Below are 71,926 nucleotides of genomic sequence, written 5' to 3'. Positions count from 1 at the left end.
AATAAATTTTCCTTGTTGTGGAAGTTTCAAGCTTGCTTAAAATGTGTGGTTGTAGCATTTTGTAAATTGCGTGATCGTGTGGATAAGAGTTATGTGATTAGTTGAACAGTAATTACGTATTCAATAAAATTGAAATCAATTTGAAAAAACGCAAATGCGTCTATTGACCCATACTCAATCTGATGGAACGTAAGATGTTTAGCGTCACAGTCGTTGAGTGTTACTTGTAGCGGCTTTTCCGTCACTTGTCCTAGAATTTCCAACGCCATCCTCTAAAACCCCATTCTGGAGAACTCTTTTAAATCCAAAATCCAAGCCGCCAAATGCCTCAAATCCACCACTTTCCTCACAATCAAATCGTGATCTCAGAACAACTTTTCAGCGTCATCCTGAAACCCACCCTCATGAACGTAAACAACGGGTGCGCTAGGAAGTTGAGGAGCAAATCGGGAATGTAATCCTTGTGGAGAAGTTGAAAGATGAGGCAACTCCGCCCAACGTACAACTAGAGAGTTGTGGGCGGGGCGAAGGGTTTGAAATCGCTGCTTGGGTGGGGATGCCACTCAATGTCCAATCCCACCACGAGATCGCGGATGTGATGCTAGTGGTTGACGATGGTGGTTTTGATCCAAAATGATCAACCTCCACAACTTTCTTCGTCACCATTACACTAAGATCTACACCATGAAAAGAAATCCTAACAAAGCGATAATGAGGTGGTACCATTTTTTTCGAAATCTTGAAGTGAAGAAAAAGCAACTTTGGAGGCAGAGAAGAAACAAGAGATATGCGTGGTTTATATATATTGCAATTTATAGTTTGTGTGTCTAATATTATTGCAGTTTAGATATTTTCTCGGTTAAGGCGAAAGAAGAAAGTCAATGACGAAAGGCATTGTTTGACCGATAAGTTGCCTCTCAAACAAAGAGTGTTTTCGGAAGCTTTCATAGTGTTTTCAACAATTGAGTTTAAGTTCCTTCTTGAACTTGTTGCCATTGACTGCGAAGGTTTATTGGGTCTCCTCCAAATAAACCACCCAAACCAATTTTACGACCTTTTGGATGACCTCTTCTCAGAGGATAAAGATGTATCCATTATAGCTAACTCCTTCTTCAAGGGCGTTGTGAAGGAGTTTTCGAAGGGATTTTGTGGCTTGTTGGCCAAAGTCTTGGACGCATGTCCCCCCAATTGTCTAGAAATAAAAATTAGTTGTTCAAAGCGTCTCTCCCATTTTCTTGCGGACCAGTGACTTTGATCATCCCCAAACTTTAACACCAAATCAAGGCTATCCTTGTGAAGCTCCTTCAGAACGAAACACTTCAAGACTAGGTATGGTATACTTTTCCCAAGAATGAGTGGTCGAAAGTGGTGACGGTCATATCACAATGTTTATCTTTCCTTGATGCGGTATGTGGTAGCTTTCTGTGGGAACTAATCCCCAAATACTCTGATATTTTAGTCCCTTTGTTGATGTTTTGTTTGAGGGATTTCAGAAGTTAATGGATCAGAACAATGGAAACAATAAAAGATTGAGAGCCACAACCGTTGCGGCTGTAGTAAAATTGATTTTGCATTTAGCTACACCCTTTAGTGAGGACGCTTATTCCAGTCTTTTGACCCAAATGATCAGCGAGTTGAATGATATTGTTTCCAATAACACTATCTTGCATAGTTACATGTGATTTCTTGACTTATCAACAGGTTATTAGTTATGATTTGTATTGGCCTTGAGCAAGCTAAAAGTCTATTCAATCCCTTCTAGACTTTTTAGCTTGCTCGGGACCGACAAATGGTATCAGAGTAGTTATTCGTGGTATCAGAGCAATTTTTCAATTCGAACAACTGCTTTGATAACACTTGTTGGTTCCAAGCAAGCTAAAAAGTCTGGGGGGGTTGAATATACTTTTTAAAATTTTTTATTCTAACTCTAATTGAGCTGGAACAGAGTTAAGGAAATAAATTCTATTGCTGCGAAAGTTTCAAGCTTGCTTAAAATGTGTGGTTGTAGCGTTTTGTAAATTGTGTGCTCATATGGATAAGAGTTATGAGGTTAGTTACACACTAATAATAATAGCAGTAAAAGTAAAATACAAATAGAATTTTTAAGTTGTTCGACAAACCCTGCATACGTCCACTTTTCTTCATTCACTCCAATGGAGAATTTCACTAAGTATATTTCTCCAATACAAAGTGTGAACAGAAGCACCTGTTTCTACCATATTTGACAATTCTTGAGACATGAGTCAAATTAAAATAATGACCTATCCTTTATTGCCTGATAATTCTTGAGATAGAAAACAACTGCACTGTCTTCCTATCCTTCACTCCTTGATAATCTTGGAGATAGAAAACATTTGCACCATTTTCCTATCATTCACGGCCTGATAAGAGCTTGCTAAGGGTCTATCACCAAGTCCCCTTGCAAATTGCTACCAGTTTCCTTGAAAGATGGTGTTGTTGCTAACTGCTAAGTGCTGGAGTTTTAAAAAGAATGAATGTGATTCTTCTTCTTTTGAGCTTTGAATATGCACACTGCATATTATATTATATTTTCTCTTGTTGTGCATTAACCTCTCTCTTCTCGATTGTGCTCTTGTAAGACTTGTAAAAACTTTGTTACTTTAGCTTCTTCCTCCTTCACATATTCATCTTCTTTTATAGTTGTAGTTTTGAAATTGCCCGTTGAAAATAAACAATTTCAAATTCAAAATTTGAATTTGGTCTGATTGCAGTTTATTTGATGTGTTGAATTTTTAATGCTGCAAATATCAGATGTCAGGATAATCGTTTTGACTTTGTGAGATTTTTTCTGATCTCGCAAGTAATCTCCAGAGCTTGATTTAGAGTGGTGTAGCTTGTTGATGGATTATTACTGCCTCCAATGCCATTACAATTGTCATCCATCCACCGTTATAGAGATGGACAAAAACATCTTTTATCAAAAGTCGAAGGACCAAAATGAGTATTAACTATTATTATCTAATAGTCGATGGACCAGGTATTATTTTATCATTATTATTATTACTATTATTATTATTATTATTACTATTATTATTATTATTACTATTATTATTATTACTATTATTACTATTACTATTATTATCACTATTATTATTACTATTATTATTATATTGGGACGATCCCGCCACCATATTACTTCCTGCAGTATTATTTAAAAAAAAAAATGTAAACTACTAAAGTCTGTCTGTCTGTCTGTCATTAAATGTGGTGTGCGTTAATTGACTAAAAAACTAATGAAATCTCAATTTCTTTTCTTTCAGTTAAATAAACATATATGATTAGAGTGGACTAATTATTATCCTCTTGAATCTAACTTTATGCGGAGTAATTGTTATTTGCTGCCCAGAGTTGACATAGCCATTACGGCATCATATGATGTATTCTAAGATTTTGTCCATTTTTAATTTGTTTAATGTGGTCTTTGTTCTTGGAAAACGATCTGCACAAAACATTCTTTAGGCTGATCTCGATCGATCCACTATTAAGATGTCTTCTATTTTTTTGGTGACGAGAAAAATTCGCAATCATTATTTTATATGTGCACAAAAATCGAGAGAGTGCTGACAAATATCGAACTCTATAATGATCTTCAAATAATGGTCCTCTCACTCGACCACTCTTTAGTCCTTTCGGAACATAATGATATCTTTTGATTATTTGATTTGCAGTGAAATTATTGCGCTTTTGGACGGACTTAGATTGTTTGAAAGAAATCTTGTGAAAGTACGTAAGATCCACAGGCTTGTCTTGATTAGGGGTGTGCAAACTTCGGTAAATGTTTGGTTAACCGACCGAACCGATAAAGTTCGGTTAACCGTTTTTAACCAAGCTTTTGCGGCCCCGTTAAAAGTTTTTTAAAATTTTGATTAACGGTTAATTCGGTTCGAAATTGTCGCTTAATCGAAATTATATATATATATATATATATATATATATATATATATATATATAGAGAGAGAGAGAGAGAGAGAGAGAGAGAGAAATCGGTTCTCGTGCGGTTGTGCCATTTAATCTGAGTCATTCATCTCACTTTAATCAACGTCCAAGATTACCAATATTAAAAAAAATGCGGTGGCAATTTTGTAATTTTTGCATCTAAGTCAAAATTAAGGTGAGTGGTTTTGTGATTAATGTGCGTGAGTTTTGTGCTTAATGTGCGTGGGTTTGTGCTTAATGTGAATAGTTTCTAAAACTTAAAGTGTGTGGGCTTTTGTGCTTAAGGTGCGTGAGATTTGTTCTTAAGGTGAGTGAAGTTTGTGTGCTTAATGTGCGTGGGGTTTGTGCTTACTGTGCGTGGGGTTAGTGATTAATGTTAGTAGTTGTTGAAACATAAAGTCTGTGAGTTAATACTTAATGTGCGTCAGTTTAATGCTTAATGTGCGTGGGATTTGTGCTTAATGTGCGTGGATTTTGTACTTAATGTGCGTGAGTTTGTGCTTAATGTGAGACATTTTAAAATCTTAAGTGTGTGAGTTTTGTGCTCAATGTGCTTTGTTCTGTGCTTAATGTGCGTGATTTTTGTACTTAAGGTGAGTGATTTGTGTTCTTAAGGTGTTTTGCTTGTGGACTTAAGGTGCGTGGTGATTTGTGTATTTAAGGTGCGCCATGTTAATGCTTAAAGGGGGTCCAACCGCACAACCGCACGAGAAGAATCAACCGCACGAGAACCCTTCCCCTCTCTCTCTCTCTCTCTCTCTTTTGGTCCCTCAATTATTAGTGAACTGTCAATGTAGCCCCTCAATTGCTTATTCATCGATTTGGTCCCCGAAAATAATTATTTTTAGTCGATTTAGTCCCTTAGACCGTCTTCCGTCGATGGCCGGAGGGACTAAATCGACTAAAAATAATTGTTTTCGGGGACCAAATCGACGATCGGAGGACTAAATCGACTAAAACTAATTATTTTCGGCGACCAAATCGATGAATAAGCAATTGAGGGGCTACATTGACAGTTTGCTAATAATTGAGGGACCAAATTATTCATTAACTATATATATATATATATATATATATATATATATATATATATATATATAATATGTAAAATCTCTATAAATTTGTAATATTGTTATGGTATTGTTTTTGTATATTTTCTTATTGATTTATTATTATATGTATTATTGGAGGATAGAGAAGAAGGAGAGATACATTATAATGAATTTTGAACTCATGAGAGATAGTGGTTTTTTGTGGGTCTCGGAGAGAGAAAAAAAAATGAAAGAAAGACCGCGCATGTTTGTGGTACATTTTAATTTTTAAAATAATAAGAAGTAATATGGTGGCAGGAGACATTGTACCAATATCAATAATAATAATAATAATAATAATAATAATAATAATAATAATAATAATAATAATAATAATAATAATAATAAAACTTAATACCATTTTGGTCCCTCGACTATTAGATAATAATAGTTAATACCCATTTTGGTCCCTCGACTTTAGATAAAAAGGAGGTTTTTGCCCCTCTCTATAACGGTGGATGGATGACAATTGTAACGGAGGACTAAATTGAGTATGATTTTACAACTTAGATGATTAAATTGGGTACTTTTAATAGTTTGGGACTAAATTGAGTACTTTTAATAGTTTGAGACTAAATTACGTATTACCTAGTAGTCGAGGGACCAAAATGGGTATTAACTCATCTAAATATAATTATTCCTAACAATTTTTTTTTTTTTTTTGGATGATTTTATCCTACATTGCAGTAGGAGCTACTAAAGGGTTTGTATGTACATTTTAAATTAGACACACGCAGCAACAACATTGCTACTTTCCATCCGGACTTGCCGTTCAAATATCTTAGAACCAAACTGCTTATACTCTTCTTCAAACTGCTTATACTCTTGCATGTATGCATCATATATTATTTCTCAATGCTATTCCTATATGGCTATAAATGATCTTATGCACTCCTATGTTTTTTTTTTTTTTTTTTTTTCTAAACCAGGAAAGAGAGAAATGTTTAAAGGAGAAGCTTGGGCAGCCTTAGCCTCAATGGCTTATTCAAACATGGTATCTAGCTCCCACAATTTATTTCATCCATATTTCAATTTTGAGTTAATTGACTTAATTTCAGTCCTCCGACTATATTGATTTTCTAAAATTAGTCCTCAACTTTTAATTTGGACACTTTACGTCCTTTGACTTTCAATATCTTTCCAATTAAGGTCCTTTCGTCAGATTACGATAAATTGGACTTTAAATGAAAGGGTAAAGTAGTTATTTCATCTGCCTAATATATAATTCTTCATATTTCTTCATTGTATGCGCGAATTCGGACATCAGATTCACTTAATTGTTTAATCCCTAAATCCACTCGAATAACAAAATTTCATTAAGCAATTAAGTGAATTAAGTGAATCTGATGTTCGAAGTCGTGTACACAAGGAAGAAATACGAAGAATTATACATTAGACAGATGAAATGACTACTTTACCCTTTCATTTAGAATCCACTTTACCGTAATCTGATGAAAAGATCTCAATTGAAAAGAAATTAAAAATCAAGGGACGTAAAATGTCTAAATTAAAAATCGAGAACTAATTTTAAAAATCAATATAATCGGAGGACCATTACTGAAATTAAGTCTTTCAATTTTGATTGTAACACTATCCATTTGAGTAAACCTGCAGGATGGGTTTCAACCACTATATTATATTGCAATGGCCTGAGGAAAAGTATGCCCATAACTTTTGTTAAAGAGGTGACTATAATTGTGTTTGTGTCCAATAAGCTAAATTAATCCTTTTTTTGGTTTTTAATTGTAATGATATCCTATATATTATGCTTTATGTTGTGTCTTTCAAGGTTGCTAAGTATCTTATCTTCTTACCTTATCAGAAACCTTAGGCGAAAGAATTTGGGGAGAAGTTAAGATTTGTTTTTTTTTTTTTTTTGGAGTTAGTTATCGAACACTTGTTTTTTACTTGATTCGAAAACTCTGTCATGAAAACACTATGAAAGTTTCCGAAAATACTTTTGTTTAAGAGACAGCTTCTTGATCAAACGATGCATTTTTGTCATTGACTTTCCTTTTTCGCATTGACTCTCCTTTTTCAATGTATCGACTATTTAATTTGCTTTTGTCTCTTTTCGTATAGGTTCATAAATTGCATAATACAACAGTAAATTTGAACATATTTTTAAAATTGTTTCTGTTGAGATTAATAAGAACAATGAAAAATAATAATAATGGCAAATAGGGTAAAGAAGACAAGATTTACGTGGTTCGGCAATGTGCCTACATTCACGGGAGTGAAACAATTCTCTTATTCATAATGATGGTGATAGTGGTGACACAACCCCTTAGGGATACAACCAATATATTTATAGGCATCTATAGATAGGTCTACCCGTTTCACTCCTACTCCTAGTATGAGACAAACACTTATTCATAATCCATATATGAGACAAACTCAATAGTTTCAATTGAAAATCATTTTTTTTTAAGTTTTGAAAATTTTAAATTTCAACCAAGCAAGTGCTACTAAATATTTGTTAGCCGGCCACTTTGGATTTTTAGTTAGTTTTGTGTTTTCACACATGACTATCCGAAATTTAAATAGTATTTTGTAGTGTGGAGTTATAAATATTTTTAAAAATGTGTTAGAAATTAATTTACTTATTGATCACAAATATTAATCTGAATTATTATTTTTTTTAAAAAAAAAAAAGTCAATCTTCAATTCTTCATAGGTTTTTATCAAAATAATATAAATCTATTCATTTGCAGGGCAACTTTAGGTTTATACATCTGAATTATAGATAAACAAGAAGAGTTGTGTAAAATTAGTAGTGATACTAAACACTAAATAAGTGATTAGACGAGTCACATAACCATAAGAGATGAGAAAACTAGAAGTGAGAATTCTAGAAAAGGAGGAGAATTCTAGTACAAAAATTTCAAATTATACTATTGGTAAATTAATTTGAAAGGCCGCCCAAATAATTTGAAAATTTTTTTTCTTGCATCTCAAAATTTGATTTGTATACATTTATTGCTTTATTAGGGGAATTTTTTTTTTTTTTTTTAAAAAGTGTATTTCACAGAATGTTTCCCAGTTAGTTCCACAATCAAATTTTGTCTGACAATAATTACTACAATTAAGTTACAATCAAGCAGCCAAGCACCTTGTGCTCAAATAGCATGTAGTGACCTCTTCTATGTGGGAGGTTATAAGATCGAGCCTCAGTAGGAGGCGTTGTTGACTCTTTGTGCTTCATTAGGTTGAAAAAGTATATTTGAACAGATACTACTCTGTAATAAAGTCTACTGAGGCGTTGTTGACTCTTTGTGTTTCGCAGATACTACTCTGTAATAAAGTCAGTCAGTAGTGTACTGTTTGTGTGCAGCCAATACCAGAAGGGCGTTTGGATGGAATTACAATTTGAATTTGGTCATTTAGGATTTGTAATAATAATAATGGGTATTTTAGACTTTATATTACTTATTACTTTCAATTCCATTTATACCAAACATTGAAATTAAAATTACCACTAATTCTATTCCTGCAAACCAAACATTAGAATTTAAATTACTACTTTATTAATCTTTTATGAAATTGCAAGTTTTTTTTCCACATAATTAATAATTCCTTCCCTCCAACTAAACCTCTAATGAATTTAGTTGTGTGATTCGAACCAGCAATGTTGCCCGTCCTTTGCGCTCTCCATTACTCCTTTGGCCAGTTCCAAGTAGTGTAGTTATTTGTAATCACATATTTAATTTTGTAACCTCCACACTTATGTGAAATTAATAACGTTACTGAATTAAATTTCAATTAAATTGGAATTACATTATATAACTCTTAAAACTGACAATTTTAATTTGCTTAATTAATTTCATCGGACATTTCCAATTTTTGAGATGCTCTAACAATAGAGTTCTATATTCAATAGAGAGGCAAAAGCCCGAGATGTTTACACATCGATAGAAACTAATATTTTGAAAGACTTCAACTTTCAAAAGGCAAATTCGAATGATAAACTTGATTAGTTTCGATATACGTATTTGTTTCTTAGACAATCTAATCTACATATGACTTTACCAATATACATTCTTCCAAAGGTTGAACCCCAACCCTAAGGGCCCCCCACATCCCGACCCGACAGAGCATTTGGGAGGATGTAAATCATGGTAACTCAACTGAACTCCCCTCACTTTGAGAGATTGCTCCCACACTGTCGCTGGTGAGACTCGATCCCTGGTCATTCTTCCAAAGTTTCACTTTATCGATATACATAGTCAACCAAGTAGAGGGTTAGCCAAATAACAAACTTTCTAGTCATAGGTACTTATACAGATTATTCCCTACCGAACCGTAATCTACACTTGGTCGGTATCGAGTTCTGTATTTGAGTAGAGCCTAATCCGACCACCACGGACCTAGACTGCTCGCCATACCCGACCTGGAATACAATCTGACCAGTCGAGTAAAGAGCAAGATCAATCGGCCTGTCCCGATCACCTAAGGTCGGGACCGACCACCCGACCTGTAATACTTAGAGCCCAAGACCTAGTTCCTCTAGACGAACTTGATGGCGGCACACCCAAAAGAATCAGGAATCTCAGGACACGTGGTTAGTTATTTTCCTAGTTTTCAAGAATATATATCTTGTATGAACTCTTCTATTATTGAATGAATGAGAATTCCCCGTGTATCTTTCCTCTCTATTCTTCGTTCTAGTATTCTTCATTCTCTTATTATGCTTTTACATAATACGTAACAAGTTTTTCACCAAAGGATCAACCATGAGAAAGAAAAGCATAACGAGACTTTCAATGAAGATCAACTACGAGAAGGAACATCTTAATCTACAACAAAAAGTTAATTTTCAATACATTAAATGCTCGTTTTTTGTGTATTGAAAGTTCATTATTTGGTATAAAAAATTAAAAAAAAATTAATATATTAAAAATAAACATTTATTTATGATCTATATTGCAATGTGGATCATAGTCCATAGTATACTTTGGCTGAGTTGCCATTTTAACAAATCCTTCTAATAGGCTGTGTGGACCACAGTCCAAAATGACGTCGTTTTAATGTTAAAAAAAAAAAAAAAATCTTTGCTCCGCGCGTGTGTTAGAATAATGAACATTTGAATTTACAACAAGGGACTTAGATTTACTTCTTTATTATTATTACTAGTTTTTTCACGTGCATTGCGCGAGTGGATAATGCCCAATGATTACTTTTAAATAAGTACTTCAAAGTATATCAATGCAAGATAATATAGGAGAGTTTAATGCATACGTAATTGCGGGTGTTCGACCCCAATCTTGCCATCGTCGTGGCGTGGATAATAGTAGGGAGAGCGCTTAAGCTTGTACATCCGCTCTCAATAAGAGCACCAATGATGGATTATATGAACTGGGGGTCTGGATTATACAACCCGAATATATGATTGCATAGTCTAAATAAATAATACTTTTGGTTTAAATTTTTCTTACATTGATACACTTTAATAAGACAATGACATTAGGACTTAGAAAAATTTAAACCAAAATTAAGAAGACAATGACAATGTCACCCAAAACAAATTCAACATTTAATTGCCTATGCATGAACATCTCCTAAACAATCTTCCATTGATATACTTTAAAATACTTATTTAAAAATAATCATTGGGAATTATCCCCTGAATACAATGTACATTATTTTTGTACTGAATGTACATTATTTTACAGTAGACAAAATATGGTCCACACAACTTGTGTGGACCATGATCCACACAATAATGATTGATCATGGAGTATGTTTAACAATTATGTCAACTCTGATTGGATGAGATTCGAACCTAAGACATTTCTTATAAAAATTAATGAGTAAGTTAAAAATAATAAATAGTTAACGGAATATTCCCTTACTAAAGTTTATACTAACGGAATGCAAGGTTATTTAAGAGAAGAAAATAATATAATAGAGGGTAAATAAGGAAAAAAAAAAAACTAAGATCAAAATACTATGAATCATACATTTCAACAAACAATTACACCAACATTTTTTTTTTCATTAAGGGACTAACTTTATTGGCTCTTATTAGATTTGTAGTTTATTGAATGCAGTATATTTCTCAAACAAATAATTACTCCGAGTAAACGAGTTATCGATCCACAGGGAAGTGAGGCGTATTAAGCACTAGCTACTAAATTATTCTTATGAAGCTAATTGACTAATTCTAATGAAAAGAGTGATTGAGGAATGGTAAAAACTAATTAAAATAAAGTAGCAGGTTTGTGAAATCAATATAGAGAGAGTGTGAGATTCCTGGGATTCAAGTATTTAATCACTGACGGTAATAATGTTACCGGTAATAATAATATTATAATAACGCTATGTGAGAGAGTAACAATAGTTGTATTGCTTTTGTCTCAGTATAGAAAATACAGTGTATCCCCCCCTCTTGCTAGCTGAGGGGAGTTCTATTTATGCTAAGTCCTAACGGTAACAACATGAAGAGTCATAATTGGGGAGCTGAGGCTAACGGCAATAGCATGAAGAATCATGAAAGAGGCGCTTAGCTTTAATTCTCTCCCTTCAATGCAATGAATGGCCATAATGTTTCCACCCGTTGGTGTTCTGCCCGTTGGAGTTCTGCCCGTTGGAATTCCACGCGATGTCGAGTTAAATATGGTGTCGGGTCAGGTGTTGCTTATGATCCTAGTCGGGTGCCAGCACCATTATCCTGTCACCAGTCCCCCCTACTCCTGAGTCTACGGATGTCTTTGAGTTGACTTGGGAGTAAGGCTGAATTTGCTTGATATCGTGCAGAATCTTGGTTGATCCCGAGTATGTGAATTTATTTTCCAAATCACACATGAATTTTTTTTTATGCTGGCCGAGACGGGCTACGGCTTAGGCTGGCCAAGGTGCATGCCTCCGGCCGATCACGGCCGAGGCGTCACCTCGACCGATCGTGGCCGAGGCGTGCACCCCGGCCGATCGTTCGTGACCGAGATGTCGCCTCGACCGCTCGTGGCCGAGGCGTCGCCTTGGCCGATCGTGGATGAGGCTTCGCCTCGACCGACCATGGCCGAGGCGTGCGCCTCGGCCGGTTGTGGCTGAGGCGTGCGCCTTGGCCGATCGTGGTCGAAGCGTCCCCTCGACCGATCGTGGTCGAGGCGAGCTCCGGCCTTATTTATTATTATTATTATTTTTTTTTACGGACAGGCTGAGGCGCCGCCCCGGCCAGTGGCCGAGACGCGGGCCTCGGCCTGGCCGAGGCGTGCACCTCAGGCCCCCGACCGAGGTGCTGCCTCAGTCGGTGGCCGAGGCGTGCGCCTGGCGGCCTTTTTTTTCTTTTTTTTTTTTTTTTCGGTTGAAGCGTCGCCTTAGCCGGGTTTGGCCGAGGCGTCGCCTCAGCCGTGGGCGCTGGCCGAGGCGCGCGCCTCAGGCCTTCGGCTCGACTTGAGGCGCCGCCTCAGTCGTGCCTTGGGTCGAGGCGTCGCCTCAGCCCGCGCGCGCCTCGGCCTCGGCCGGCTTTTGGTTGATCGAAGGTAGTGTTGAGAACCTTTTATTTGAGCAAAGTAACTTGGTCAAACCATGATTACAAAATATTGTTTACAGGTCTGGGCGGACCACGACTACAAAGTATTACTTATAATATCTAATTAAATGTTCTAAGTTTCATACCCGATCGATCATCCTTGCATATGCTGTGGACTTGTAGGTCCTTTTCGCCAATCTTTTTGCATGCTTTTACGTAACAACTGTGTGCTGCTCGCTGGTCTCCTCTGACGACTCCTATCCCACTCGGAGTAGGGAACTTCATACACAAGTGTTCCACCGACACTATGGCCTTGAGGTCCTCCAGTGCCGGTCTCCCCAAAATGATGTTGTGCACACAAGTGAGTCTTACCACGATGAATTCCACGTCAAGTTTGCGAATGTTAGGGCTCGTGCCTATCTCCACTGGTAAGACCACTAACCCCTCCGTCTCTACTGAATCACTCGTAAATCCAGAGAGTGGGGTACGTACTTCTTTGAGCTGGTTCCTAGGTATCCCTAACTTGGTGAAGGCATCGTAATACATCACATTGACTGAGCTTCCCGTGTCGACTAAGATGCGGCGGACAATGACATTGTTGACGTCTATCTCAATCACCAGGGCGTCATGATGAGGTAACGAGCCCTCTGGGAGGTCATCATTAGAGAAGGTGATGGCCTCCTGTCTCTGTTTCTCTTCTCTAGGAAGACTCACCACTTCTCCCACGTATAGCTGCCGGCTCCACTTCTTTCTTTCCGCAGGCGTGTCACCCCCTGCGGGTCCACCATAGATAAAGTGTATGGTGTGCTTCTTTTGTCGTCTGGGCGCCACCTCAATTTCTTTCTCGCTATCATTCTGCTCAGATATTTGGTTGTGTTCTCTTTTTTTTTTTTCGTTCGAGGTGGACGGTTCGGTGCCATCCTCATTCCTCCAGACATTTTTTGGTGGATTGTGTTGCGGTTGTTGCTGCTGCTTGGATCGCTTGACGAAATGTCGGAAGTAGCCCTGCTGGATGAGTTCTTCTATTTGTCTCTTCAAAACGTGACACTCATCCGTATCGTGGCCGGTTTGCCTATGAAACCTGCAGTACTTTGTTTGGTCCGCCTTCGGGGAGACCTTCATGCACTCCTCGGGGAATTCTACCATTCCCATATCCTCAGCTTGCTTTAGAATGACACTGACGGGATGGGTAAGAGGAGTTAAATTATGCAAGGGGACCCGGCGAGTTCGTTCGTGGTCTCGGCCTTTCCCTGCGGTCGGGTGGTTCGAGAGTGGTGCCTGGCATGGCGGACCCGTTTTCCCAGGCTTCCCACCTTTCCTACCATCCTCTTTGTCCTTCTTCTTCCTGTCGACGTCCTCTGCTTCGGCATAACAGCTAGCCGTCCTTATCAGATCTTCGTAAGAGCGGGGGTGGCGGGCGTTCAGCTGCTTGTGGAAATACCCTGATCTTAAGGCATGGATAAATATCGGGATCGCTGCCTTGGAGTCGAAGTCGCAGACATTATTAACTTCCTTTTTCCATTTTATCAGGAAGTCTTTGAGGCTCTCGCCTCTATCTTGCTTCACTACACAGAGGTGAGAGAAGGGTTTCTTACGCTGTATGCTACCGGAGAAGTATGTCAGGAAGCTCTTGGACAACTCCCAAAAGTTTTGGATCGACCCATCCGGGATGGTGTTGAACCAGTCTTGGGCCGCTCCATCCAGGGTGGACAAGAACGCTCGGCACATGATGGCATCCCCTGCCCCGATCATTACCATAGCAGCCTTGTACCTCGTCATGTGGACACGTGGGTCAGTGACCCCCGTGTACTCCTTGATGGCGGGCAACCTAAAGTCCCTCGGCAAAGGTACGTCCATGATGCTTGGGGAGAATGGTGCTGCCATCCGTACCTCGGGTTCCGGCGACTGCCAACTGCTTGTGGAAATACCCTGATCTTAAGGCATGGATAAATGTCGGGATTGCTGCCTTGGAGTTGAAGTCGTACACATTATTAACTTCCTTTTTCCATTTTATCAGGAAGTCTTTGAGGCTCTCGCCTCTATCTTGCTTCACTACACAGAGGTGAGAGAAGGGTTTCTTACGCTGTATGCTACCGGAGAAGTATGTCAGGAAGCTCTTGGACAACTCCCAAAAGTTTTGGATCGACCCATCCGGGATGGTGTTGAACCAGTCTTGGGTCGCTCCATCCAGGGTGGACAAGAACGCTCGGCACATGATGGCGTCCCCTGCCCGGATCATTACCATAGCAGCCTTGTACCTCGTCATGTGGACACGTGGGTCAGTGACCCCCGTGTACTCCTTGATGGCGGGCACCCTAAAGTCCCTCGGCAAAGGTACGTCCATGATGCTTGCGGAGAATGGTGCTGCCATCTGTACCTCGGGTTCCGGCGACTGCTCCCGTGCCTCCACCCTTCTTGCTAACTCCTCGATTCTTCTCTGCAGCCTCTCGACCAGGGCTGACTCATCAGGGTGCCGACGCGGGGCCGGCTGCCGCTCCTCCAAGTGTCGGTGTGGAACCCACTCATCAACGCGTCGCTTCCCAGCCGAGTGCCGACGCGGAGCCGGCTCTTCGACGCGTCGCTCCTCCAAGTGTCGACGTAAGGCCGACTCATCAACGTGTTGGCGTGGGGTCGGCTCCCGAGACTCGCCCACCTCCTCTGTGGGTGATCTCTCGGCTTCTCTGTTTTCGTGTTGGCGAGGACCTCTGGTAGAGGATCCCTCGGCCCGTGATCTTAATCTTTGCCGCACAGGCGCCCTCTGTCCCAATCGTTCTGGTGTAGATTGGGAAGGGCATGGTTATCGTCAGGCCGGTCCACTTCTTTGGGTCTCCACCCCTATTTCCTGGGGCCGCGGGGGGGGGGGGGGGGCACTTGGCCTTGCAGTCCCACCGCCACTTGGTTTAGCGCCGCCGTCACTGCTTGTTGAATGGTCGCCTGGAGGTTCACGACTTGGTTCGCCCCTCCATTGTTGAGTTGGTCTCGCAGGTCCTCGGGCCTCCCGTTGTTGAGCTGTTCTCGGAGGTCCCCTCCGCGATTGTTGGTGAGTTGGTCCCGGAGGTTACCTAAGGCATTGCCATTGTTCACGTTGCGGGAACCATGGGAGCTGCGGGACACCATTCTTTCAAGCTTGCTGTTAAAGAGAAATGAGTTGTGTGTGTCGTAGCCTGCTTGAGTATTGGACTCAGGCTCTCAATGAAAGCACCAATGACGGTAATAATGTTACCGGTAATAAAAATATTATAATAACGCTATGTGAGAGAGTAACAATAGTTGTATTGCTTTTGTCTCAGTATAGAAAATACAGTGTATCCCCCCCCCCCTCTTGCTAGCTAAGGGGAGTTCTATTTATGCTAAGTCCTAACGGTAACAACATGAAGAGTCATAATTGGGGAGCTGAGGCTAACGGCAATAGCATGAAGAATCATGAATGAGGCGCTCAGCTTTAATTCTCTCCCTTCAATGCAATGAATGGCCATAATGTTTCCACCCGTTGGTGTTCTGCCCGTTGGAGTTCTGCCCGTTGAAATTCCACGCGATGTCGGGTTAAATATGGTGTCGGGTCAAGTGCTGCTTATGATCCGGATCGGGTGCCAGCACCATTATCTTGTCAATCACCTAGTGACAAACATAAGAACAATATTAAATTTGAATTTATACAAGTGTGAGAATGCAAACAAGGGAAAAAGGTACTCTCGTAATCTCTAACCTAAATAAATATTCACTCCCATGATATAAACACCCAACAATGTAACAACAAGCATTCATAATAAATTCCTAACTACTACCATCTCCCGATGTGCAATAATCAAGGATTAACTTCATTAACTAATATGCCATATCCCAAGGTGTAATAGTTAAGTGCAATTGTGTGTGCCTTAAATTATGGCTAACTCCCGTTATGACACAAAGATAGGTATGAAATAGGTAACTATAGCCACTAATTACAAGCATCAACAATATAAATCACAATTGCAACACATGCAAGTATAAAATTCAAATATTAATATATTAAAGAATCTAAGAACACATGCATATAGGTTCATAAATACTTTTACCCAAGAATCTCTAAGAAAACTTAGTCACGCATGGCTAATATGGAATTCATAGCAATATTATAAAGAGTTTACAAGCAGTGATTCTCCCAAATCTCCTTAGTTTTTCTTCTTTTTTTTCCCAGACAACTTGTAGCTCTTGATTCTCTTCTTTCTTGTCTTAAAAAAAAAAAAAAAAAAAAAAAAAAAAAAAAAAACAGCTTGAATGCCTTAGGGTTGAACAGAGATGGACTTTTTATAGTTGAAGCTCAATAGGAATAGATTAGGAAATTTCCACATAACTTTCTAAAATCTCGCCCAGTGACGTAGGTCCAATTTTCAGGGTTATTTTGACAATTTTTCTTTCTGATATAGACTTTGATGTCTTCATAATAGTTGTAGTCCTTCGAGTCTTCTTTCCAATGTCTCAAGAATCACTTCATTTAGATATTTCTAGGCCGATATATGGTTCAAAAATCAAACTGTCGCCAATATGTGCGAGAATTTTTACTTATTGCTCTTTTGAAAAGTGATGAAACTTCACTGGAAATTTTCAACGTGTCGAGTTTTTTTTCATGAGTCATAGGTTGTAGCCCTTCGAGTCTTCTTTCCAATGGCTCAAGAATCACCTGAATCGGACATTCTTAGAGTGAGATATGATCAAAATACTAAGGTGTCGCCAAATTCAGCGGGAATTACAACTATTTGGTCTTTTACTCCACTTTTCCCTTGTTTTGTTCTTGTGATCAAATCCATTGAAAGTACCACTCTTTGGCTCTCTTTGAAGCATTTTAGCACCTCCTTAGCTTCACCTTGACTTTGTTTTGAGTCCAAACTCGTTCTATAACTTTTCTTGTTTTTGCAATTGATCTACCATGGTTTCAAAACACTAACAAACACCATAAAATATTTAAATCAAGTGTAAAACCATATCTTAATGACAAAAGAAGAGAATGTGCATTTCAATGTACCCCATGAGTTCTTGGCCACGAAGAAAAGGGACGAGTTGGGTTCTCCAGAACAAAAAATTCCTATACATCAATTTTATGGACACAAAATGATGTGCACCGCTTAGGGGATTTTGGGTCGTTGCCGGAGATGAATTCCCGTCGGCAGAGACTGTACGTTCGGAGGAGGCTGACATGGTGGTGATTAACCGGTATATTTTGGAGGAGAAAGATTCGGTAATGGTGGTGGAGAGAGAGAAAAAAAACAACCTGGTCTAACTGATACCAGATGAGATAATTGATTTCGATTAAACTCCAAAAAGATAGGAAATACAATACTAATAGCTAAACAGTTCTACGTAAACAAATCATATCTAATAGGAAAGCCACAGAAGACTAAGCCTATTACAAAGACTATTAAAGCAACACATAAAATGTAACAAAATAATACTCTGACTAACATAAAGTAACATTTTCATGAACTTAAACCCCACAAATAGATTCAAACCAATACTATAAACATGTACAAATAGGTTCACATAATAATATTTTATTATTATTATTATTATTATTATTATTATTATTATAAAACAATATACTATTCGGTTCGGTTCGGTTCGATTTGATTTTTTACCAAACTGTTCGGTATACAAGAATCCATTACCGTTCGGTTTGGTCTGAAAAAATCGAACCAAATTGCCACATCTAATTTTATGTGTTAGAATAATGTATTTTATATGTGTTTGAATAATACAATTTTTGTTGTAAGATAATGTATTTTATGAGTTAAAATAATTTATTTTATATGTTAAAATAATTTATAATGTACTTTATGTGTTAGAATAATAAAATTTTAGGGGTAAGGTAATGTATTTTATGAGTTAAAATAATATATTTTATGTGTTTTTGAACCATGGTCCTCACATCTGTGTGGACCACGGTCTATGAAATAGTGATTGCCTTCTAATATCAGTCTATTTTCCCAATCATTTTGGTCCACACAATTGTGTGGACCACGGTCTAAAAACACAAAGTACATTATTTTAACTCATAAAATACATTATTCTAACACATTAAATACATTATTCTAACTCATAAAATATATTATCTTACCTCAGAAATTTTATTAATCTAACACATAATTATACATTATTTGAACTCATAAAATACATTATTCTAGCACATAAAGTACATTATTTTAATGCATAAAATACATTATCTTACCTTAGAAATTTCGTTATTCTAACACATATAAATTACATTATTTTGACACATAAAATACATTATTCTAACTCATAAAATACTTATCTCAGAATATTCATTATTCTAACATGCACACAAGTTAAAAATTTTTTTTTTTAAATATCAAAATAGCATCCTTTTGGACCATAGTCCACACAATAATTTGCCCAATTTTCTTTAAAAAAGACCTATAATTGAAGCCCAAACTGGTCCACAACTCCTATATATACCGCCCTCAAGAAACCGAACAGGGCATCCACTCTCAAACCCTAGAAGCAAAAAGTGGTGCCGGAGTCGGCTGATCTGAAATGGGAAGTGAAGGTTGACGGAAATCTATGGGGACTTGTGGTTAGGAAAGCTTTTATGTGCTCCTTACGGGTGTTATGAACTAAGCTTTCCTATACCACATATCCCTACTGCTTTCCGGTTCCTCTCTCATTACACATCATGCTTTTTCATCTTCATTCCTAAGGCGTAAACTGGTGAAAAAACTGTCTTTTTTGCCTAACTTCAAATACCCAGTGTGGGTTTTTGCAGCCATGTGATTTTGATCTTGTTGTTATAGAAATATGTTTGTGATATTTGCGTTATGAATGTGGGTACTTGGTTTTATTCTTTTATGTTTGCAGATCCATGGTTTCTTGCTTAGTAAGGTTATGAAGGCAGGTGTTTGATCACTCCAGATTTTTGGTTGTTTGGTGTGGTTTTGAGATTATAATGGTTTGATTTCTGTGTTTAATATTCAAACAACACTTTAAATAGGTGTAATTAAATATTTGAACTTGTCATTCTGTTTAGAGTTGTTATAATTCGTGGTTCATTAGGGCCGGAAGTTGTTTATTGGCTGAAGTAAGGAGTAAAAAAGATGCACCTTTATGGTCGGTTGGTTTACGGAATGTCAGATTATCTTAGGTAATGTCAGATTACCTTAGGGAATGTTAGATTACTGGGATTCCTGTATTTGATTAAAATTGGGGTACATAATATAATTATGTTTGGTTTTGGGTTATCTTTTATACACACTATAATATCCTTAACATATTTTCATACATTTTAATAAATTTAAAAATTAAAATAAATAAATAAGATAACGGTATCATATATAATTACATGATTTTAAAATATTAACTAAATTCTTCAACATGAGAAACAAAATTATTTTATATGCTAACATAATATAATAAAAATAAAAAATATATATAATTACAAAAATAATTTTATATATATATATATATATATATATATATATATATAAACTAACATAACCAAGGTTATCTTACATTACTTAAGATTTTGAAGGGAATCACATTCCCAAGATAATATAAACCAAACACCGGAATGTGAGTTTTGGAATGTCACATTCTTTTGGTTATGTTATATAATTTGAACCAAACGTCCCCTTAAGTCTTACAAAGAGGCACCTTAAGTATCAGAATGATGTACTTTAAGTGGTATAAGGACCTTAGGTATTAAAATGACTATAACTAATGCACTTTAAATGTTAAAATGACGCATTAAGTGCTAAAATGATGCACTTTAAGTGGTTTAGAATGATGCATTTTAAATTTCTACAATAACGATGTACTTTAAGCTTTCAACAATTTATAAAATTACCATAATGCCACCATACTTTTTTAATTAGTGTGATGGTTGATTTTGACAAAATCAATGACTATCTGTATATTTTACCTAAAGATCTTTTATATATATATATATATATATATATATATATATATATATATATATATATATATACTAGTAATTCACCCGCGCCGAAAAAAAAATTATGTTATTATAAATATAAATAAAAAATAGAAAAACTAAAATATTTTAAATTATTTAATATAATAATATTTTTGAGCTTCCATTGGTCAAATATTTATTATTTTTATAGAATACAAAATTACAATTAAAATTAAAATTATAATTTTGTATGATTAATATAATCTTTAATTATGTGCATATTCAAATAAACTTATAGAAAGAATTTACATAATTACATTGATTTATTCTTAATTGTATTTTATCTATATTATAATTTTCACAATACGAATAATAACTAAGATAATTACATTTGGAAAGCAAATTTTAAATTTTGTGTGTAAATTTAAACTCTAATTGAACACATTTTTTATATGATTATATAATATATAGCTATTTTATTTTTTAAATGTTGTGTTTTTTTTTTATAATAAAAGATATTGTGACATTAATTGTAACATTAATTATTTCTCAAACCATATAGCTTTATTATATAAAGGATATATAAAATGTAACTGCATATTTAATTTTGTAACTTCCACACTTATGTGAAATTAATAACGGTTACAGAATTAAATATGTAATTACAGAATTAAATTTCAATTAAATTGGAGTTACATTTTAAACTCTTAAAATTGACAATTTTAATTTGCTTAATTAATGTCATTGGACATTCTTAGATTCCGATTCCCAATTCTCAGAGATCTCTAACAATAGAGTTCTCTATCCAATAGAGAGGCGAAAGTTTGAGATATTTACAATCGATAGAAACTACTATTTTAAAAGACTTCAACTTTTAAAAGGCAATTTTGAATGATAAACTTGATCAGTTTTGATAGTTTTGATATACATATTTGTTTCTTAGACAAACTAATCTACATATGACTTTTCTGATATACATAGTCAACCAAGTATAAGCTTAGTCAAATGAATGAATGATAGAGGCTTAGGCAATATATATCTAGTTATTTTGTTTCTTAGTCAAATGTTTCAGGAATCTCAGGACAGTTATTAAATGAATGAGAATTCTCCGTGTATCTTTCCTCAGTATTCATCAAAGGTTCAACTGAGAGAAAGAAAAGCATAATGAGACTTTCACCGAAGATCAACTACGAGAAGGAACATCTTAATCTACAACAAAAAGTTAATTTTCAATACATTGAGGGGCGTTTGGTTCGGGTTATATAGGATAACCAAGGGAATGTGACATTCCAAATCTCACATTCCGGTGTTTGGTTCATATTATCTTAGGGAATCTAACATTCCCAAGGAATGTCACATTCCCTCCACATAGGATTTTGAAGGGAATGTGATTCCTTTCGAAATCTTAGGTAATGTAAGATAACCTTGGTTATGTTAGTTTATTATATATATATATATATATATATATATATATATATATATATATATATATATATATATATAATTATTTTTTTAATTATATATATTTTTTATTTTTATTATGTTATGTTAGCATATAAAATAATTTTGTTTCTCAGGTTCAAGATTTTAGTTAATATTTTAAAATCATGTAATTATATATGATACCGTTATCTTATTTATTTATTTTAATTTTTAAATTTATTAAAATATATGAAAATATATTAAGGATATTATAGTGTGTATAAAAGATAACCCTAAACCAAACATGATTACCCAGTAATCTAACCTTCCCAACAATCTAACATTCCCTAAGGTAATCTGACATTCCGTGAACCAAACGACCCCTGAATGTTCATTTTTTGTGTATTGAAAGTTCCTTATTTGGTATACAAAAAAAATAAATTTTAATATATTAAAAATAAATATTTATTTATGATTCGGATTGCAATGTGGATCATAGTCCATAGTATAATTTGGCTTTTTGAGAAAGAAAATTATACCAAACAGTTATCAACTAACAACTCATTACCATTGTAACAAATCTTTCTATAGGCAAATGGTTTACACAGTTGTGTGGACTGCAGTTCAAAATGACGTCGTTTTGATGTAAAAAAAATCTTCATTCCGCGTACATGTTAGAATAATGAACATTTGGACTTACAACAAGATTTGGATTTACTTCTTTTATTATTATTATTATTATTATTATTATTATTGTTATTATTATTATTATTATTAAAAACAAAAAAATAAATCATACGATATTTGGTTCAGGTTTTTTTTTTTTTTTTTAAATGTAACTATTCGGTTCGGTTGGTTTTTACTGAACTATTCGGTATATAAAAATTCATTATCGTTCGGTTGTTCGGTATATTATCGAACATTCGAACCGATCGAATCAAACTAGTTTGGTTCGGTTCGGAAAAATCGAACTAAATTGTCCACCCATAATTTTATGTGGTATAATAATGTACTTTTTATGTGTTTGAGTAATAAAATTTGTGTGGTGAGATATGACCCTGTTTGGTAAATAGCTGTTAGTTGTTAGCTGATTAGGTTAATTAGGGATAGTTGATAACATTAGCTGATTGTAAAAATGTGTATTAGTTGATTGTAAAAATGTGTTTGGTAAATTAGTTGTTTGGTATAATTTTTTTTTTCTCGAAAAGCTAATTGAAAAAAGTTACTTTGAGCAACTTTTTAAATTTTAACATTTTGGAGTTCAAAAAGCTAACTAACCAAATATTTATATTAATTTTTTAACCAAATCAAAAAGCTAATAGTGATAAAATAAGCTAAAATTGGCCTATAGGCTAACTATTTTACCAAACAAGGCTAATGTATTTTATGAGTTAGAATAATGTATAGTGTACTTATATGTTAGAATAATGAAATTTATAGGGTAAGATAATATATAAATATATTTTATGAGTTAGAATAATGTATTATGCGTTTTTAGACTGAGGTCCACACATATGATCTTGACAAGATCAATGACTATAATTAATCCGGTCGCATGTTTTACTAGAGACCCCATTCGCATTTGATATATATATATATATATATATATATATATATATATATATATATATATATATATATATATAGAGGCGGGTTCAGGTGCGGCAGTGTCTTACGGTGCGGCAACACCAATAGTTCACCAAATATGCACCATCAACGTTAGGAAATACACCACACAAAATAGAGTAAACAGAGCCCTGCATCACCAAACACACACCATTAGGTGTGCGTAAAAACACCATACACTGTTCGGAAATACACCGTTGGGGGTGGTGAGTTATATGGTGTGTTTTTTTGAGTCTGTGGTGTATTTTGTGATGTTTTATTACATTTCATTGGGGTGTGTTTTTATTACACTGTTGGTGCATATTGTTAACACTGTTGGTGTATTCTGGAATTTGACCGCACCGCCGCACCGTAAGACCCCGCCGCATATGAGCGCTCTTTTATATATATATATATATATATATATATATATATATATATAATGTTACCGCATATTTAATTTTGTAACCTCCACACTTATGTGAAATTAATAAAGATTACAGAATTAAATATGTAATTACATAATTAAATTTCAATTAAATTGGAGTTATTATCTACAATTTTAATAAGAGCAAATATTGTTAGACCCTTAACGGGAATAAAAAAAAATGTCGGTACACCATACGCTTTAAAAGATTGTACTTTGAGCTCTTCTAATGGTACAATGCCAAATTAAAATTCTAATATAGGCTCATTCGTCTTATTTTTACCAAACTAAGAATGTTAAATTAAACAGATTCTGTTAAATAAAAGAGGCGGTGGCAAATTTGTAGTTTAAGTGAAATTGAATGGCAGTTAACATGTGGTCTTCTTCAAACACAAGCGGCAGAAAGCCAAGAAGCACAGCAAACAAATTAGGGCAGCAACTCACAGCTAAAGCGAAATTCGAAACGAGAAGCACAAGCGGAGAAGCACAACTGAATTTGGTCTCTGCCGATTACCGAAAGGAAAGCCGACGGAGAAGAATTGCGTCTGGTATGCAATTTGAGCTTTTTAGTACAGATTAATTACAGATATTTGAGAATTTACATCTATTTGAGAATTTACCTTTTTTTTAGGGGGGAGGTGGTGTGAGTTACACAACTGAATTTGGTCTCTGCCGATTACCGAAAGGAAAGCCGACGGAGAAGCATTGCGTCTGGTATGCAATTTGAGCTATTTTAGTACAGATTAATTACAGATATTTGAGAATTTACATCTATTTGAGAATTTACTTTTTTTTAGGGGGGGAGGTGGTGTGAGTTACACAATTAGATTTTTAAAGAATTTACCTATTTGAGTCGATTTAATATTCTGAGATTTAGTATTTGTGTTTATTGGTTGTTATTTGGATTCTGAAAATTAATGGGTCTCTCTAACTTGAAACTATCTCAATCACCATCTAATTGGATAGGATTCCTTAATATTCATACTGGCCAGCGACGATACATGCGACTTACTTTGTCTTTTCTTTTCTCTATTTTTGGACAATCGAGATGATTACCGGTTAAATTCTGGTTTATAAAGTTTTTTAGGGGGTACAATTGGATTTTTAAAGAATTTACGTATTTGAGATTCAATTCTTTCGCCTTCACGCCTCCAAATCCGGTTAGCAATCAACCTCCATAGCTTCTCACCTACCAGCTTTACATCTTCAATTCCCAAGTCTTTTGATCTTTTACTTTCATAATTTGTGATTTAATTTGACTTTGTATATCTGCTATGATAATTTTAAATTTATTTACATGCACACACAATGTAGAGGTGTGAAGGAGAAGCATTGCGTCTGGTATGCAATTTGAGCTATTTGAGTACAGATTAATTATAGATTATGTAAAGGTGTAAAGGAGAAGCATAATTTTTACATCTATTTGTTATATTTATTTTTTGTTAATGTAGAAAGATCAAAATTCACAATTGTATTCTCATTTATGACAATTTTTTGCATATCCAAATTACTATGTATAAGGATAATTGCAACCTTAAATTGTAGTTACTTCCATATTTGTTATGTTCACATAATTTGATTGGGCTTGAATGGGGTTTGCTCTTCTTCAATGACCATAGGTTAAATGAACATGAACCATGGCTGTATAGAGGATGTATTTAAGAAAATAGTGTATAAAGAAGATATGGCATTCACTGCGCAATTGATGTAAGGCAAATTCTATGTTTTGCACCTTTGCTTAGTTTTGCAGACTGCATGTGATGTTAAAATGGCTAATTTAGCTTTGAATGAGCTCTTCAAATTAAATCCAGATAGTCAGGGGGTGTATGTGTTAAATCCAATGCTTTGGGAAAGGTTGATAGATGATTTACTTTAAACTAAATGGGTAATTACTGTTCGGTAAGAGGAATACTGAAATGTTCAGGATTTAGGTGGCTTGGAAGTGAAAGAGTTCATGGAGCTTTTCAATTCACATGCTAGACAACAGATTTAAAGAAAGGTAATGCCTTCTTAAGCTTTTGATCTTGTTCCATATCGTAAATTTCCTGAAATCTCAATTATTTAAAATGCTAAGTTGCCTTGAATCTGGTTTTCATCTTTGAACCCAGCATTGGTTGAAGAAATGATCTCATGATGATGATGAGGATCGCCTTGAAAACTGTATTTTCCCAAGAGTTGATGATCTGTAGGTTCTTGCTTGACATGGTCTGCAATTTTTTATATCTCATAGTTGATTTGGCTGCAACTCCCATCAAATGATGAGGACCCACTGACCTCACTTCCCCCAAATATCAGCAAATTATGATTACCCTTATTCATAGCTGCTGGGTGGTGATGATATTGCTGCATTAGTGCAGGGAGTTCAGCAAGGCCTGCTGGTCTTGATAGCTCATTTGAAAGTTGAAACAAGGATAGAAAGACTTGTTACAGTGATCATACCCGAACTCTGGATTAGCAAAAGCGCATTAAGAAAATTTAATTCATATCTTGTCAGATTAGTACTCTTCATATCAAAATTTAAATCTAACTCTTTTCTCCCAAGTTGGTCATGATAGACAATCAACTTTAGTCAGTGGTTTATTTGTTTTTGTTATTTTCCAATTTCTTTATCTTTTATTTTTTATTAAAATATATAAAAGATTTTAACATTTTTTTCTCTCTCATTATTATATGAGTACTTTTACGAATTAAGAAACACTAATTTAAAAATATACATTGGGCATTGGTTTAATCGCGCATTGCGCGTGTGATTACTAGTACATTATATAAATCTTAAGAGTGTTATAATGACACACTTTAAATTTCTACAATAACACATTTTAAGTTCTCAAGTGTAGAACTGACACATTTTAACGGGACATTTACTTGGAGGGAGGTAATTACGTGGGAAAGTAATTACAATTCCATGGGAGATGCATTACTAGGAATAAAGTAGAATTCAGTGTTTGGTTTACAAGCATAGAATTACTGAAAATTTCAATTTCAATGTTTGGTATGCATACGAATTAAAATGGAATAGGTAGTATAAAGTCTAAAATGCTACCAGGACTATGTGGTCTAATGGTACTCGGGTTGGACTTTCATTTGGAAGATTATGAGTTTGAGCCTCGGTGGAGGTTATATTACAGTGTAATAGAGCTAGTAGCTTTCAAAAAAAATAAAGTCTAAAATGCTTATTATTATTATTATTAATCCTAAATGACCAAATTTAAATTTTACTTTTAAAAATGTATGTAACACATTGTAAATAAAATCTAAAATTGCATAACGAAAGCAATAAAATAAAATAGATAAGGGAGTTTGAGAACACATATTTGATTAAGGTTGACATATTGATTGATATTCTGTGTTGAGAATAGAAGAAGAAGACACACTATAATCGAAAGAGAGATGTCAAACATCAATTTTAGGTTAAAAAAATATATGGATAATTTTGTCTCAGAGTTAAATTTTTTCTTCCTAAAATCCATGAAATTGAAATAAGGGGGGCATGTGATTCTAATTCCATGAAAATGAGGAAATTTATTTCCGTGGAATTGAAATTCCCTCACATTATATGAATGAATTTATATATATATATATATATATATATATATATATATATATATATATATATATATGTTCACAATTTACATACTAAATATTCACAATTTTTTTTTAATAAAATTATGAACACTCAGTATGTAAATTGTGTATTTTGAACTTTGGTTTACCTTGCAAGGTGGATCCGAATCCACAGAATAATTTGTCGCTGTGTGTACCACGGTCCAAAAACACATAAAGCACATTATTATAATTCATAAAATACATTATCTTACCCGAAAAACTTTTATTATTCTAACACATAAAGTACATGATACATTATTCTAACCTATAAAATACATTATTCTAGCACATAAAATATATTATTTTAACACACAAAATACATCTTCTCATCTTAGAAATTTTATTATTCTATCTCATTAAATATATTATTTTATTCCAAAATATATTCATTATTCTAACACGAGTAATAAATTTAGTTTTTTAACATTAAAACGACGTTGTTTTTTACCATTCTCCTCACAAAATTTACCCTATTTCCCTAAAAAAAGGCCCATAATTGAAGCCCAAAACTGGTACACAACTCCTATATATACCGCCTTCAAGAAACCAAACAGGGCATCCTCTCTCAAACCCTACAAGCGAAAAGTGGTGGCGGTGTCGGCTGATCTGAAATGGGAAGCGAAGGTTGACGGAAATCTATGGGGACTTGTGGTTAGGAAAGCTTTTATGTGCTCCTTACGGGTGTTATGAACTAAGCTTTCCTATACCACATATCCCTACGGCTTTCCGGTTCCTTTCTCATTACACATCATGCCTTTTCTTCTCGATTCGTAAGGTTATGAATGCAGGTGTTTGATCACTTCAGATCTCATAATATTTGGTGGTTTGGAGATTAAAATGGTTTGATTTCTGTATAAATAATTTTATTAGCTAATACCTACTGTGTTTAATGTTCAAACAACGCTTAAAACACTTAAAATTAAGAATAGGAAAACTGTTCAAATACATTTTTAAACTTTACATGATAGTGTAATTATGTATATGCATTTTAAAAAAAAGTGTAATTAAATATTTGAACTTGTGGTTCAGTAGTGGCCGAAGTTGGTAGATTGGCAAGACATTTGGTATAGTTTATGCAGAAAGTCAATAGTTTTGTGGTCCTTCAATTTGCAGCTGAAAGCTACAATAAATTGGGGATAAATGACATTTGCATATTATAGACAATGGCTCAAATTTCACTCCATTTTTTATTTGGGAGTTCTTTTGCTCTTAATTTCCTTTCTCTCTATATCTATGCTATATAAAATTTACAACTAACAGGACGTTTGGTTGGAGGGATTTTAAATTTCCTTCTCACTTAATTTCTACCTAATTCCAAAGATCATTAAATTCGTCTATTTTCATGAAATTAAAATCCCGTCCTCCCCTGGTATTTTAATTTCTGGAAAGAAAAGATAGAGATGAGTTAAAATTACCCCATCCTTTTTTAACTTAAAATTAATGTCTAACAACAATAATGGACATTTTTGATTTTATACTACTTATTCACTTTCAATTCCCATGTATACCAAACATTGGAATTGAAATTCCCAGTAATTCTATTTCTATTCCTGTCAATCAAATACTGAAATTTAAATTTCCACTTTATTCCCAGTAATTCAATTCTCATGGAATTACAATTTCTTTCCTACATAATTTCCCCCTTCCAACCAAACACCCTGTAAATATGATAAAAATCATAAAATTACTTTACTTGATGAATCCTATAGAACTCTATATGATATTAACTCTTGGTGTGAAAAGGGTGACTAAATAAACCCAAGCTGTGCAGATTTGATGGAAAGCTATGTAGATTAATCCTGAATAAATATTTAAAAACATACTCCGTATTAAGTTTGAATGAATAATATAATTTTAATCTATGCTCATTTTTTTATATATTTTTTTAATACATTATACTATAAAAGTTGTATATCTTTTGAATATAATGTACATGGTATATTATTTTTGTACTGAATGTATATTATTTTATAATATACAAAATATGGCTCACACAATTTGTGTAAATCATGGTCCACACAATAATGATTGATCAAAACATTGTTTAGTTTGTATAATTGGCAAAAAAAGCACTTGTACATTTTCATTTCAAAGTTTGTCAAAATACCAAAAGTTTACCAAAGTTTGCCAAAATACTAAAGTTTACCAAAGTGTACAAAAAACTAGTACAAAGCCAAACTAGTATTGAGAAAAAAATGCACAAACTGCCAAACAAAAGAAAAAGGTTTGCCAAAATCCAAAAAACTAGTACAAAGCCAAACTAGTACTACCAACATAGACCAAAGTCACTTCTGCATCTTCTTTTGAGTTCTCTTTTTTCTGGTATAGGCTTAAAACAATTACATAGTTTTTTCCTCCTCTTGTCATCACATTTTCAGCAAGAAATAAAGGTTGAGAGTTGTGACCTTTGGCTCTGAACTACTTGTGATGGTTGACATGTCAGTGCTATGTAAGTTGAGAACACATAATTATTAAATGGTGAAAGTTGATCATTCACTTACCATTTCATCAAATACAAAAGATGGCACTTGTGTCTCAACTGCTACGATAGTCCGTATGTACATAGTGCTTTTTTAAATGATAACTATCAGAAGGGTATATTGAAGTTTCCTAAGCAGGCTCTCAGAGCTTGGTTTCATCATTTACATACGTTTTTGTTGTCGGTTGGCTTCCAAACCTCAAAAGCGGAAGCGGATGTCTCTCTATGGAGTTTTACTACATAGACTCTCAAAGCATACTCCCTAAATGTTACTCCTTGTGGGTCCCAATACAAGTGTCTACATCAAGATTTTGTGTGTGAAAATAAGAGTTTAGAATAAAAAATGGGAGTACATGTTATAGGCAGTGACTCTTGCATTGGTGGCTGCTCTTTTAGCAAGTTGTAAGCTTTAATTAAAAGATATTAATTACGAAAAGTATGGCCAAAGGAACCAAATAATGAACTGACTCATCAACTCTCTCTTATGCTCTTCAATCTCCCACTCTTCCCGCCAATTGCTTCATCTTGTAATTGAAGGAATCCTTGATTTGACAAACCTATGAAAAAAGCATCAAAATGGTGAGAGAAAGAGATGGGAGAGAGAAATGGAATTATCAGACTAAGTTTCTTCAACTACCATTTGGTGTGATATCACCATTCACTACTCACTCACATTATGCTAATCAAAACCTCTTCTCATCTAATAATGCCCCCTTTAATACTCCACATATAATCTGAAACATTCCAGTGAATCTATAGGGTCTGGAGAACATGTATTCCCAGCAGCCAAAACATTTTGGTTCTCCTAGTACATTAGCAAAGCTCAGCTTCTGTGCTGTCTTCTTGTTCTTGATCTTTCCTCATGCAGGTATATATATAGGCACATGTTTCTGTCAATCTGCAATTTTGATTTTTGTTTTTTCCATTTTCATTTGCTGCATTTTATATTACATTGATCATTTTGGTTGCTTTAATTTTTGCCCTTCTTACTCTCCAGAGCCATTTGATCCACTTGATCCCTTTGGGAACATCACAATAAAATGGGATGTTATGTCTTGGACAGCTGATGGATATGTGGTAAGTATAGTAGTACAGTAGCATCAGACAATGCACATGGACCAAATCAACACTAACACCACTTTGTTTCATATTGGGAAAGAAATAGCATTCCTGATAATGGCCCTGTTTGATAAATGGCTGTTAGCTGTGGGCTGATTTGATTAATTAGAGGGTATAACTAGTTGATAACATTAGCTGATTGTAGAAATATGTTTGGTAAATTAGCTGTTAGCTTATAGCTGTTTGGTATAATTTCTTTTCTCAAAAAGCTAAATTAAAAAGTTGTTTTGAACAACTTTTTGAATTTTAGCATTTTGGAGTTACAAAAAGCTAATTAACCAAATACTTATATATTGATTTTTTAACCAAGTCAAACAATTAATAGTAGTCAAATAAGCCAAAATTGATGATAAACTAACTATTTTACCAAATAGGATCAATATGTTTATTCGATTGGTTGGTAATAAGTTTGGAAAAATTATCATTTATACCCTTCACTTATAAGCTAATTATAACGTTCAGACAATTCAGAATTTAAGGGCAACATTTATAATGGGTATGGACAATATACGTATACATGTTAAGAGAATTCAGGAATAACATTTATACCATATAGAACTGAGGAGTGACATTTATAAATGTCAAGTAGTGAGGGACATAAATTACAATTTTTCCTCTTATTTTTGAGAATATAATGAGTTATTATATTCCTTTTACATGGGAATATTGGAATAACTACTTTAAGAACATCTTGATATTAAGCAATTCCTAAAAACTCAAGAATATCCTATTTTTGTAATGTCTAATTTACTCTTAACGATTTATATCATTCATAATGAAGGGAATTTATGCCTTTTAAAGATTTACTTCACTTATATATTTCTAAAACCAACTAAACATTGTAATGCAATTGTTGAAGTTGATGATTTCTTACTTTCTCAAACAAAATATAATTTGTATTCTATTCTTTGTACATTTCATTTTAAATCTAACTAATTAGGTAGTGACTTCATAAACTTATTTCTTGTGGGGCAAAAACTTGTGTGAGGTTGGACGGTCGGATCAAGATAAAAATATAATACTTATACTGAAAAATATAATATTTTTACATTTTGACTTAAAAATATTATAGTTTTTTTTTTTTTCAAGAATATTACAGTTTCAAACTCTTTTAGTATTACATTTTATTTTTTTCAGTATAAGATCCGTGAGACTGTCTCACATGAAAGTAAAGATGAATAATTGATATGATGAAGGAATGTATGATATGGTGCAGGCTGCGGTAACTATGAACAACTTTCAAATGTATAGAGCCATAATGAGCCCAGGGTGGACTCTGGGGTGGTCATGGGCTAAGAAAGAAGTGATATGGTCCATTGTGGGAGCACAAGCCACAGAGCAAGGGGATTGCTCCAAATTCAAAGGGAATGTGCCACACTGCTGCAAGAAGACCCCCACAATTGTTGATCTCCTCCCTGGTGTTCCATATAACCAACAGTTCTCCAACTGCTGCAAGGGTGGGGTGGTGGCCTCCTGGGGCGAAGACCCCTCGGCTTCTGTGTCGGCGTTTCAGGTGAGCGTCGGCCTAGCCGGCACCTCCAACAAGACCGTCAAGCTCCCCACCAACTTCACTCTCATGGGTCCTGGCCCGGGCTACACTTGCGGCCCTGCAAAGATCGTTCCCTCCACGGTCTTCCTCACCGCTGATCGTAGACGAAAAACTCAAGCATTGAGTATGTTTCAGCTAACCTCAACTCGTATATTATTAACTTTATTTCCTTTTACTGTCATACATTTTTAAATGTTGGTACTGGAGATGGCCCTTTAAGTCCTTTACTGGGCTGCCGCCCAACTTGGCCCTTTAAGTCTTTTAATGGCCTCCGCCCAACAATCCCCAACCACTAGGTGCTAGAATTTTTTACCGGTTTCTGCCCGACAATTATAGGGTGTTTGGTTGGGGGGAGAGAGAATTACGTGGGAAAATAATTGCAATTCCATGGGAGATGAATTACTGGGAATAAAGTGAGAATTTAAATTCTTGTGTTTGGTTTATAGGAATACAATTACTGGGAATTTCAATTCCAATGTTTGGTATACATGGAAATTGAAAAGGAATAAGTAGTATAAAGTCTAAAGTGCCCATTGTTATTGTCATGCATCAATTTTAGGTTAAAAGGGGGAGGGGTAATTTTGTCCCATTATTTTTTTTTTCTTCCTAAAATCCATGGAATTAAAATCGCAAGGGGGACATGAGATTTTAATTTCATGAAAATGAGGGAATTGCAATTCCTTCCAACCAAACTAAGGAATTTAGTGGGAATGAAATTTAAATTCCCTCCAACCAAACGCCCTTTTTTTTTTTGGTTGCCCAAAGGTATCCCTCCCGCCGATAGTCAGAAGACTAATCCTCCGTCCCAACGATCAGCACACTAAGTGGTATTTGACTGGCCAAATGATTTGCTCCATTCACATGGGTGTCCATAATCTTAATTTTTGTACCGCACCTGATTAGTATTAGACTGATATATATGTATGAATGGTTGCAGTGACATGGAATGTGACATGCACATATTCTCAGCTTCTGGTATCAAGATACTCTACCTGTTGCGTCTCCTTCTCCTCTTTCTACAACCAGACAATTGTTCCCTGCCAACACTGCGCCTGTGGTTGCACCCACAAAAACTGCGTCAAGTAACCTATCTTTAATTTAACTCTCATTCTACAATACTAATACAATTTTTATATTCAATTAAATTTCTAATCTTTAACATAAAAGTGCATTGCCTGCACCGGGTAATTCAGTTAGTTTTTTGGTAACAAATTGTGAACAAGGATGCATAATCATACCTTGGTAGTCACAGTGTGGACCGGGACGAATCCAAAGGGAAGACAATGGTGGGAGGATAATGCGGTGTCAGTTGCCCTCCTCACCTCTCCCCGCCACCCCCATATATATATATAGCTCAATTTAAATGAGTTTATACTTATCAGGTCGAGTGACACGAAGAGGCTGAAATCAGCGGGGATTAACACCCCAAGGAAAGATAATGCAGCACTGTTGCAGTGCACTAATCATATGTGTCCTATAAGAGTGCATTGGCATGTGAAGATCAATTACAAGGATTATTGGAGAGTGAAGATTGCTGTGACTAACTTCAACTACAAGATGAACTACACCCAGTGGACTCTTGTGGCTCAGCACCCCAATCTCAACAATGTCACCCAAGTCTTCAGCTTCAACTACAAGCCTCTTGTCCCCTACCAATCTATAAGTAAGTACACAACACAACACTCTTGGCAAAATCCAAGTCAATGGACTTTTTTTTGTGATTCTCAAATATCCTGGTGATTTAATATTCACTACAAGTTGGTGAGTGATTAAGATATGTTAGGTAGTATGTAGTTAATTATTAGTAAATTTAATGAAAATAAATAAAGAAGTTAATTATTAGTAAATTTAATGAAAATAAGTAAAGAAGAAAGAGTTTGTTTGACCAATAAATAGTAAGTAGAACAGATAAAATAGGACAGAGTCAGTATTATTTACTTAAAGAGTTAAAGAGTTAATGTCATATGGGGTCCTCCGAGTATTGTAACTTTCAAATTGAACACTTGTGATCCTTTGACTTTCTAATTGTTATTATCTGTGGTCCAAGTTAACTATCCATGGTCCTTCAAATTTCAAAATTTAACTCGCCATGGTCCTCCCAGAAGGACATGGGTGGTTACAATTTGATAGTTGAAGGACCATGAGTGGTTAACTTGGACCACTGATGGTAACGATTTGAAAATCGAACGACTATGGGTGGTCAATTTAAAAGTTTAGGACTAAACGTGGCAAAACCAATATACTCGAATGACTCCAACTGGTATTAACTCTTAATTAAATGAGATATTCTCGAGTTCCGAAATTTGTTTCTACTCTGAGAATGCTGTGTAAGTTCCAATTCATGCTCCGGTGCACAAAGATGACAGGGATTTGCGGATTTCTGTGTTAATCCTCCGGAGGCGAAGCTGCCGTAGCGGAGAATTCACTTCTATGACAGTGGTTATTATTGCACGACACAACATTTCATTATCTTTACATTATTAGCCTAATTTTCCCACAAACGCAACTTGTTCTTCTTCTTATCGAGTTAAACTTTTAGTTGAAATGAAATGCGGCTTGACATCGAATCCCATAATGTTTGGTTTTCCGATCTTGTTCAGATGATACGGGCATGTTCTACGGCATGAAGTTCTACAATGACCTGTTAATGGAAGCTGGGCCTAGTGGGAATGTCCAGTCGGAGGTTCTCCTGAAGAAGGACAAGGAGACGTTTACGCTGAACCAGGGATGGGCTTTTCCTCGCAGAATATACTTTAATGGAGATGAATGCAAGCTCCCTCCTCCCGATGCTTACCCACATCTTCCAAACTCCGCCATTAGAGGATATTATTCATCATCTCCCTGCTCTATGTTCTTGCTTTTCTTCATTGTTGTGTCCATTTTCTGTTCTTGATTGCTTTTCTCGCAGCTTTATGCGTAGTTTTTTGCAGCAGAGCAGAGAGCAGAGTGTCATTTTAAAGAATGCATGTGATATGAAGAATTAAAGATGATATACTCATTGTTCAATGAAATTGTCTTGGACATATTTGTTTGATTTTTATCCCAATTCCATATAATATTCTTTACTCTCGTATTTTATTTTATTTGGAATAATAAAAGGATTAAAAGCTATTTAAGTCGTTAAATTATTTTAAGAAGAGTTAATCTTCAAAATGGTCCTCCGACTATGGCATTTTTTCAAATTGGTCTTTTAACTTTTAATTTTCTTAAAATGGTCCTTCGACTTTTGAATTTTAAGCTAAAATGGTCCCCCATTAGCTTTGGCATTAAGTTGGTGTTAAAATGAAGGGTAAATTAGAAATTTAGGGTTTGCACTCCAAATTAGGTTTTTGCTCTCCTAAATCTGCAATCAAAATATGGGATAATCAACTAGAAAATCAAAAAAGTTCATCTTCAACTTCATCCACAAACTTCCAAAGTCAAAGATTTCTGGTCAAGAGCACGTCATGTCTTACCAAGCCACCATGATGCTAATGGGGGCTACAGACGTAAGCATGTGTATGACCTTCTTTTCAACGCTAGAAGGATTAGCTCAACGATGGTTCACGAGCTTAATCGGGGGTGTATTGACTCTTTATATGATCTCGCGGTTAAATTTACCAAGCATTTCATGTGAGGAATGAAAGCTAGGAAGCACTTCACGTACCTAGCTAGTAGCTACCATCAAGCAAAGGGCCGACGAAGCTCTTATTGATTTCGTAACCCGTTGGCCATGAAAGTAGAAGAGGTAGACGGGATGAACAACAATTTTGCCATCACCATGTTCATTGAATCCTTAAGAGTTGGGGACTTGTACAAAAGTCTCAAGAGAAAGACCCCAACTAGTTACATAACCGTGATCGTTAAAGTCGACAAGTACGCCGAGGCTGAGAACTAGACCAAAGGAAAGGAAGATGAGAGGTATTCTAAGAGACCTTGGATAGAAGAAATCCCCAAACCAAATAAAAAGATACAGAACAACCAAGAAAGAGTAATCCAGAGCGATGTGGGAGGATCCTAGGTGTCGCGCCACTGATCCCAAGTGGACCCACAAGATTACTCCCATCAATGCCCTCTACACCAATCAATACCTTTAACACCATTGACTACGTGGCTAAGCGAGGTGCTGGCCTACACCAAAGAGTGCAGCATGACACGATTATCGTCGTCATCTACCACAGAATTTCTAGGAGTCGATAAGTCTAAGTACTGTCAATTTCACAAGAAGGCAACATGGTCACGACACCGATGAGTGTCACGCCCTAAAAATGGATATAGCTCCTCATCTAATAAAAAGAAATAGAAAATAACATTCTGATGGGTTCGCTAGGGGGTAAGTAGCCCAAGAAGTTGATATCAACACTTTGGTGGGCCGGCAATCTAGGTAAGTGGCCTAATGAGGTAATAACATTCTAGTGGCTTGCAAGCTGGGTAGGTGGCCCAATGAGTCAATAACAAAAATTTGATGGTCCCACATGCTAGGTATGCATCCCAATGAGGTAATAACATTATGGTGGGCTCACAAGTTGGATAAGCGACCCAAGGAGTCAATAACAAAATTCTAGTGCGCTTGTAGGTGGGGTAGGCAACCCAAGGAGGTAACAACATTCTAGTGGCCGTATAGCTAGATAGGTGGCCCAAGGAGGTAATAACATTTGGGTGGGCTCATAGGCAAGGTAAGCAGCCAAAGGACGTAACAAAATTTTAGTGGGCTCGCATGCTGGGTAGGCGGCTAAAGGAAGCAACATGCCTAACAAAAGGGCAGTCAAATGAGCGGGCACACAGTGAAGTTGGCTCAATAGTCTCGTTGTAAGGAGGTAGTAAAAAAAAAATCTTGGTAGGTTTGCAAGCAGGGGACGCGACCCAAGGAGGCAGCGCACCTAAACAAGAAAAGAATAAACAATATAGCAATCTAATGGGCTCGCACGTAGAGAATGCAGTTCAAGGAGCCTACAAGTATGGAAAGTGACTCAATAGGCGCACATGTAGGGAAGATAGTTGAAAAACATCTTTGGTGGACTTGCAGGGGAGGCACCCCAAGGTGGCAACGTGCCAAATAAGTCCCCACAGAGCAGCAATTATACTGTGGACCGCGGTCCACAAAGCTTTGTGTCCAAAACGGACACTATAGTGTATCTAAACTGACACTGTCTCACGTATTATTTTTATTATATTATCAAATGAAACTGCAATTGAATTGAAATGAAACTACAATTGAATTGAAATGAAACTGTAGTTGTGTTGAAATGAAACTGCAGTGTATACAAAATGAAACTGAATAACAATTTCACATATTTGAGTGTATATTGTCCAACGAAACTGTAGTTATATCAAAATGATATTGTAGTTGTGTTGAAATAAAACTATAATGTATATTTGATGTCTGGACTACAATGCAATGTGGACCGCGGTCCACAGTATAATTTGCCCCCACAGAGGGAAAGTGGCAAAAACTCTTGTTGGGCATGCAAGTAGAAAAATGTTTTATATCAAATATTTTAACTTTAAAGTTGAACTAAAAAACATAAAATAATTGGTCTAAAAAAAACATAAAATAAATTGTGAGCTTGCATTTAATTTTAATAAGATTAAGGCTATGTTTGACAAACCTAGCTAAAAGCTTAAAAGGAGTTGGAAACTTAAAAGCTATATGCTAGGAGCTGAAAATTAAAGAGCTGTTAAACTAGTTGTAATGCTCGAAAGTGTTTGATAAAATTAGCTTTTTGATAAACTGATAAATGTAAAAAGGCAAAAAATGACATATTCATAAAATTTAAATTTGTTTACATATTAAAATTTAACATTTTGTGTTCAAAAAAATTAACATTTTGAAATGAAATTATTAGCATAATCATGATCTAGCATCCCATAATGGAGTAACAATCATCTCATAATAATAATAATAATAATAATAATAATAATAATATTAAAAATGAGAACTGAGAAGTAAAATAAATTTTATATTTAAAAATTAAAATGAACATTTTGTTTTTGATTTTCGTACACAGGTTTTTACGTAATTTCGCAACGCTCCGCTTTAGAGTCCAGTACACAAGGAAGAACTAAAATGGCGGCGGCAGAGAGTTTCAGTCTACAAGAAATTTTCTGGGACTTGAATACAGTCTTAGATTACTCTCTATGACTCTATCTCCGTTTTTTTTTTTTTTGAATAACAAATTGCTTTATAATTTACTTTGAATAAGAGCCCAAAGTGGGAAAAGCTTTTCATCACAATATAATCAAGGGCACATTTTGTGAAAATCAATATCAGGGGGTTTTGCTCCTTGGAATAAAACCGAGAATTAAAATTTTCTTCTAAAGAAAATGGATAGTAGCAACATTAGCAATGGCGGTAGTTTGGATCAAACGTTGTTGGATGGAAAGTTGCATCGTCAAGTCAATACTCTTATTGTTGCTCATCTTCGTGACAACAATCTCAATCAGGTACTTGCTTTGTGGTTCTTGAGAGAAAGTTTAATTTCTTTTGTATCTTCAGTGATGTTTGGTAGATTTGATATTGTATCTTTAGTGATTCAGTGGAAATTTTTGCAAATATTGTTATTTTAGTAGAAAAGATGTATAATTTGAAGAATTTTAGAATGTGAGCATGTAAATTCCTCTCGTTCAGAAGCAACCTTGTACTGTAGTTCTTAAGATCAAAATTACACATTGTTTTTGAATTTTCAACTTCAATTGTTCACCCATTTGCATAACTTTTTTTTGCCAGTAACTAAATTTAGTAATGCTTGTAATAGTTGTTTGAAAAGCTTCTCAAAATAAGTACATGTTCAATAAAAGGAGACAATTTCTGAGAAAATTTTTAAAACGGTACATCTTCTTGACCCTGGTACGAATGAATATGCACGTAAAGTCCCATCCTTCATGCTAAAATAGGAACCTCCATTATGTCTTTAAAGCACATGATGGAGTTTAACTTGATTGACAGTTTGAGGCTTATGTAATGTAGTCGTGATTTGTAGTGATTTTCTACAATTCTAATCTCTTTCCCAAACAAATTTAAGTCCTTATAAACCATATGCTCCTGATATTATATTCATCACCATCCAAATGAACTGGCTTACCCTGATTTTACATCTTATTGTGTACACCTATTTGCAGCCAACTGTTTTTAATTTGCTAGTAGGCCGACCACATCCTGTGTGCAACACTTTCTTTGAGCATTCAACTCTTCTGACACTGCTAATCTCCAATTTGGATCACACGAATGCTTCCTGAATAGTTCTTAAAAAAAAAAAAAACAGGTTAGAAACCCTAGAAGTAAAAGCCCTATTGTTGTCCAACGGTTTCTGGTTCATTAGCTATTAGAAATAGGGAAATTTGAAATGAATGGAGTTCTTTAAGTGGCTTAGGGAGATTTTAATCAGAAAAATCAGTATAACCATATTTAGTTCGTGAAGATGAGGTAAGGACTAGGGAGAAGATTTGAATTACTTTGAGTGTTTGAAGAAGAACCATAAGTTGGAGACTTGGAGCTTCTACCCCTTTTCATTTGGAGCAGAGTGAATGAAAACACAATTTTTAAGCTTTTGAATATTACTAATTGGATAGAAAATTGCTAGGTATATACAGAAAAACATGTGCAGCCAAAATGCTTATGAGGACATGTTTAGAATTTAGAAAAAAAAAATTTACTTTTCAGACAGTTTACAGGAGTATAATACTTCAAAACACTGCAAGACATTCTATTAATTAAATAGGCTGCAGTCAGAACTCAGAACAGCCTCAGTATGTCTTGAGAGAACACTTCTCAATTGCAAGAAGAGGCTTTAAGCCAATAATGTGTCCACACATCTCATTAAACTCAACATTATGTGGCTGTTTGGTGCTTTCCCACCAATTAAATTCCTAGGGAATGTGTTTGTTGAGAGCAACTTTGCTGGGAAAATTAGTTAACATGTTTGGTGTTACTAGGAAACATAACAATTAAATTCCTTGAAAATTATTTCAAGCATTTAGTTTTTCCCAAGGATTTTGTTAAATCTCTAATATACGCTTGCCACATGCAAACAACAGAAAAGTAATTAGATAAATTTACACATTTTGGGAAAAAGAATCTGGCCACCCCAACTTTGAAATAACTTTCCCACCTTTAAAGGAATCGCATTCTTAGTTGACTCAACTTTTCGAAGTCAGAGCGCAACCAAAGATGCTAATAACTTTCTCACCTTTCAAATTGCTAGGAAAACTTTCCTGCTACCAAACAGCCTCTAAGTCTCCCAATAAACTTAAAAATCAACTTCTACCAGTCTTGTAGTGCTTCTTTTCATCTACTGACTTCTACTCATAATTGGCTAAAAATTTAAGGTCTTGCACAGTTCTAATAAGAGAATTGAAGTAGTTTGTGAGACTATTCTCACCTTGGCTAATGTTTATAAGTTAGTTCATATTCTTAGGATTTCTTCTCAAGGTCTGAGTTCATCAGGTTCCCATTGCCCCAGAGTTCCATTGCCAGTGAATAACAGATGTGATAAGAACTGATGTCTTTGACTGTTGAATTCAGATGCCAAATCATGACCGTAGAGTTCTTGACCTATCAAGTTGTGAAGGCCTGATCATCTTTATTTGGATTCTTCTTATCACCCATGAGGTTCCAAATCTTTCATGCCCCTTGATGTACATTTGGACATACCACAACAACCATACGAAATTGTCACCATTTAATTAACCTGTAAACTTGTTGCTGGAAAATATTCTTATTCATACTACTTCAATGGAGAGTGATACACCAATTTATTGACAAAGGAAGCCACCTAAATAGGATAAAATTATCTAACAATTGAGAAATGGGAATAAGTGACTAATTTCTCTATTAAAATTTATTCCTACATGTAAAGTAGGGAACAAATTCTTGTTATAAATTAGGAAGCTAAAAGAGATATAATACTATAGCACCAGAGAACTGATAAGAGTAAATTAAAAACTTTCCTTTTCTACATGTTAATATTTATTTTTACTTTAGGATAAAATCTAGATTTGCCTTGTGAGTGGACTCATTTGTTCCCAACATATTCTGGGAAGAGAGTGATTTGCACATTGCTCTATAAGTTTTGTTTCTGTGTTTTCTCAACTAAAGCTGTTGGTCTGAAGGTTGAGATCTAAAATACTCATTTTCAGGCCGCAAGAGCCGTTGCATCAGCTACAATGACACCGTTGACTATCGAAACTCCTCCTAGTAGGCTACTTGAATTGGTTGCTAAGGTATGTAGTGTTTATTAATGGTTGCCTTTGTTACATCTCATTTCATGATTTATTTTTTTCTCCTACTTCGGAGTAGGGAAAATAGGTGACAAAATTGACATCTTGAAGTTCCAAGTGGTTAACAGGGTCTTGCAGCTGAGAAGGATGAAGTGTTGAGAGGAGTTTCATCAGCTGCACCTTTTGATCCAACTCTAGCTGCTGGATATGGCTCCAAACCAGCTCCTCGGGCAATTTCTGTTGATTTTAGGCAATAATTTCCACCAAACTATAGTGTCTTACAATCTTTTGAACTAAGCCATTGCCATGAAATGCTTGTTTATATGATTTTTTTAAAAATTTTATTTTTTTATTGGTTAAATATTTGTTGTTTGTTTTTTTTTTTTTTTTTTTTGTTTTTGGAGCTGATAGTTTTGCTCTATAAGAGTAGTATATGCATTATTGCTAAATATCTGAGTATGGTTAAGAACTTAAGATAGCTGATAATGTGTTCATCTTCCTAAACAGTACTGCACATGACACCAAAGGCTCATCAAAAAATTTTCCAAAACATGAAAGTCGACATATTTCTGAGCACAAGGTATGTGTGTAACTTCAGCAAATTTTGCTTCGTAAAATTAGGTTCATCTTTGTTTTTACTGCTTAATTTAATTGAAAACCTGCTTAATGCAATTATATCTAACAAAATAATTCAATTTATTGTAGAGTATTGCTAGATGTGCAAGATTTAGTTGTGATGGAAGGTTTCTTGCTACCGGAAGTGCAGACCCGTCAATCAAACTCTTTGAAGTATTGTTCTCTTTTGTTCTTTTTATCATCTTTTTCTTTACTTTGTCCTTTATTTATTTTGGTGCTTATGAGCTGCAATCTTCTTGTGAAGGTTTCAAAAGTCAAACAAATGTTGCAGTCAGACTCAAGAGATGGCCCAGTGAGGCCAGTTATACGAACATTCTATGATCATACACAAGTAATTCTTTTGTTGCAGTTTAGATGATGTTCACTGTCATTGAGTAATGATTGCTAGTTACCCTATGATTTTCTTTTTGCATTTCCCCAAATTATCCTTATTTATGTTGTGAGTTTGAATCAGAAAATTTAGTTTCAGTGTTTACCATTTTGGTTTACTATAACCAATCATTAAATTGACATAATGTGATTGGTGTGAAGAGTGTTCTTCCCTGCTGCATGATGGAAGAGTGGTATGCTGAATGCTTTGGAGACCCTGAGTGATTGAACTGTTCTAATAACAATTTGATATTTGTGGAGCTGGGTTTTATACAAGTGGATATTTGGATGACGAGGGAAACCCCACAACTCTTTCGAGTGTGAGTAAACCTTGCCTTGTGACCCTAGCCGGTAAAGGACCACAAGGAAGTAAACCAGCCTAGGTTACCCATAGCTGACCAGTTCAAACCAAGGGGGCAAGGATTTGAACTCGTGACCTTGTGGTTACAAGCATGGATCTCTTGCCATCTTGGCTGGGGTTACCCCCTACAAGTGGATATTTGTTAATATTCGTGGTGGATAAAATAATTTTCTTTACCCATTATGATGTTCTTGTGCGTGCTTCAATAATCATATCTCATTGTGATTGTGGAGTCTGGAATTCCCCTGATTACCTACTTTTTTTTTTTTTTTTTTTTTGACACTTCTGCAGCCAATTAATGATTTAGATTTTCATCCTCAAAATGCAGTTGTGATTTCTGGGGCAAAAGATCACACCATCAAGTATGAGTTTGTTTTTCAGTATATCCTTCTATAGTTCTGTTCTAGACTGTTTCATTTTCCAATTATTGATTCCCACTGCCCCAATAAGGCTGTCCAGCTTAATATCTATTTTTTATTTCAAAATCTAAACATAAGAATATGAAAACTACATGGGGCAATTAAGCTGGAATAGAGGAAGTATAATTTAATCGTAATGATACCTGGAGACTTCTTCAATTATAAGTGAAATAATCAGACTTCTTGCTATCATTCAAAGGAATCTCCCATTGATTATGCAGTAAAATGCTTTCTTCCTTTCTTGCAGATTCTTTGATTTTTCAAAACCAGTAGCAAAGAGAGCATTCAGAGTTATTCAGGTCTCTTGGGCTTCCTTGTCCAATTCAATCATCAATTTTAAAGAAATTTCTTAGTAAATAGATCTTTATTTGTGGTATTACAGTCCTTCTCATAAAGGTTCAGATTTCATATTTTGTCAGGATACTCATAATGTAAGGTCTGTGTCAATTCACCCTTCTGGAGATTATCTTCTGGCAGGCAAGTAAAGTTCTCTTCGCATTAAATTATGAGCAATTCTTGGGTTTTCTAGAGCCTGGAATGCTACTCCCATAATTTTCAAGCTAATCTCTATCTGTGAAATCAAAACCCCCATCAATTGCTCTTGGAAAATCAAATATTCTTTAATCTTCTGTTAAAATACGGTGTGTTACATTTGATGTTTGCTTTCAACTCATAAATATGATATGTTGTACGTAACTTTTTGCTTTAACTCTTTGCTCTAGACAACTAAGAAATTTTATAAGATGCATGGAAAATGGATATTGTGCACTTAAAGTTTTAATAAATAAAAGAAACTCACAGTGAACTGTGACTTTTACTGATGCTAGGAACTTTAAAGATTGTCAAGCTGAATAACTGGTCTGGCCTTTAGATGCCTTCTGCAGAAAAAGTAAATTATAGAGTAAAAATATACTGTTTTCTTGTCATGTTTAAGATGTGGTGTTAGAGTCAGACTAAAATTCTTCCAAACTTTACAGTGGCTAAAAGATTCTGTAGTGTTTCCCACTCATAGTTAAGTAAAGAATACTGAGTCTTAGATTTTCCTTTTTGAAATACTCGTGATTCTTTATAAGGTAGTATCTATTCTATACTTTCTCAAACATTTTCAACCATTTGGAATGGTAACCGGCATGCCATCACACTACATGGTAGTTGGCACCGAGTCTTAGATTCTTAGTTGCTAAATTGCTGCATTAGTGATTTTTCTTAAATTGGCGTCTGACAAGGGTATTTACAGGAACTGATCACCCCATCCCTCATTTATATGACATCAATACTTTTCAATGTTACCTGCCATTGAATTTCCAAGACAGTATTGTTAATGGAGCCATAAATCAGGTAGAGTATGCATTTTGATAGGCTTTACGTCATAAAAGTTGATTACTTGATCACTTTCTCTGTTTATCAGGTCAGATATTCCCGAAATGGTGGCATGTATGTCACGGCATCTAAAGACGGTGCTATTCGGTTGTGGGATGGCATAACTGCTAGTTGTGTCCGATCCATAGATGGTGCACATGGGAAAGTCGAAGCCACAAGTGCAAACTTTACAAAGGATCAAAGGTAAGGCGATATTGAAAGATAAAAAGACCAAATTTCATCTCAAGCTAGAGATTCTTGAATACATTTAACGAGGAACATCTCCTATGTACTATAATTCTACGTTTCTAATGAAGAAACATAGTACATATATATACAGACACATAACTGTTAATTGAAGCACCTATTCATAAACAGACACAACCCTATAGAGAGACATAAGTCACATAACCCTTTGTTTTTCAACATTTAGGTATGTCCTCTCTTGTGGGAAAGACTCTTCTGTGAAGCTTTGGGAAGTCGGCACAGGAAGATTGGTCAAACAGTATCTTGGAGCTGTACATACGCAGTTGCGGTTCCAGGTAAAAGCCAGCTTAACATGACACATTTTGTAGAGACTTGGAACCCACCCGTGTCTGCTTTTGTATGAATTGAATCCCTTATTGGAATAGACATAAGCTTCTCCCCTTTTGCGTGCATTCTATTAAAACTTTTTGGTGGCTTGAATCTGAGAAATTTTCAAACGTACAAGGAGATAGAGCTGCAGTTCTCAAGTTTACATGAACTTGAGCATTAAAGGGTAGCAAATGCTTTCATATTCCATGTCTAAATCTATCTATATATAGATTATATTTATTTCCACAACTAATAAAAATATCAAGAACATGAAATTGGAGTTCGGGAAACTTGCTTGCTTCAATATATATCATTATTGTCTTATGTTCATGTGTTTGATGCAGGCTGTTTTCAATGATACGGAAGAATTTGTGCTATCCATAGATGAATCAAACAACGAGGTTAGTTTTCATGTTCAATTCTTTAATCTGATCAACCAACTCAAAGGGTATTTAACAGCTTAACAATGGTCTCAGATTGTTGTGTGGGATGCTCTGACAACCGAGAAAGTGGGTAGATTGCCCTCCAACCATGTTGGCATTCCGCGTTGGATTGAGCATTCTCCAACTGAGGCAGCGTTTTTTTCATGTGGAATTGACCAGTCTGTACGGTTCTGGAGAGAGGTAGTTTAGTTCTATGAAGAAGAAGAAACCGGGGTCATCATTCGACACCAATGACATGTATGCCAGCGGGAAAGCAAGCGAAAGAATGAGGTTACGGCTTCTGCTAGATTGGCTGCAAGACGATGAATTGCCTCTGCAACCTTATTTCCTTGGGCGGATGTTGTACTAATATTGATCTTTTTCTGTTTCTGCCCAAGATTGTCTCTATTAGAAGGCTGGTTTTAGGGTCTTTATATAGCATAATATAATCCATTTAGATTCAAATTTGTGAGTATATACTCTGCAGGCTAGGGTTCCATTGATTATAGGATATGACTTTGTGATCCAGGATATGACTTTGTGAGGTTCAATACTCTTTAGAATCATTTACCTTTTGGGAAACATTTTTCTTGGATGGACTGACTAATATGTGGATATTTTTAAATTTTGGACAAAAACATTTTAGTATAAGCTCGATTATCAACAATTATAAGGAAGTCTAACAGAGAGATCTTTAAGGGAGTTAGAGATAAAATTTGGGCGTGGGTTAATACTTGCTGACAAAAGGTGAATTTTGCTCGTCTCCAGGACATTCACACCTCGGCTTGACAAGATAGTGGATGAGTAAATTACGGTAATTCACCAGCCTATTAGGTGAAAGGAGCAATGGGTTACCATATTGGGTGCGACATGTTATGACGGGTTGGGAGGGAAGTAGTTATAAAATCAGTGGCACTTGCTATACCCACATACACTGAGTTGCTTGCTACCTGATTATTAGTTGAAGGAGATTGAATCAATGGTAGCTTAGCTTGATTTTGGTGGGGAAATAGGTGGGAGGGAACTAGTATCCACTGGGAGACAGGTTGGTTAATGGGTGGAATGGGTTTTAAAGACTTAAGTAGGGGGTGGAGAATTACCCAATTGTTATACCCTGCAACACAGTGCACATAGCACTGTGCGTTCCACGCCTCCCAAAATGACGTCGTTTTGATAAGTTGTATGGAGAGTCGACGCGACACAGTGTATGTGTATTATGTTATACAATTATGTACATTTTCGAACACGCAATTTTTTTAACAGTTAAAAGTTTATGTACATTCTCATATACAATTATGTACATTATAGTATACAATTATGTACATTTTCAAAACATGAATTTTTTTAACAAGTTAACAATAAACACGAGAAAGCGAAATTTAAAAAAAAAAAAAACAAAAACAACGTCGTTTTGCACCAGGACGCACATTGCAATGCACGGTATAAATTGCAGAATTACCACGAATCCAAGAAGGTTACTTGCAATGATTTTCCAAGCTAAATACTTTCTAAGTTGAACTTTCTTGGAATCCATATTAAATTGGGATATAGACCCTCCCTCCTATACATGGAAGAGAAAAGGTTAATATTGGGCACCAAGAAGTGTGGAGTTCATTGATTTTTTTATTTTTTATTTTTTAAATTAGGTGATCCCAATTGAGAGAAAGTTGCTTGGTGAAAGGAATAATGCATACATTCCCATTGAGAGAAAGTTAAGATATTTTAATGGAGGTGTAAGGAATAATGCATACATTCCCATTGAGAGAAAGTTGCTTGGTGAAAAGGATAATTCTTGAGAGCTATTCTTGTTACCTATGTGAGCCTGCACAAGAAACTACCTTACACGTTTTTCGAGATTGTCACTGCGTTTTTTTTTTTTATTACAAGGAAGGGGGATACCCATACAATCTATGCCTACACTGAGGCTCGAAACCTAGACCTCCCACATAGGGGAGCAATCCGATACTAGTGGACCACAAGCCACCGGTAGATTGTCACTGCGTTTGTTAGGCTATCTTCACCCTTACAATCTTCTCACTTTCAAAATATCATATTACTAAATTTACAATTATTTACTATTCACTCTTCATAAATACAATATTTTTTCCTTTTTCAAAAATAGCCACACTATCATCATATAAAAAATTATTATTTTTATAAATAAAATATATAATAAATAATAATAATAAAATATATATAAAATGCCAAAAAGTGGCCTTGCAAGCCTGCTACAATTCTGATAGCAGAGTTGCAAAATTTGCAATGCACATAATTAGGGTCATGTCAAACATGGATTCTTGACAAGAATTTTTGTTTCTTTTTAGACAGATGATGTGGATTATTCGATTGCAAACCAAATTGGCAAGAAAAGAAGTTATTTTTTGTTGCATTTGCTGCTGGTGAATATGGAATAACAAGAGATCTTTCTATGAGCCTGCAAATAACAATAACTGGTTGGAAGTCATAGCTTTAGAGCACATTGCCACATCTATTACATATAATGCACCTCGCTTTTGTTTTTTGTTTTTGTTTTTGTTTTTGTTTTTGTTTCCTGAAAAACCATGCAATATCTAAAAATATTTTCTTTTCGTTCCTCAAAAACAGTTACATTTGTTTCTGAAACATTTCAACCATTCCTCACAAATAGTTACAAATATGATTTAAAGCAGGAAAAAGAACTTTAACATCCCCTGATAGAATATCTTCACTTGTTTTTTCCTCTATTCTTTTAGGAAAATACTATATGTATTCCCATTTCTTACTCCCTCTCACAAATTCTTGACAAATTCTTGACGTAGACATATTCCCTGGGACCCACATGATGAAAATAGCCAATCTTTGTTTTTTCCTTATTTTATGGGTCCCTTTTCATTATTGTATAGTGAAATACCATACTTTAGCAAGGCCCAATGATTCACATCTACAGCATTAAAAGTATTAGAAAATCTACACTTCTAAAATTAGATATAGGTAAAAGAATAAATTAAACGCTGCCTCCTCCTACAACCATAACTTCTCTTGAACATTGACCATTGCTGCAGATCAAGTAATTACCACCATCACTGCTCATGTCTCCACTAAATCACTATTAGCCCCAACCATAATTGCTCAATCCCAATGTCTAATCTATTTCTGTTTAAATATTATCACATGAATTTAGAAAAATCAATTGGTTTTAACACGAAGACAACCAATTTGGGATTTGAACTTATTGGGGGGAAGGTTGGCTTTGAGTAATGCTCTTTTGCCAAAGAAATAGGTTGTGAAAGTTAACCCTGCTTTTGAGAAAAAAATGATTGTCCTCCTAAATTTCACTTATCACTTACCAAACAGTGGTGTTTTTGTAGAATAATGCAGTCAGGAGATACTCAACTATGACCACTAAGTTACTTAGTACAGTTACTGGGATGCTGCAACTATTTAAAAAGAATGAATCACAAAGAAGAAGATAGTAAAAAAGGCATACACACCTACCAAATCATAGAATATGCAATTGGCATCCATGGATCCCGCAACACCACCTTGCACCAGAAAAAAGGTGTTGTTTTAATCCAAAACTATAGAAAGCTAAACCTTCATTTTGAAAAAGAAAGATATTAATCAAACCTTTCCATCAGCGAAATAACACACAACAATCACTATTTCTTTAATATCGCTCCAATCAATCACTTGGCAGCGCTGCACCTCCCAAAGACATTCTTTTCCATCAATTGAAACAGTAATAAAATAATTATCATCCACAGGATTGAGTTCTACACATGTGACTGCAGAAGAAGTAAAATTATAAATACAATAGGCTTAGGCAAACAAACAAACAAACAAACACACACAGTTATTGTGTGTGAGCGCAGGAAATCTCAAGTAAATAGATTCACCATAGTTATTATGCAGATAAACACCAAGGCATTGATCATGTCCTGCTTCCCACATACGAGCTATTGTATCCACAGAGGATGATAGTAAATATTTCAGTGTACAGTGGACTCCATTCTAGGCAACTTTACAAATAAAGCCAACAGGGCTAGTAACAAAAACAAGAATATATAAAATTTTAACATTCCTCACAAGATTTTAATTTGTAAAGAAGCATAAAGATCAAAATTAACCCCATTTCTTCAATGGGAAAGGGCCAAAACTTCATCCACATGCCCATGGAATTCATAGCCTGGTTAATCTAGAATCTGGAATACTTTTGGTAGTAGGATGACACAAGCTGATTCTAATAATTTTCTCAATTTTTTCAATTGACCTATCTTTTAATCATCAATATCAAACAAAGCTAATCTAGATAAATGCGAGAAGCACAAACAGGAAGGATTAAATAACAAGGTACAACAACAAATGCAAAAAATGGCAAATATTTTATTCCGGAGAATGATAACAAAGTAACATGAAATTGAAAGTCAATCTTGTACAGACAGAAAAAGGGATAATTTGTTATGGAATGAATCTCTATGTAACAATCATGCTCATGGAACTTATCAGATGTAAGCAAGGGAAAATGGAAACAGTAACTCTGCAAAGAGTTCCCAACAAAACAAAGCTGCCTATTATTAACCAAAATACATTTACCTTCCCAGGGCACCTTGCATTTATGTAAGGTAGCTTATGAACAACAACAATTCTCCAAAATCCTAATCTTAGTCACTTAAATTCATTAAAAAATCTTCTGTTTCCTCTCCACAAAGCTATAAATAGTCTAACTAAATCAAAAGCTTCTGTCAAGATGCACTCATCAGTCATCACATCACAACACATCAATAAGCAGGTATAATTAATATTAAAATGGAAACAGTAATTAAGTTAACAGAGTTCAACTTCTGGCATATAAGCAATATCCAAACTCCAGAGAAACCTAGCTCCAGGGCCTAACGTTTGGCAATTTAAAATTACAAAAACTAAGGAAAATTGATTCTTCGAATCAGTGTTTTAATTCCATAACGCTCTTGATCTCGGGGGCATAGAGGCCATAGACGACGGCCTGACGTTTGGCAATCTCGAGCTGTGCCTTTCCATCTGAGATGGCGGCGGCAACCAGAGACGAGTCTGAGAGGGCCTTGTTCTGCCGGAAGGCGTCAACGGTACGGCGCTTGGTGTACTCTCGTATGTTGTAGTCTGAGAAGTCACGCGCCGTCCTCAGCAGTGACCGGAACAACGAGAGAACATGGAGGCGTGATGTCGACGCCATTTTTGGTCCTTTCTTCAGATTTTGGAGAGAGCGGTAGCAACAGGCTTGAAATTCTTATTCCTCCGTGTGAGTGTGTCAGTGTGTGTATATAATAAATTTTTGGGTAGAAGTGTCAAATAGCCCCATCTACTATCGCGAAGTGTTCAATTTACCCCACGAATCAAAATATAGTGTAATTAGCCACACGAATCATCTAAATTTGTTCTAATAGCCTTTTTCGCAAGTAACGAGCCAGTTGCCTATGACGCTTCCCGGTTACGCTGAGGTGGCTTGTCTACGTGGCAATAATTAACAAAATTTTGATACAACTCATCAATATTTCCATACAACTCATCAGTGACGTGAAATTAGGCATTCCCAAATTCCCAATTCGTGAAACCTAGCCCGACACCGACACTGGAGAAGGAGAAGCGTTGATTGATCTGACGACCTGCACCATTGACGACCTGCGTGTTGGAGTACCCCTCAACGACAGTGGAGAAGCCAAGGTCGACACCATTGGTGGTGGACTACACGTCGACGCCATTGACAACCAACTAGGTAAGCTTTGCTTTGCTTTGAAATAAATAGACGAGCAAATGGTTTTGTTGATTTCTTGCTTTGTTGTCATGCTCTGAATATCTCAAAACAAATATACTATGCTTATTGTTCTGTGGTCCAGACAGTATTAGAAAAGTTAAAGTGTTGTGGTCCTGCTATAGGGTTGTGGTCTGCTCTTTTTACAGTATTCGAAAAGTTAAAGTGTGTGATGTGGTCCTGCTATTGTGTATACAATGTCTTGTAAAGGTCTTGTGGGGGGTCCTACAAAACACTAGGCTTAAATTGTTTGTTTGTTGTGATTTTCAATTTCTGTATTTAATAATGGTGAGAACATGTGAAACAGATGACTTTTGTCTAGTTGTGATTTTTATACTGTGCATTTGCTTATTCTATTTCAGGATGTCAGATACTATTGAATTACTTATTCACCATGGTGGGAACTTTATAAAAACCCCTAGCCTTAAGTATGTTGGTGGAGAAGTAGAATCTGTAAAACTTGACCCAGACTTGGTATGCTATCCACATCTTATGAAGTACATAAAAGAGCAAAAATATGGAAACATTATATCACTAACATACAAATTACCTGAAGAATCTTTTAAGTGCTTGAAACTTTTAAATAATGATGCTAGCAGTATGCACTTAGTTGAGATTACTTTGAAGGGTAAGAGGTGTGAAATATAGGTTGAACATGGGTTAGATGATCCAGATTTGGTTTCTATTTTGAGCTTACCTTGCCCTCAAACTGCAGAAACAGAAATAGATGATAGGGCTCCATCTGGGTGTTTGAGTGATATTGAATTGGATTTTGATGGCTTTGAATTTGGAAATGAGGGTGGTGTTGGGACAGAAAAAGGAGGGGAAGTAGGGTCAGACTTTGAAACTGAAGGTGGGGCAGATAGTGATGGAGAAACTGATGGTGGGCCTTATAGTGATGAAGAAACAAATGGTGGGGCTAATGATGGTCCTGATGATGGGGCAGAAACTATGGGTAGGCAACTTGAAACTACTACTGTTGATGAGCATGAAGGAAATGGATCTGTTTACTATGATTCTGATGATCCTCCTACCATTCAAGGAGAGAATGACAATGATGTTGGTGAAGAGGTCCAATCCAAGATGATGAAATCTAGACATCCTATATATAATCCAAAGTCTGATCCACCTCAGATTGAGTTAGGAATGTTGTTTGATGATAATGTGCAATTTAAAAATGCAATGATTAGTTATGTTGTACATAATAAAAGAGACATTTATTGGAAAAAAATGAACATAAATATGTCAGGACTGAGTGTAAAGGAGAGGGTTGTCCATTCTATTGTAGTGCAGGGTGGGAAGATAGATACAAATGCTTCCAAGTAAAGTCAATTAATCTGGTCCATAGATGCAATTCAAAGTACAAGCTAAGGGTTGTGAGTCAAAAGTGGCTTGTAGATAAATTAGAGGACAAAGTCAGGAAGGATCCTTGCATTGGCTTTACTCAACTGAAGAATGACATAAAGTCTGATTTAAAGCTCAATATCTCCATAAGCATGGCTAGAAGGACTATCAAATGAATTATAAAGAAACTAGATGCAGGATATGAAGGGCAATTTAAGAGACTAAGAGATTATGCTGAAGAATGTCTCAACTCAAATCCAGGTAGCACTGTTAAGATAGAAACAAATAGGGTTGTTCCAGATGCTCCATGTGTGTTTCAAAGAATATATGTTTGTTTTGCTGCTGTTAAAAAAGGGTTTGTAGAAGGCTGTAGGAAGGTGATTGGGTTAGATGGGTGTTTCTTAAAAGGTATGTTGAAGGGAGAGATTTTAACTGCGGTGGGTAGGGACGGAAACAACCAAATGTATCCTATTGCCTGGGCTGTTGTTGAGATAGAGAATAATTCTTCTTGGAGATGGTTTCTGAAGTTGTTGAAGGTCGATCTAGGGATGTGGGACACCACTGACTGGACAATTATGAGTGATCAACAAAAGGTATGCAATTCAGTTTTTGTACATGTTTATTTACTGCTTTATTTACTGGGATTGCATTGGTAATTTTGCACTGATTACTTCTAAAATAACATGTGGCTACATTCATATTTGATAGTTAACTGGTAATTTGCCAATTTGGACATGTTTAACACTGGGATTGCATTAGTAATTTGCCAATTTGTATTATTAAAATTTCAATTTGACAGTTCATTTAAGGCTTTCCTATAGTTTCACAGTTTGCCAATTTGGTGTATTAAAATTCCAATTTGGATTATTAATAGACTTGAATTCCAAGTTACTTACATGTTACCAATTTAGCTTATTCACATCTAAATGAACTGTCATTGGATATCAGCTATTTAAAACCCTTTTTAATATGCATTTTCTGCAAATCCGACTCAAATAGAGTGTTTACATATACTTATCTTATAGGAAAACCATGAATTTCAAGTTACTAGAAACTAACATGTAGCTGCATTCATAAAATAAAATTCCAAGTTTCCAGAAACTATCCTAACAGATTGCTTATTTGTTGCAGGGTCTAAGTACTATTATTGCAGAATTATTTCCTGGGATTGAGCACAGGAATTGTGCAAGGTATGTTCATGCTAACTGGAGTAAAAGTCATAGAGGCAAGGTGATGAAAAAGCATTTCTGGCAATGTGCTAAGGCTACCACAGAAGCACAACTACAGGAAGAACTCAAAGCATTAGAAAAGATAGACTTGAATGCAAGGAAAGACTTAGACAAATACCCAATGAAGATGTGGTGTAAAGCCCTTTTCAGGACAGAGGTGAAGTGTGACATAGTGGACAACAACCTTTCAGAAGCCTTCAACAACACACTCTTAAAGGCTAGGTCTAAACCCATAGTTTCAATGTTAGAGGATATTAGAGTCGGAGTGATGAAGAGGATTGCTGCGAAGAAGTCATCAGTTAAAAAGTTGAATGGCCAATTTGGGTCATTTATTATGAAGAAATTAAATGACAACATTGTTGAAAGTGTTGATTGGGAGGTGGATTTTAATGGTGATGATGGATATGAGATAAAGAAGGGGAAGCATCAATATAAGGTGAGCATAGAAAGGAGAACTTGTTCTTGCAGATCTTGGGATCTCACTGGAATCCCATGTTCACATGCAGTTTGTGCTATTTTTGACATATACACATGTGATTCAACCCTTAAATGGTGAGATTTTTTGGCCAAATACTCAAAGTGATAAGATACATGCACCTGCTCCAAAGAAGATGACTGGAAGGCCTAAGAAAAAAAGAAAGCAAGAAGAATCAGAACCTAGGCCTTCACAGTCCACTACTCATTTATCTAGGAAGGGGAGAGTGATGACTTGTGCACTGTGTAAGCAAAAGGGACACAACAAACATTATTGTCCTAATCAACCAAGTCAGACTGCAAGTTCAAGTGCAAGAGGTGGGCATTCTGGTGCAGCAAGAGGTGGAAGACAAGTTGGGCTTGGTATATTTACAAACCCACACATTGGAGAAGTCACACTAAATGTAAGGAATGATGTTCACTACTTTACTTGCCCTATTGTTGTGTTACTTTGGAAATAATTAACTTCTGGTTTTATTTTTGTATAGCGTGGACTACCAAGTCAACGAGTGATATATAAACCTAGAAGGGGGAGGACCAATACACCAAGCACAAGTGGAGGGAATTAACTCTGTTGTAGTTCTCTGTTGGCAGTGTAGCTATGTTTTGGATATGGCTTGTAACTATGTTATTTTTTATTTTTGCAAGTCTAACTGTTTCTGTAGACAAGCCAGTAGATGTTTGAATTACCATTTGAACTCTGTTTTGGAAGTGTAGATGTTTGGCAGTAATGAACTCTGTTTAGCAGTGTAGATGCTTGGCAGTAATGAACTCTTTTTGGCAGTAAATGAACTATGTTGGCAGAATTTTGTGTTCATTATTTGGCAGTAAATGAGCTATGCAATTTTGCAATGAATTGGGCAGAAACTCAGTGAATGTTTGTGTGAATTTGGCAATCAATTTTGCAGTGAATTTGGCAATGAATTGGGCAGAAACTAAGTGAATGTATGTGTGAATGGTAATGAATTCTGCAGTGAATTTTGTTTCATTTTAACCATTTTAACCAATTAAATTGGTATTGGCAGAATTTTGCTTCATTTTAACATATACACAGCTGAATTTTACTTCATTTTACCCATTTTAACCAAATGAACAAACATGAATCCCTGGCAGTAATGAAAAAAAATGCTCAATGTTTGGCTAAGGCAATAACACAATTACCATTGGCACAATGTTATTAGCATTCATACAAAAACCATACATGCCATTCGATTGAATTCTAAAACTAAAACAATTAAAAATCATACAGACTCTTTACAGAAACTAACACAATTAACAAACAAATCAAAAACCACTTTCTCTTTACAGCTTTCTTCTCCTTCAATTTCGTCCGCTGCAATTCACTCTCAAACATTGCACGTAGAACACCTATTTCAGTCATCAAATCAGCCCTCATGCTTGCAACCAATTTTTTCAATTCCTCAATTCCCTCTGCATTTTCAGTTTCTTTCCAAACGAAAAAACCACACCCAACACCCTCCTGAGCAAAATTTAAAACAATTTTTTCTCATTAAAAAAATTAACAACAATCTATAAAATTAAGGATATAAACGCACCTTCCACCTTTGACATCCATAAAATTTCTTCCCAGAATCTCGGGTTGTGCAAATTGGAGCCTTCAATCCACACCTACAGTACGTAGGGGGATGATACTCCAAATTAGGTCGCACGCTAGATGAAGCCGAAGATGATGACATGACGAGAATTCGCACACCCAAATCTGTTGACGAAGCCCAGACGCGCTTGGAGATTGAAGAGTGAACGGCGTGGTAACCTGCGATTCAGGTCGTCTGAACGGGGAAGATTGAGGTCGGGAAGATTGAAGAGTGAACGGGCTGATTTGTAGGGATTGAGGTCGTGGAGATGATTCAGGTCTTATAAACTGAGAAGAAAGAATGACGTGTTCTACTAGGGTTTGAGCTAAATAATATATTCCATGTCATTAAGAATGTTTTCCACGTCAGAAGAATGGAAAGGCAACTGGCTTGTAACCTGCGAAAAAGGCTATTAGAACAAATTTAAATGGTTCATGTGGCTAATTACACTATATTTTGGTTCGTGGGGTAAATTGAGCACTTCGCGATAGTAAATGGGGCTATTTGACACTTCTGCCTAAATTTTTAGGAAAGAATTTCATCTATTGTAATCTATCAATCTATCAATATAATAAAGCAACAACTTTCTACTAAAACCATTCTCCCGCCCAACCAATACGGCGCCGTTTAGAGTATGCGGATTTGAGGGAATATAATCGATGGTGTTCAAGTAACGTTTGGCTTTCCAATGACAATTATACGACTAATATATTATGCTACCGAGGTTATTCAATAGACTTCTAATTATGTAAGACTTCTACTCATAACCTATATAAAATCTATTTCCAAGATTGCTTTAATCGATTTAAATATATACACGTAAAGACCTTAACATACACACATACAGATTTTACAATGTATTTCAATTAAATGCTTCCAAAATATCTGCATGATTATGAAGATTAAATTCTTGGAAACTCAAAGGTTTCCATCAATATTCTGGCTGCAAATAATGTGAGGTTCATCTTTCGAATTCCACTTCTTGAGCCTATATAAACCTCACTGTCAAGCTTATTTCAACCACCATTGTTCCAAATCAGCCTTAAGCAGTAAACCAATTTGTAAACCCCTGCATATTTTAAGATGCCAAGTCAATATATTTTGGTTAAAGATGTTGTCCCTCTAAATAGAGAGAGGGTCATTCGAATTAGGTGTGTGAGAGTTTATGAAATACCTGAAAGGAGAGGTGCGAAACAGATGAAGAGTAGAGAGCTTGTGGTATGCGATGAAGAGGTAAGCACTATTTCGTACACACTGTTAGGGATGTCAACGGGGCGGGGTGGGGGCGGGGGACATACCCCCCATCCCCGTCCCCGACTTTCTTCCCGTTCCCCGTCCCCATCCCCATCCCCGCCGGGGAATGAAAAATTCCCCCCATCCCCATCCCCACGGGGATTACTCGGGGACGGGGAATCCCCACCCCGTTAACAAGTTATAAAAAAAAAATAAAAATTAAACATTTAAATAAATAACGCATATATATCCATCCCCAACTCAAAGTTGTATTCAATATTTTACAATTAAACATTTTATTTAAATATGCATGACATACAATGACAAGAATAATTCTAAAATTATATATATTGTATACAAAGTACTACATTTGTGTGTGTTGTGTGGCAATATATATATATATATATATATATATATATATATATATATATATATATATATATATCGGGGACGGGGCGGGGCGGGGAGAGTACTCCCCATCCCCGCCCCCGTCCCCGACGGGGAATTCAAAATTGTCCCCATCCCCATCCCCGATCCCCTATTTCTGTCCTCATCCCCGTCCCCGTAGGGACGGGAAATCGGGTTCCCCGTCGGGTGCGGGTTCAATTGACATCCCTACACACTGTTACATTTACCTTTATTTGTTTTCACACTAAAAAAATCTGTTCACTATTCTATCATGAAATACAGGGAACATTTATTCATGTAAACATGCAAAACTCTGATGTAGACAAATACAAGAATGTGTTCAAGAAAGGGAAGCTATATTCTCTGAAAAATTTTCTGGTCTTCAGTCAGTACTATATGTATAGGACTTGTGACCATCGGTATATGATAAGGTTGAACTACAATACTCAGGTCAAGGCAATCAAATCCAGGGGGTTTCCTACCAACATGTTTCAGCTTAAACCCTACCAATGTCTTAAAGATCCAACATTGGTGAATGACAAAGTCATGTTTGGTAAGTAATTTTTGCAAATTGCATTTTTTTACTTCGCAGATCCAACTTTGCAGATTTCATTTTTGAAGCTATATAATCTTCTATTGTTGTATTACAGATGTTATAGGCAGAGTCATTGAGATTCATGCACCATTAGACAAAATAATAGGTGGGAAACCAGCCAAACTAATAGATTTCAAGATAGCAGACAATGAGTAAGTTTCATACACTCTATAACTTAATTTAATTCAATATTATTTCCATTTTACTAACTGAATTCACTACAGGGGAAATCAGTTGAAATGCACTGTTTGGGATAACCATGTAGCTTCCATGCTACCATTTTACAATTCAGATCTGAAAGAACCAGTTGTTGTGGTTATTCAGCTATGCAGGGCAAAAATTGTAAATGGTAAGCTGTTTAATTATTCCTAATATATTTTAGATTTCTCTGACTTTTTTTTATGTTGTTTTATTAGGTGAACACAAGTTCCTACGATGCTACTAAGCTTTACTTGAATGCCTCTTATCAGGAAGTTGAAGATTTCAAAGCCAAGTAAGTTTCTAAACACTGCTGTTTTTTTTTTTTTTTTTTTTTTTTGAATGGCAAGTAGGTTTCTAATTTTAATTGAATGCCTCTTATCACAAGTTGTGTAACAGTGAAAACACTGCTGTTTTTTTTTTTTTTTTTTTTTTTTTTTTGTTATAGTTCTGTATTAAATCTTTTTTTTTTTTTTGTGTCTACCCTGCTCTATTATTTTATTTTTTTTTTTGAATTTCTGTAGGATCACAACTGTTCACAGTCCTTTGAGAAGTATTACCACAAGTGCAGTTATGTCCCAGTCCACTGGCATTTCAGAATTCAAGAGTGGATCTCTAACTGTCACCTCAGTTGGTGATTTATTGAAAAGCAAACAGGTTTAAGTTGTTCTACTATTATTATATTTTTAGATTTAGATTTTTAGATTTTTAGATTTCTTACCAGTGATACTAATTAATGGCCAATGCTAATAAACAATTCCTTTGTTCAATGCAGGATGGAGATTTTTATGTTCCAGCACAGATTGTAGGAATTGAGGGTTCATTTGGTTGGATGTATCTATCTTGCATGACTTCAGGTTGCAACAGAAAACTGAAACCAGATGGTGAGGATCTAATTTGTTCTAATTGTGATAAAAAGTTCAAGGAAGGAATGGCTAGATTTAGGGTGATTGTGAGGGTTATGGATAAAGGTTTATCAGATGCTCCATTCCTTTTATGGGATAGGGAGTGTTCAGAGTTGGTAGGAATTCCTGCTAGCCTCCTTTACAAGAAATATAACAAGGTAACCTCACTATCCTAAATACATATCTCTCTTATAAAAAAGATAATACATCCACACTGGATTTCTGTTTTAACTTTGGTATTTTGTGTTTGTTTTGGTTATAGGTTTCAGATATTCCCAAAGAGTTGGAATCACTTATTGGATTGTCAATGATATTTAAGATAACATTGAAAATCAATCAAATGAGGGGGGCCAATCCAGCTTATACTGTGATGAGATTGTTGAGGGGTGAACTATTGGTTTCTACCTACTGTTCAAAGCTGAAAGACAACCAAGAGAAGGATCTTATATCTAAGATGATTGATGAAGATGAAGAGGAGGATGATGAATCTGACCAGGTACTACTATTTATTTTAGTATGCATTAATTTTTTTAAGATCTTTTGGCTAACTGTGAACACTAAATATCTGCTTCCATTTGCAGGAAGCATCAAATGAGGAAAATGAGGTGAACAGCCCAAGTACTGGTCAGCAGACTCAGAGCCCTGCGGCTGATTTGGAGGAATGCAGTGTGGTTAAGAGATCACTACTTGATGAGTTCTCTTCAAGTGGCAAGATTAAGAAGTCTAAAGTTGGTCTGTAAAACAAAACAATTTGATATTCATGCCCTGTTGGTTTGTAATGGTTACAGTTTAAGACAATTGACCACCTTGGTGTGGTCTTGTGGTTTTTGATATTGCTTTTGGACTAACTTTTTATGAGTAATCTGATTTGATTTTTTGTTTGGTATTTTGGTATTGTATTGTGTAACTGACTTTTTGCAGATTGAATATGAAGACCCAGCAATGAAGGCTAACAGTTTTGAAGGACTCAGCTAAAAGCACAATCATATATTGTGCTTTTAGCTGTCTGAGTGTGTTCTATTTTTTACCAAGTCTTTTGTAGTTGCAAGTGTTTTGTATTTGTAATTTTTTTTAGTTGGAAGATCTTGGATACTTTATTTTTTTTAGTTGAAAAAGTGTATTATATTTTTAATACTCAAAGTATATTATTACTTAATCTGTAATTTCTTGTATTTTATATCTACTGTAATAAATCAAGTATTTGCACTATATACATTTTTCTATATTACTTTCAAACTCAACACAATTTCAATAGAATCATTAGCAAACTAATCAGAAAGACAAAAGTCTAAGTCCAAAGTTAAACAGTGAAACTGAATAGAAAACATGTATTCAATCAAACACACTAGAAAAACTAAATTTGAAATTAATCACATATACATTGAGTAGAGCCGTCAAAACGGGCTTAGCCCGCCGGGCCGGCCCGCCCCGCCCTTACTTAGGTAGGGGGCGGGTTTTGAAAATAGAGGACCGTTTAGGAGCGGGCTTTTTTGGCCCGCCCCGCTTAGGCCCGCGGCCCGCCAAGTCCACCATTATTTTATTTTATTTTATATAAAATATTTTTATATAAAATATGCACTTTAAAATTATTTTTATGTGTAATATTTTTGGACTTTGTAGTTGTGACTAGTTTGATGTTTGATAAACTATGAACTTTGAACTTTATGTTTGATTATTATGTTTCATGTGAGTTATGACTTATGTATCAATTTATTTTAATTAGTTTGATATTTGATGAACAATTTAAAAAAAAAAAAAAAAAAAAGGTTTTGGGCGGGGGCCCGCCTAGCCCGCGAGCCATTGGCGGGGCGGTCCGGGCCTGTCAAACCTAGGACCGTTTAGGAGCGGGCTTTTTTAGCCCGCCCCGTTTAGGCCCGCGGCCCGCCCCGCCCCGCCAGCCCGTTCTAAGTTCTACGATTATAGGGAGCAAAAGGAAGTAGCCAATTAATAATCCAGGTAACCTACGCACATTAAGATTTGAGTTTCAGAATTACCTTTCGCAATTGTGGTTGTATGTACCGTGCATCGACACCTTTTACACCAAAACGCCATTGTTATCATTAGTCTTGCTGTTATTGTTCAACAAATTCCTGAAAAAAAAATGACGATGGAAAATTATTTCAAACCCTAACTGATTTCGTTTGTATAACTAATCTTTATCGTCGAGTAAAATTGAAAATAATGATTTACACAGATTAAAGTATAGAAACAGAAAATGGATCGAAATTTTACCTGATTTAAAGATTTTGACACAATCGGTCGAATACACAGTTAGGGTTTTTCGATGATCTCTCACCTCTTAGTCTAAAACAACCCAAATGGTTCTTAAACACTAGATCGAACATAAATTAGTTGCTTCTAATGAGTTAGTGAGATTGGTGTATAGACGAAACAATGGTTTTCTGTTAAGAGCGATATTAGGCGATCACAATGAAATTGGTGTGGTCTAAGAGTAGAATGGGTAGTAAATAGAGCAAAAGGAACAAGATCGGAGTGTTGAGGCACAAGATCGGAGTGTTTACAGACCGTTTGACACAGAGAGAACTGAGAGAGTATGTCTCCGACCGGAGTGAATGTTAGAGAGAGAGAGAGAGAGAGAGAGAGCTAAGAGGTTAGTGAGAGTGTTCTAGGATGTCCGACTGCGTATGTCCGGGTAGTCAGAGGGAGAAGCGGGTCGGGTCGAATAACAAGTTAACGGGTCTGGGTTGTAGGGGCGGGTTTGGGCTTAGTAATCTGGGCTTATTAATTTTTAGATATTTTGTTCTACATTGGCTAAGTAGGTATTATGTGTCTATTACAATGGGCTAAGTAAATATTAAAATATTAATATAACTGGGCTAAGTATGGTCCAAGTAAATGTATACTCATCACAAAATTATGGTACATCTAGCCATGGGGATGTACATTGTGGTTGCATTGAGTATACATTATATTAGTTAATGTACATTAACTACAAAATTAATGTAAATGTCATATATTTTAAAAGTATTTTTGTTATGGTCCACATAACATTGTGTGGACCATTGTGTTTTACATTATTTTTGTAATTTTTACGTTCATTATATTAAGTACTGTACCTTAACTACAAATGTTGTATATAAAGAAGTTTTTAATAATGTATAATAAAAATAGCAATTCATACTATTACTTCTAAATTTAAGGCATTACGTATTACTTCTTAGATTTATGACCGTGCATCGGACGGGTGCAAATACTAGTTGTAATTATATTAAAAGAGAAATTATTTGTAATTAGCATTCAAAAAAAAAATGGAAAATTATTTTTTTAAAGGAAAATTATATTTTTGGTCATTAATTTTTTTTAACAGTGATTTGGCATTTTTTTTTTCTTAATTTATTGATTATTGTTTTTCTCGTAGTCACTTTTACTTTTCTTCTCCCAAAGTCACTTTTACTTTTCAATTATTATCTTGTGACTCTTTTCATTCTATAAATAAATCTTAACAAAAATTTGTACAATTTAGGGAAATGGCATTTTTAGTAATCCCCCCCCCCCCCCACCCCTTCTCTCCCATCTTTCACCAAGGAAACTGTTCTTCGCATGTAAATTGATCCACACACAAATTACGCGCATGCGCACACACACACACATATATATAGTATCTTGCTTTGGATTTTTTCTTCTTCTACGTTTCTTTTATTATACCTTGGACTCAAGTTTATTTTTGTATTTTTTAATTGTCTATTGTTTGAGTGTAATATTATATTGTCTATATTTGTCATTGATATATATGTATTTTTGTAGGCAATGTATTGGTGTGCACTGTGACCTCCGCAGTGTGCATTTTCACTGTTGATCCTCACTACTGGGTTTTCGTCATATATATGCACCTCGTCATGGCCTAGTGTGCACTTTGTATTCATGTGATGTGTGCGTGCATTCTAAACTTGGTGTGTGCCCACTATAGTAAATACGCGTGCACATTTGATTGTGGTGGTGCAAGATGTGTAGGTCTGCATTTCAATGTGAATGTGTGCATAGTGTAATCTAAAAGTGTGGCGTGTGTGTACACGACTCTGACGGTATTCTATGGTGCACCCAATTTTGTGCATGAGTGCACACAGCCTCTCAGAACACAACATAACACCAAATTCTACTGTCATCTACTCCACGTGTTTGTCTCGTTAAATTAAAGAATCGAACATTAACAAAACAATAAGATTTTCTTATATTTAATAATAATAATAATAATAATAATAATAATAATAATAATAATTTATTTAAATGAATGAATTGAATAATATAGAAACTCATATTAAATTTGCCAATGGATAGAAAAAAAATATAAAGTGAATATATATAATATTACTCTTGTACTATGAAATTGAACAATATACATATTCCAAGACCATCATCAAGAAAATATTTTTATTTGAATGAATTATTTTAACACACAAAGCATTGTAACTTAATTCAATTCCTTGGACACCAAAACGATAAACATATAAAAACAAATCAAATTCATTTTACAAGCACGTACTCCGATGACACCTCTATGACTCTCCTTGAAAGCTGGAGCTGGTCTAAGCTAGTGAAGCTAGCTAAGCTACTGGCTATAGTAGGAGCCATGGGGATCGCCTGACCAGCCCAAGGTCTCTAACTGCAGCTGAAGCTCATGAAAACTATTTTGCATGCCCATACACCCAATAAGCTTGCGCATCATACGACACGGCTTCCCCACCCACCACGGCATCCGTAAGATGGTCTTTAAGGTGGCAATAAAGAAGCGTACACAATAGGCAATGCCAAACAGCCCCAAAGAAATATACATTAACACCTTCGCTGTGGTCTTGTTCTCCTTCTCCCCGGTTACGTGCAACATGATGAGGAAGCTGACGGACATGAAATACAGAGCCAAGTGGAGGAAAACGCTGTAGAGAACAAATGGGAGCACGAATAGCATCACCCCTAAGGCGAGATTGAAGGCCAATGTGTTCATAGATACAAAGAGAGTGAAATGGCGCTTGTAGTGGTGGTGGACAGTGTTATTGGGGGTTGGAGATGGAGATGGGGAAGTGGGATCGGTGGTGGTGTTGTGTAGGACGCCGTTGGGGGGCGTGAGAGTTGCTTGGTAGACGGCGGTGGCTACCAGCACCGCCACCACTAGCACCACGTTCCGGATGTTCATTGACATGCCTTTGTGGATGTGGGCGGAGTAACGGATGAGCTTTTGCATGGGTGTCTCCGATGACAGGAAGAATTTCAGGCGATTTATTCCCTCCTTTCCCTTTGCGTTGGCTATTATTTCTTTGCTGTTCTCTCGGATTTTTTTGAATGCTTTTGGGATTCTTTTTGGCCTCTCCACACCTGACTCTGACGTCTGCATGCGGCAATAATGCTTATATATAATTATAATTATTACAAGCTAAGTATATATATAACACCGAATAATTTTGTTGGATGGAGGCCGGTAAAAGGCCAAGTCCAGTAATGGATGGCTAGGGGATTGTTGGGTGGAGGCCCATGAAGGGCGAGTCCAGCACTTTGCATCTCGAAAATGTGGTGGCCGTATGTAAGGAAATAAATTAAAGTTGAGTCTTTATTGTGAGTTATAGCTTTTGGCATAGTGTTAAACACTTGATCTTAACAAGTGGTACAATATCCAATTCAAGTTAGATAAGTGCTAAGAGAGGGTATTGTTCGGCTAAGGCCAGTAAAGGGCCAGGTCGAGTAATTGCTTGTTAGGAGATTGTTGGGCGGAAGCTGGTAAAAGGTTAGGTCCGACCAGCAATTGGTGGCAAGAGGGATTGTTGGGCGAAGGTAAGTGAATAGCCAAGTCCAGCATTCTGCCTCTCGGAAATGTGGTAGTCGAATATAAGGAAATAAAGTTGTGCCTTCGCTCGACTAGCTGTGAGCTATAGCTTTTGACCTAGTCATGTTAAACACATAATTCTAACAAGTGGTGTAAGAGCCAGGTTTGACAAGTGATGGGAGAGTGAATTGTTGGGCAAAGGTTGGCTAAGTGTCAAGTCCACCAATTGGTGGTTAGAGAATTGTTGAGAGCAGGGCGGTGAATGGCAAAAGTGTATAGTAACTTAATTGTATGTATAGTATGATGATAGGTACCTCAGCATTCATGGTGTGTTGTGCTTCTGCAGCCAGACGAAGTGCAGTGTTCCCGTTGACATCTTCCATGTCTAAAACCTTGATCTTACCAGTCCTCCAAACCCAACCAAACATCACTCCAAAAGCGTCAAAACTCCTTCGTTCAATCGCCACATGCATTGGGGTTTTGCAATCAACCGTGACATCCTTAACAGCTCCAGGGCACGCCGTGAGAAAATCAATCAACAACTCCAGTTTCTCGGCGTCACCATCCTTAGTAACCGAGACCAAGTAGTGCATGGGCGTCATCTTCCCCCTCCCGCCCACCCGAACCAGCCCGCCGTCCAGTTTTACCATATGGCCAGCGGTTTTGAGGTGGCTGTTTTGCAGGGCCAAGTGTAAGGGGCTTAGGCCTTCGCCGTTGAGCTTCTTGCAAAAAGATGGCATTATGGCCATGGCTTCCACGGCGAAAAGGGTGTTGCCATTTGCTGCGGCCACGTGCAGTGGGGTATCCACGAATGGGATTTCTTTGATTTTCTTTAGGATCTCTGGGTCGTCTTGGATAGATTTGTATAGGGCAGTGACGTCATTTTCTTTAGCCGCCATTGTCAACACGTCCCAATGGGATTGGGAGGGGGAAGACATTGTTCTATCGTTAGGTTACTGTTTTTTGTTGAGTTGACTAAATACTATACCATATGATATACAGAAACTCCTAGAACAAATGTTTTTATATTTCGGAAACATAAATGACTAAATGTACGTTGTTACGTTCTTCCAAGATTGGAATATTGTAGTTGCTTGGAGATGTATGGTTGCTTTTGGGTGGACACATCCCTATCATTAGTAAATAGCCTTAATGAAAAAAGTTTTCTGTGTTTGCTTTTACTTTTGCTTTGCTTGCTTGCTTGGTTTTTCTTTTCTTTTTACGTAAAAAGTTTGGTCCATAAAATGCATGTATGTATCTTAAGTATTTTGTGGTCTGATGAGATGAGAATAACAGTTTCAAAACTTAATCTTATAATTGATCAATTCATAATATAATGTTGTTTGAAGTATATGAAGATATGAAGATATGTATTTATAAGAATACAAAGAGACTCAGAATATTAAAATGATAATATTCTCAAAGGGAGAGATAGAGAATAAATTCTAGAGTCCTAATATGCCCCCTTAAATTTAAGATTATTTAAGGAGAACATTAAGCTTGTCCCTTAGATCATTTAACATTACTATGGTTAGTGGCTTGGGGAAGATGTCTACTAGCTAGTTGATCAATTGACACAGGTTCTTTAGTAGTCAATGAGGAGATCATTGCGCAGTACCCAGGGTGGAGTCCAATTAAAACCTTGGCAAGTTTTGCCAAGATACTCGTAGTAGTGGAATCCCACTGGCGCAAAGACTACAGTCGACTATGGAGACTCACATATAGTGCCCGAGAAACACCCAAAGTCCACTTCAATAGTTTTGATAGGGCCTAAGACATGGCATGTCTCATTGCAACATACAGAACTTCATTAGACAAAAACGATATGAGCATGGACAAAATAAAAGAATCTCAACGGATCAAATTTTATGTCGTAGGATCGGCTACAATAGAACACTCATTCGGAGTGCTACTACAATGGAACACTCATCCGGAGCGCGACTACAATGAAACACTCATTCGAAGCCTTAATAATGAAGTTGGACACAGTAACATGCCTTCAAAGTATCCAGTGAGATTTTGACCCCAGAGAAAGAGAACATGTTGAGTCTTCCATAATATATAGTTTGAGGAAGTATGTTTAATGGAGATAAAGTGATGAGCTATTTGTAGGGTATTTATCGAGGCTATAGTTGGATGGACAATATCAGAGATGATGCGAAAAGAGGAGGTTGTGTCAAGTGACCAACGGCGGGGGGTTAGTGGCGACGACAGGGGGTTAGTGACGATGACGTCGGGTTTAACAATAGTTTTGGAAATAAACATCAATCCATGATGTTTGAAGTACATGAATATAGTTTTATAAGGATACAAAGAGTAATATTTATAAGAATACAAAGAATCCATTCATGATAGGGGAGAATCCCCTTAAGGTTGGGGTTCAGTCTTAGAAAAATGATAGGGGAGAATGAATTATACTGTGTCTAGATACCAAGTCCTAATAAATATCGTAACTATTACTTTTCATAAAGAAGATCGGAGGAATTAGAGTTCACTAAAAAAATGCATTGTTTATATGTTCAATGATACAATTGAATATCATTTTTTCAAAAGGAAAAAAAAAAAAAAAAGAATATTGTACTTATTGCGTACAAATAGGGTATGCATTATTTAAGTATTAAAACGCAATACACGTTTGCTTGCTTTTGTGAGGTATACATCCTCATGCACTTTCAACGCAATGCACGTTTCTAAATTTCCCTAATTAAACGGTTTGTCTTATCCTCATTCGTTTTTTTTTTTTTTTTTTTTTTTGATAAATGACTTTTGGAGATTGGATAGTCATGATATAGAATTAATATCGAATCTCATAAAGATCGGCGGGGACTTCTGTTGATACCATTATATTTCAATTATAAAATTGGATTTCTAGTCTTTATGAAAAAAATACATTCTTTATAATAATTTATATAAACTGCATGCTATGCTTATGCTATTAGTTCACTAATGTACTATTGTTTTATCGCATATATTCCGATCCAATGATTCATTCAAGACTTCAATTAAAAGTAAAACATGATATGATGGTGGAACATTCGAAAGGTAGTTGGGCTGGAGCTAAGGGACGTGGGTAATTGAGGAGTGCGGTTAGCGGTGTACTACTGGCTAGAGGTCAGTGAATGTCCAAATTCAACAATGAACAGTTGTGGAGATTATTGGATGGAAATCAGTGAAGTGTCAAGTTTAGCACTCTACTTCTGTAAGCCGTTGCTGTGAGTTATAGTGTTTGACGTTTGATCTAATAAATGGTATCAAAATCAGGTCACGAATTTGAAGTGCAGTTAAAATTGACAGGTGCTAGGAGGGATAAGCACTTGATCCTAACACAACCAAAGAAACATATATACATGTAACAAAAGCATCAATAAATAATGTTCAATTAAATTTAAGTTCAAAACAATGATTGGTGCTTTACCTTTATTAGGAATTTAGGGATTAGTCTTTAGCACGTAATCTCTCACAACTTGTAGGATTAATTTGAGTGTGGGTAAGATGAAGTGCTTAGGCGGTTCTTTTGGGCTAACTTTGCTTGTAAACTACGAGAGTAGAGAATTTGCGTGCGTTAGTACACTCGGGTATATCACATGAGAGGCACCGGGCACTTTAATGCAATTCCTCCATTCATAAGGGATAGAACTACTTTTCTACTTTAGTTTGGCTCAAGATAAACATTATCCTTTATCTTTGTTGCATCTTCTAGACAAGAAATGATCAAAATACCCACGCTTAAATCGGAGTTCTCACTGGTTGAACGACGTGACGGAACAGTGTCGGAAGGAGTTATTTGATCAATATTAAATTAATTAGATGATCAAATTATATGAAATTAGAATTGAGGAAATACATTGACAGTTCGCCAAGAATTGATGGACCAAATCGTTGATTCTTCAAAAGTAAAATGTGTGGGAATCGTGGAAGGATCGGGAGCCAACCATTACATCAATGTGGGCTATCATCCAAATTTATGGATTGTTTTATTTTTGTTTTTTTTTTTTTGTTTTGTTTTTGTTTTTTTTTGTTTTTTGTTTTTTTTTTTGTTTTGTTTTGTTTTGTTTTGTTTTGTTTTTTTTTTTGTTTTAGCAGGAAGTTTGGTTCTCAGAAGCCATATTGGACTGTAATTGTGAAAGGTAGGTACTATTTCGGATTGATGATGAAGCGTTGTTATATAGTGGACCATGCTTCACACATCGCTATGTGGACTATGATCATCGAATTAAACTGTATTAAAATTAAAATGATACTTTAGTGTTATTATAATGAAACTAGTGTGTGGGGAAAATGAAACTAAAAAACATAGCACATTATTGTCAAATGAAACTGTAGCATAATTAAAATGATATTTTAGTATTACTATAATGAAACTAGTGTACGTGTGAAAAATAAAACTAAAATCCAAAGTCATATAATAACATATATTGTCAAATAATACTTCAACATTACTATAATTAAACTAGTGTGTGTCGAAAATGAAACAAAAAAAAATAGACCTCAAGCAATAATGTATATTATTATCAAATGAAATTGTAGCATAATTAAAATGATACCATACTTTGGTATTGTTATAATGAAACTAGTGTGTAGAAAAAATGAAATTAAAAAACATAATAATATTATAAAATGAAACTGAAGTGTAATTAAAATGATACATACTTCATACTCAAAAAAATGATACATACTTCATGGTCCACGCATGCTGCTACACAGAGCATGGAGCACAATAAAATTTGGCAATGATGAAACATTGAAATGGATATTCTAGTCGTGGGGCTTGTATGCAATGAACATGATGCACTGGACTTGGCGCCTGTTATCGAAGCCCAGAATTCTAACCCATGCACCCGGGTATGCCTTTTTGCACTCCTCCAGCTCTGCTACCACCTGGGTCGCATCCGTGCACCCGAACATCGGCAGCTTCCACATTGTCCAGTATCTTCCGTCGTAGTATCCCGGTGAACTGTGCCATTCACGGTATACGAATCCTTTCTGCAGTAAAACCCTCAAATTCAATAATCAAATCCAACTTTTATGTATAAAATTCGCCTAAAACTCCACTCAACTCATCATATATATATATATATATATATATATATATATATATAGAGAGAGAGAGAGAGAGACAGAGTTAAATAAGTACTAATATGTAGTTTAGGGTAATTGTAGAATTTGCCTCTAAGTGTTGATCGTACTCATGTTTTTACCCCTAAGCTAAGCTATTATTGCCGTTGAACTTTTCGTCATTTTATAAACTTTTTATGCTCACTTTTCCGTCTATAAATGCTAAAATTGCAAATTTCGTCCCTAATATTTTGTTAGTAAAGAGACAAAAGTGCAATGCCAATGATAACTTAAGGATGAAAAGTGAGCGTGACCAACAATTAAAGATAGATTCTACAATGGGAGGAAAAATGTAATTTTTCTTATTTAGTTATTATATTTGAATATCTGATGAGATAATAAGTGATGAGTACTCGTAGTGGACACTCACACCCGGTGGGACAAAGAGGTAGGTTTTGGAAAAGTCCATCACTGTGGAAATGAATGGAGAAAGTATAAGATGAATAGGGTGATAGATGTATTCTTTTTTGACTTACCCCGACCCATTGTCATCCTAGATTAACTGGAACTGAAATTATCCAAAAAAAAAAAAAAAAGAAAAAAAAAAAAAGAAAGAATCTTTGACCTCAGTCTCGAATTCCAAGCAAGGAACCCATCCTTTGTTAAGCAGGTACTCCACTTGTTTGAGCAATTGCTCAGTGCTCAATGGAGGCAGGTATGACAGTGTCTCGAACTTCTTCAACCCGAATGGCGGCCAAACCTGCACGTACCCATATATATATACATCAAAATATATTGCTGATGACACTACTGGAAATTATGGAATTTCCGACCACCTGAAAGTGATCTTAAATTAAGTTGAAAGTCTTGTTCAGATCACTTTTGATATCCGAAAAAACATTTGTTACTATTTCCGATCATTTTTTGCTTTCAACTTTGATTTAAGATCCACTTTCAGTTGGTCAGAAATTCTATAATTTCCAGTAGTGTGAGTATTATCTTGAACTAATGTTTATGAGTGTATACATATATACCTGCATGCATTGTACTCTAGTGCCGTTGGTTGCAATGGAAGTAAAGTCGGCGGATTTCCTAGTGACGGGGAAAGAGGCGGTGGACTTGAGACCGGTGAAAGGTGCGACCATGCTGGCCTTGGCAGCGGTGGCGCGGCCGGAAATGGCGGCGGAGGAGAGGACTGAGGACGCCATTACTGCCGATCGCTACTTTACTTTGATTTGTAGTATTGGTGGTGATGATCATTGGGATGGTGGTAGGCTTGGTATATATAGCGATAAGGTGTCACATGAGTCCAATCTAACGGGCGACGTTGAATTAAACCTAATCTTTTAGGAACCACGACCATTGGATTTCTGTGGTTCTTGACATC

The 71,926-nt window shown here is 35.8% G+C and overlaps 6 protein-coding genes and 1 long non-coding RNA gene across 7 annotated transcripts; 4 read left to right on the top strand and 3 right to left on the bottom strand.

Annotated features, from left to right (window-relative positions):
- Window positions 1-24,527: 24,527 nt before the first annotated feature.
- LOC109162847 lies at window positions 24,528-26,278 on the top strand. Its single transcript, XR_002051164.1, has 3 exons — window positions 24,528-24,590; window positions 25,496-25,583; window positions 25,985-26,278. It is a non-coding gene; the product is annotated as an uncharacterized LOC109162847 (long non-coding RNA).
- A 4,423-nt stretch (window positions 26,279-30,701) lies between these two features.
- Window positions 30,702-35,693, top strand: LOC109162844 (COBRA-like protein 4). The gene is made up of 6 exons (XM_019311545.1): window positions 30,702-30,829; window positions 30,959-31,038; window positions 32,297-32,753; window positions 33,567-33,711; window positions 34,012-34,292; window positions 35,230-35,693. The coding sequence occupies exons 1-6, from the start codon at window positions 30,733-30,735 to the stop codon at window positions 35,520-35,522; spliced, it is 1,353 nt and encodes a 450-aa protein (XP_019167090.1). The 5' UTR covers window positions 30,702-30,732; the 3' UTR covers window positions 35,523-35,693.
- Window positions 35,694-38,626: 2,933 nt separating this feature from the next.
- On the top strand, window positions 38,627-46,598 carry LOC109162845 (cleavage stimulation factor subunit 50). Its single transcript, XM_019311546.1, has 14 exons — window positions 38,627-39,052; window positions 41,744-41,827; window positions 41,953-42,074; window positions 42,332-42,404; window positions 42,530-42,613; window positions 42,705-42,791; window positions 43,482-43,552; window positions 43,857-43,908; window positions 44,029-44,086; window positions 44,847-44,947; window positions 45,018-45,172; window positions 45,402-45,510; window positions 45,889-45,945; window positions 46,021-46,598. Exons 1-14 carry the CDS (start codon window positions 38,933-38,935, stop codon window positions 46,174-46,176), a joined length of 1,329 nt encoding a protein of 442 aa, XP_019167091.1. The 5' UTR covers window positions 38,627-38,932; the 3' UTR covers window positions 46,177-46,598.
- Window positions 46,599-50,723: 4,125 nt separating this feature from the next.
- LOC109162846 (LYR motif-containing protein 4-like) lies at window positions 50,724-51,223 on the bottom strand. Its single transcript, XM_019311548.1, has one exon. It carries the CDS (start codon window positions 51,152-51,154, stop codon window positions 50,888-50,890), a length of 267 nt encoding a protein of 88 aa, XP_019167093.1. The 5' UTR covers window positions 51,155-51,223; the 3' UTR covers window positions 50,724-50,887.
- Window positions 51,224-57,455: 6,232 nt separating this feature from the next.
- LOC109162731 lies at window positions 57,456-60,022 on the top strand. Its single transcript, XM_019311415.1, has 8 exons — window positions 57,456-57,605; window positions 58,296-58,566; window positions 58,664-58,760; window positions 58,833-58,950; window positions 59,025-59,101; window positions 59,331-59,463; window positions 59,582-59,869; window positions 59,981-60,022. The coding sequence occupies exons 1-8, from the start codon at window positions 57,456-57,458 to the stop codon at window positions 60,020-60,022; spliced, it is 1,176 nt and encodes a 391-aa protein (XP_019166960.1).
- Window positions 60,023-64,169: 4,147 nt separating this feature from the next.
- Window positions 64,170-66,459, bottom strand: LOC109162758. The gene is made up of 2 exons (XM_019311439.1): window positions 65,799-66,459; window positions 64,170-65,052 (listed from the first exon to the last, which is right to left on the bottom strand). The coding sequence occupies exons 1-2, from the start codon at window positions 66,420-66,422 to the stop codon at window positions 64,279-64,281; spliced, it is 1,398 nt and encodes a 465-aa protein (XP_019166984.1). The 5' UTR covers window positions 66,423-66,459; the 3' UTR covers window positions 64,170-64,278.
- A 3,656-nt stretch (window positions 66,460-70,115) lies between these two features.
- LOC109162823 (ribulose bisphosphate carboxylase small chain SSU11A, chloroplastic-like) lies at window positions 70,116-71,801 on the bottom strand. The gene is made up of 3 exons (XM_019311514.1): window positions 71,574-71,801; window positions 71,165-71,299; window positions 70,116-70,467 (listed from the first exon to the last, which is right to left on the bottom strand). The coding sequence occupies exons 1-3, from the start codon at window positions 71,745-71,747 to the stop codon at window positions 70,240-70,242; spliced, it is 537 nt and encodes a 178-aa protein (XP_019167059.1). The 5' UTR covers window positions 71,748-71,801; the 3' UTR covers window positions 70,116-70,239.
- Between the last annotated feature and the right edge of the window lie 125 nt (window positions 71,802-71,926).

Source organism: Ipomoea nil, unplaced genomic scaffold (genome assembly GCF_001879475.1).
Source record: "Ipomoea nil cultivar Tokyo-kokei standard unplaced genomic scaffold, Asagao_1.1 scaffold2957, whole genome shotgun sequence".
In the NCBI taxonomy this organism is placed as follows: Eukaryota; Viridiplantae; Streptophyta; class Magnoliopsida; order Solanales; family Convolvulaceae; genus Ipomoea; species Ipomoea nil.
Note: the sequence above shows the minus strand (reverse complement) of the source record. Positions and strands in the feature narration are given on the sequence as shown.

Coding starts and splice junctions, on each gene's coding strand:
- LOC109162845 (XM_019311546.1), top strand. CDS start 38,933: ATGGATAGTAGCAACATTAGCAATGGCGGTAGTTTGGATCAAACGTTG. Junction 42,405..42,529: donor GACATATTTCTGAGCACAAG/GTATGTGTGTAA, acceptor AATTTATTGTAG/AGTATTGCTAGATGTGCAAG. Junction 42,614..42,704: donor CGTCAATCAAACTCTTTGAA/GTATTGTTCTCT, acceptor CTTCTTGTGAAG/GTTTCAAAAGTCAAACAAAT.
- LOC109162844 (XM_019311545.1), top strand. CDS start 30,733: ATGTATTCCCAGCAGCCAAAACATTTTGGTTCTCCTAGTACATTAGCA. Junction 30,830..30,958: donor CTTGATCTTTCCTCATGCAG/GTATATATATAG, acceptor CTTACTCTCCAG/AGCCATTTGATCCACTTGAT. Junction 31,039..32,296: donor GGACAGCTGATGGATATGTG/GTAAGTATAGTA, acceptor GATATGGTGCAG/GCTGCGGTAACTATGAACAA.
- LOC109162758 (XM_019311439.1), bottom strand. CDS start 66,422: ATGTCTTCCCCCTCCCAATCCCATTGGGACGTGTTGACAATGGCGGCT. Junction 65,053..65,798: donor AACACACCATGAATGCTGAG/GTACCTATCATC, acceptor TGCCGCATGCAG/ACGTCAGAGTCAGGTGTGGA.
- LOC109162731 (XM_019311415.1), top strand. CDS start 57,456: ATGCCAAGTCAATATATTTTGGTTAAAGATGTTGTCCCTCTAAATAGA. Junction 58,761..58,832: donor TTCAAGATAGCAGACAATGA/GTAAGTTTCATA, acceptor AATTCACTACAG/GGGAAATCAGTTGAAATGCA. Junction 59,102..59,330: donor GTTGAAGATTTCAAAGCCAA/GTAAGTTTCTAA, acceptor GAATTTCTGTAG/GATCACAACTGTTCACAGTC.
- LOC109162823 (XM_019311514.1), bottom strand. CDS start 71,747: ATGGCGTCCTCAGTCCTCTCCTCCGCCGCCATTTCCGGCCGCGCCACC. Junction 71,300..71,573: donor CTAGAGTACAATGCATGCAG/GTATATATGTAT, acceptor GGGTACGTGCAG/GTTTGGCCGCCATTCGGGTT. Junction 70,468..71,164: donor GCTTGGAATTCGAGACTGAG/GTCAAAGATTCT, acceptor GTTTTACTGCAG/AAAGGATTCGTATACCGTGA.
- LOC109162846 (XM_019311548.1), bottom strand. CDS start 51,154: ATGGCGTCGACATCACGCCTCCATGTTCTCTCGTTGTTCCGGTCACTG.